Raw genomic sequence first — 65,531 nt, forward strand, 5'->3', positions numbered from 1 at the left:
AGGCATGAGCCGCCGCCCCCGGCCTCACTCTCCTTCCATTTGGTGAGAGCCGCCATCGCCTGGGGGCTCACTGCAGGTCTTCATCCCTTGACCCAAAGGGAGCGGCGGGCTCTCCCTAAGGGAGGGCCCTGCGCCCTCCAGCCTCGGTGCCCGGCGATGCGGGTCAGCTCAGGGATGCCCTCTCCGTGCTGGGCTGAAGCAAAGCCCAGCACCCAACGGCCGAACGGAAGAAAGAAGCACGATGGCGCGGTTTGCTTTTTCTCTCCCTGTTTTGTTTTGTAACCTAAGGAAGCAGAGGCTCTGAGACCACACACAGCAGCGTCGCCCGTCCCCGGAGGCACCCCAGCCAGGATGGGCAGGAGAGGAGACCCCCGTTCCTGTGTGCGCAGTCGCCCCGCCACAGTGCTCTCCGCAGGGGTGAGGCAGGAGGGTGGGTGGAGGCGCCAGCCTGTCCTCAGCTGGAAGGGCGGGGCATGGACAGGGACGGTGGGCAGGTCACCAGTGGGACGCGGGGAGCGTGGCCACTGTCACACAGCGGTGCGCGTGGGTGTGCCGGGCTGGTTCAGCCGCAGGGTTTTACACAACCAGCCGGCAAAATCCACTTCTTCCACCTCGGACCGCTTGATGAAGGTGTGGTTCTGCAAGGAAAGGGGAGCCGTGAGGTTCTGCAAGGAAAGGGGAGCCGTGGGCACCCGGGCCTGGAGTCACAGTAGGACGGGGACGGCCAGCGTCTGCCCAGCCCTGGCAGATGGTACAGGACAGAAAGCAAAAAACAGAGGAGACCCTCCCTTCCCCGCAGGAAGATGCACTCGGGGTAGGAGAGGGAAAGACACCCAGAAAGGGGCAGCAGCGTGTGCCAGGCCTGGGAGGGGTCTCAGGATTCTGCGCTCCACCCGGGGCGGGGACACCACCAGCCCGGCAGCCTGCGCTCCCAGGGGAGGGTCTATGCTCGCGCAAGCCCAGGGTCCTCCGGCCGCTGTGGACACTGGGGCCGGATCATTCTCTGGGGTGGGGCCATCCTGGGCACTGCAGGGTACTGAGCAGCGTCTCTGGCCTCCACCCACTCCATGCCAGGGGCTTCCCCAAGTCATGACACCACAACGTCCTCAGCCATTGCCAGGGTCCCCTGGAGCAGGACAGCCCAGGCAAGAACAGGCTGTTCCACAGAACTCCGTGAAAAGCATTGTACAGGCACCATCCCACTCGCCAGCACATGAGGCTCCAGAGCCCCTGGACTGTGGCTCCCGTGGCTTGAGAACAAAAGCCTCAATTTTATTTCAGTTTAACAAATTAATTAAATACTTTTTACTTTAATTTTTTTTTTTAGACGGAGTTTCGCTCTTGTTGCCCAGGCTGGAGTGCAGTGGTGTGATCTTAGCTCACTGCAACCTCCGACTCCTGGGTTCAAGCAATTATCCTGCCTCACCCTCCCTAGTAGCTGGGATTACAGGCATGTGCCACCACACCCAGCTAATTTTTGTATTTTTAGTAGAGACGGGGATTCACCATGTTGGCCAGGTTGGTCTCGAACTCCTGAACTCAAATGATCCTCTTGCCTCGGCTTCCCAAAGTGATGGGATTATAGGTGTGAGCCACTGCAACCGGCCTTAATTTTTATTTCTTGAGACAGTCTTGCTCTGTCGCACAGGCTGGAGTGCAGTGGCATGATCTCAGCTCACTGTAACTTCTGCCTCCCAGGTTCAAGCAATTCTCCTGCATCAGCCTCCCAAGTAGCTGGGATTAGAGGTGCGTGCTACCATGCCCAGCTAATTTTTGTATTTTTAGTAGAGACGGGGTTTTTCCATGTTGCCCAGGCTGGTCTCGAAATCCTGTCCTCAAATGATCCATTCGCCTCGGCCTCCCAAAGTACTGGGATTACAGGCATGAGCCACTGTGCCTGGCCCCACTTAACACATTTAAACAGCCATGCGTGACTAGCGGTTCCTGTACAGGACAGCAGAACATGGGAAGCCTCTTGGTTGGAAGGGCTGGGGAGGAGGGCGGGTGCCCTTGGGGAAGAGGCTGTGCTGGGCCACCCCACGGCGGGTGAGTAGAGGCCTTTGGGGTTCCCAGGAGGGTGGTGTCCAGGACCTTGGGCCCCTGAATGCTGCCTCTTTTGCAGTGGAGGCAGGCCAGGGTGCCTATCTTCCTCAAAGTCGGTGTAGGTATGGGTGAAAAACCAACCAACTTGATAGGACGCATCTCGGCTAGGTCCAGGATACCCCACAGGGGAGCATTTTTAAGAAGCTGGTTCAAAAATGGCTATTTCAGCCAGGCGCAGTGGCTCATGCTTATAATCTCAGCACTCTGGGAGACCTAGGTGAGTGGATCACAAGTTCGAGACCGGCCTGGTCAACATGGTGAAACCCCATCTCTACTAAAAACACAAAGATTAGCCAGGTGTGGTGGCACGAGCCTGTAATCCCAGCTACTCGAAAGGCTGAGGCAGGAGAACCGCTTGAACCTGGGAGACGGAGGTTGCAGTGAGCCGAGATTGCGCCACTGCGCTCCAGCCTGGGCAACAGAGCAGGACTCCGTCTGGGGGAAAAAAAAAGTTATTTCAACATTAGTACCCTTCTCTTTTTAGTTATTTATTTATTTTGGAGACGCACAGTCTCACCATGTTGCCCAGGCTGGCCTTGAACTCCTGGCCTCAGAGAGCCATCCCCCCACGGCACTAGGATTCCAAGTGCCCACCACAGTGCCCAGCCTGCCTCATTAAAAAAGAAAAAATGTCACACATGCCAGGGGCAGTGGCTCACACCTGTAATCCCAGCCCTCTGGGGGGCCAAAGTGGGAGAATCATTTGAGCCCAGAAGTTTGAGACCAGCCTGGACAATTAGCAAGACCCTGTCTCTACGAAGAAAACTAGCTGGGCAGGTCGGGCGCAGTGGCTCACGCCTGTAATCCCAGCACTTTGGGAGGCTGAGGCAGGCAGATCGCCTGAGGTCAGGAGTTCGAGACCAGCCTGGCCAACACGGGGAAACCCCATCTCTACTAAAAATACAAAAATTAGCTGGGCGTGGTGGCGGGCACCTGTAATACCAGCTACTTGGGAGGCTGAGGAGGCTAAGGCAGGAGAATTCCCTGAACCTGGGAGGTGGAGGTTGCAGTGAGCCGAGATCGTACCACTGCACTCCAACCTGGGTGACAAGAGTGAGACTTCATCTTGGGGGAAAAAAAAAAAACCCAAACCCACACACAAGAACTAGCTGGGCTTGGTGGCACACATCAGTAGCCCCAGCTGCTCAGGAGGCTGAGTGGGAGGATCACTGGAGCATCGGAGTTGGGGCTACAGTGAGCTACAATCACACCACTGCATTCCAGCCTGGGGGACAGAGCAAGGCTGTATCTCAAAAATTTTTTTGACCAGGTGCGGTGGCTCACATCTGTAATCTCTGCACTTTGGGAGGCTGAGGCAGGTGGATCACCTGAGGTCAGGAGTTTGAGGCCAGCCTGGACAACATGGTGAAACCCTGTTTCTACTAAAAATACAAATATTAGCCGGGTGTGGTGGCGGGTGCCTGTAATCCTAGCTACTTGGGAGGCTGACTGGAGAATTGCTTGAGCCTGGGAGGCTGAGACTGCAGTGAGCTCAGATTGCTTCATTGCACTCCAGTCTGGGCGACAGAGTGAGACTCTGTCCGACTCTCAAGAAAAAAACAAAACTGAAACCCACATTCCAGGATTATAAGGCACCCGGTTGGGCGCCTGTAGCTGGCATCTCTTCTTTTCTTACAGGCACAGAAAGTAACGGGCTGTCTAGGAGGGTGGCGTTTCCAATCCGCCAATCGGCTATGGAGGGGTTTGAAGGTCGCTGACGGTGGCTGTGGTATGGGAAAGCACCCGGGATGCAGGCTGGGCTGAGGGCAGAAGGATGATGCCCAGGGCCCTCCTCTGAGGGTGTAGTCCCCGCTGGGGAGGCGAGTTTTGGTGAACAGCTAGGCTTCCGAGGATATCAGAGGATGGGGGTTTAAGGGGACACTGAAGTACACACGGCCTCGGGGGACCTGCTTGCCAGTGTGCAGAACAGGGATGGTCACCCTCTAGTTTGCAGGGAAAGGAGCTTGGGGGGCTGAAAGCTGCCTCCAGCCTCTCATGAGGGCAAACAAGCCCGGGGTCCTGTCCTGTGGGTGTGGGACCAGCACCAGGCAGGAGCGGCGGAGCTCAGAGCTCACAGCTGTTCCCACGCACACACCCTCTGCTCCCCACAGACAGCCCAGGATGGCTTCTCTCACGGATGAGGGAGACCCACAGAGGGTCCTTGGCGTGGCCTGGCACACCCAGCCTGCCCACATCCTGGTCGCAGGTGCTAGCTCCCCGGGCAGGGCCAGGCCCAGGCCCAGCAGCCTTATTTCCTGGGGCCTAGGTGGCAGCCTGCACCCTCCCGGTCCCAGAACCCGCTGGCATTACTCACTGTGAGCATCTTCAGGTCCGCCCGCTCCGCTGGGTTCTTGATGAGGCTGGGGGTTCCAAGAGGCAGGACCGGGAGGCGGTGGGGGAGACAAGATAGCGCAGTTAGTTGGTGGCCCCGGGGCACCTGCGTTTGGGCCGTGGTCGGAGGGGGCCTGGATCTGTGGCACAGAGCTGGCTGCGCTGCTCTGCTCTGCCTCCTGGCAGAAGACGAGGGATCCACTTCCACACTTTGGTGGCAGGGGCAGGACACCCCCTGGGGGGAGGGTGAGAGGGAAAGAGGGTGGGAAACCCCGCCTGGTGGGTCAGAAGCCTGGATGCAACCCCAGCTAACTGTCTAATAAAACCCCAGGCCCGGGGCAACTTCGCCGAAGTGCACGCCAAGGGCCCGGGGCAACTTCGCCGGAGCGCATGCCAAGGGCCCAGGGCAACTTCGGCACCAGGAGTGCGGTGCCGTTCCACAGCGTCCCGAGCTCAGACACACGGACCCGCCCTATGGGCAAGTGGGGTGTCCCCAGCTCCTTCCCTGTGGTCTGTGGCACATGCCTGTAAGGCCCACGCCACAAGTGCTGCTGGGTGCTTGGGGGCAGGAGAATGGAGAGGGGTTGGCGACCCTCCTGGAACCTGCGGGCGGATCCCGGGGAGCCCACAGTCAGCACACCAGGGGTCCGGGGACTAGGCAGAGGCTTCTCCTGCTACAGACAGTGAGGCGGGGACACCGTCATGTCCACAGGGCCTGCAATCCTGCTTCACCCCTGGGCTCAGGGACAGGATGGCATGGCAGCCGGGAGCTGCAGCCCCACAGCCCTGGCAAAGGGAATGTGGCTTCCCGTTGGACTGAGTCCTGCCCGACGCTGCACTGGGATTCTGGATGGGCAGGCTGGGCCACGGGCCCCACCCAGGACCTGGAAGGAGTGGTACATCTGGGTCCTGGCCAGGGGTGTGGGTGGCCCGGCCGCACCTACCATTTATTGACAAACTCCTGGAAGTCGGGGGTGAACACCCCGTTGGGCAGCTTAGGAGGTGGCTGTGGAGGAGAACAGAGGGGGGGGTCAGCCCTGGGCGTCCTCAGGGACCCTCGGCTGCAGCCCTCCCTACCCCTCACTGTCCTGTCCGGTCGCCCACCCTGCAGGCCTGGCCGACACCACATGCCAACTGGGCTGCACCATCGGAGCTGGCCTCCTCCCGAAAGCTCTCGTTTGAGAGTCATGGCTGGTTAGAGGGAGAGAGAGCGGGGTGCGCCCCCCTTTCATAAACAGGACAACCTCTCGAGTCTCGTCACTTGCTTCCTTCCCCAGTGTCACTGGCTGAAGGATGAGCTTTGGGACTGGGCCCCACAGAGGGACAGTTGGGTCCCAAGTTATTCTGTTTTGAGACAGTCTCGCTCTGTTGCCCAGGCTGGAGTGCAATGGCGTGATCTTGGCTCACTGCAGCCTCCACCTCAGGGTTCAAGGGATTCTCCAGCCTCAGCCTCCTGAGTAGCTGGGACGACAGGTGCCCACCACTGCGCCTGGCTAATTTTTCTATTTTTAGTAGAGACGGTATTTCACCAGGTTGGCCAGGCTGGTCTCGAACTCCTGACCTCAGGTGATCCACCCACTGTGGCCTCCCAAAGTGCTAGAGTTACACACCTGAGCCACCGTGCCAGGCCAAACTGGGTCCACAGTTTTAAGCCCAAGCACTGGGGAGCCTGGCCCGACACACACGTCCCCGGAGTGGGAGCGGCCGTGTAAGTGGTGCCAGCAGGGCAGGGTCAGGCCTTTCCCGCACAGGGGCAGGGGCGGGAAGAGGCGGGGGAGCAGTGGGGGGATGTGCTCACCGGGCGTGGGTGTGGCTGCTAGGTGCAGGGAGAGCTGGGTCACCAGGGCCACCCCATCTGGCTCCGTCATCATCTTGCCACCCAACCCCAGGCCTAGCCCAGTCTGCAGGCAGCTCAAATGCCCGTTTCTCTGCCCCAGCTCCAAAGGGCCACCAAAGACACAGACACCCACAGAAGGCCCAGGGAGGTGGCCCGGCCTGGTCACGTGGCCAACAGGACCTTGGGGTGCAGTCCTGTGCCTGACAGCTGCAGGCCTGGAAGGAGGCCACGTCCCTCCTTGTGCCTTGGTTTACTCATCTGGGCGGTGGAAACCCTCATACTGCGACTTACTGGGTTGTTATGGGGACTGACGGAGCAGGAGCCACCACGGGACCTACAGGTCCTTCCAGGCTCTCTGGGCCTCCTTCCAAGAGGCAAGGGCCATGCCTGTACCTTTCTCCGTGGAAGCGGGGTGATTTATGAGTCCACGCCCACGGGCTCCAGGACGCTCTGATGCAGAGATACTGGGCCACCGCTCAAGGGGCAGGCTGGCTCCTCGGCCTGAGCCCAGGGCTGCTGGCACACGCCTCCCTCTGGACTCAGGGTGAGAGGCTGCAGTGGGAATTCTGGGTTTGTCTTCATAAAAAAAAAAAATGCCCTTGGGAAGGAGCTGGGCTTGTGCAGCACAGTGGAAGATGGGAGACGCAATGCACGTGGAATTGGTTCAAGAATCGCTTGAACCTGGGAGGCGGAGGTTGCAGTGAGCCAAGATTAAGCCACTGCACTACAAAGCTAGTCACTGTCTCAAAAAAAAAAAAAAAATTAGCTGGGTGTGGTGGTGCACACCTGTAATCCCAGCTACTCGGGAGGCTGAGGCACGAGAACCACATGAGCTTGGAAAGTGGAGGTTTCAGTGAGCCAAGATGGCACCACTGTACTCCAGCCTCGGTGACTCTTGCTCTGGTCAGAGAGAGACTCTGCCTCAAAAAAAAAAAAAAAGAAAGAAAAAGAAAAGAAAAGCCAAAAGGCATCAAAGCACAAACCTCGTTCACAATATAGTCCAGCAGTTCAAAGATGGCCATGGCGGGCCGGCTGTCCATCCCGTGACCTGCACAGGGAGAGAGATGGAGGTGAGATGGGCCGATGGCCACCTCACTTCTCCTGGGGGTTGGGCTCCCAGGGGGCTGATCACCACCGGGCGCCCTCCTCCCCATGCCAGCCTAAATTGGAGGCGGGTGTGCAGAGGCACTGGACGAAGCTCCCCTGACTCTGGGTTCCATTCCCTGGGACAGCTACTCCTTGCCTGAGCCTCTAGTGAATTAAAAAAAAGGCAAAAGGAACAAGAACATCTTTTGAGAAGTCACACATTTGGCTCAGTGAGGCTTGCTGGACGTGCCAAAGTCATCACCCTTCCTCTCTGGAGGGCAGGGGGAGGGACGGTGCTGACCGCAGGCAAGGACAGCAGTGTGACCTTGCAGGAGCTGCTGGCGGTGATGGTGGCAGGCCCCGAGTGCCACTCAGGACGGGAGACCGGCTAGGGGTGGCTGACCCCTGTCTGAGAACCAGCTGGCCAGGCCTGGGCTTGGCAGCTGGACTTTCGCCTTCTGCGCGTCCTGAAATGGGCAGGCGGGCTGGGGCCCTGGGCTGGGGCAGGGCTGGGGATGGTATACCACCTGGGAGTTAGGACCGGGAGAGGCTGAGGCTAGGCCTGAGGATAAGGACTTGGGGGACTCTCCCTGGGATGAGATCAAGACATCCCAGCAGTCTGGCTGGAGGGGAGGAGGTGGGCTTGCCAGCGCTGTGAAAATCCGCCTTCTCACAGCCCCAATCCATCCAGGGTAGAAGGACCACAAAACATGGCCTGTTCGTGTCATAAAATACTACTCAGCCTTTCAAAAGGAGCCAGGCTCTGACATGCACCATGGCGTGGATGACCCTTGAGGACACTGTGCTCTGGGAGAGAAGCCACACACAAAACACAGAAGGCCACACAAGTGTGTGACCCCATTTCTGTGAAATGCCCACGACAGGCCAGTCCACAGAGGCAGGAAGGGGATGGAGAGTGACAGCTGATGGGGACAGGGTTTCCTCTTGGGGAGCTGAGAAGGTTCTGGAATTAGAGGTGATGGGGCGCAGCACTGTGACTGAAAACCACTGAACTGCTCACCTGAAATGAGTGAGTTGTGGGGTGTGTGCTTTGTAGTTCGGAAACATGGTTTTAAAACCAACCATAGTCCGCTACAGGGTCCTTTGGGGTCTAACGCCACCAACTCTCCCTGATGTCTGACTTTAAAAAAATCACAGGATCCTCCCGTGATTCTGCACCAAGCACGGTCCGCCCCGGGCTCTTCCCTCAGGCGGTGGAAGTGTCCGCTCGGCCATCTCTGACTGGCGTCAGGGAGCTCCCGCTCCTGAGGTGCCCGCCCTAAGCGCCGGATTGTCCTCTGCGAGCCCAGCTGTCCCTGGGGCCCGAGCCCTCCCGCCCCCTCCCGGGCTGCATCCCCTCCTGTGTGTGCTGGGGCCGGAGCCAACAGGCCACTGAGGGCCATGCCAAGTCACATCTCCACTTCAGGGCTCCCTGGAAGGCTTGGCCCGCAGCACAGGAGCGTGTCACCCGCAGAATCCAGGCTCTGCGGTGGCCAGTTCCTTCCACTTTTCTGTACGTTTGAATGCTTTCAGGATAAAATTTTGGAAAATCCAACTGCCCAGGGGCTTGGCAGCAAAGCTGCGCTCCCAGATCCCTCCAGCTGGCAACAACAGGTGCAGCTGCCCTGGACAGAACAGGTTTGGGGTGCTCACTGCTTCCAGCTCTGTCCCCGGAAACCCCAGGACCATCTGAGGACTGCTGACCACAGTCGGCACCACCCAGGGGGAAAGGTAGTGCGGGCAGAGGGGAGGCGGCTGCTGGCCCTCGCACAGCAGGCCCCGCGCAGGGCACTGCGCGTCCAGACCGGAAGTTGCAGACTCAGGCCGTACCGCTGATGGGGCGCCCGGGGGGCCTCGGCCGAGGCGAGATGCTGTGAGGCTCTCCTTCTTCCCCGTCGACCACGGGCCGGCCAAAGATGGCCTCCAGCTCCTTGGCGTCGGGCGGGGGAATGGGGTACCTTCCGATGGCCAGCTCCACCAGGGACAGGCCCATGCTCCAGATGTCCGACTGCACCGAGTAATGTGTGCCCTGCAACCGCTCCGGCTGCAGCAGAGCCAGGGAGGAAAGAGCCCAGAGGGGTGAGGATGGCAACTGGAACCCGGGAGGCTTGCCCCGTTACAGCCCCCGTGACCCTCGCCATGGCTAATGACCGCAGCAATGGATAGAGAGCTGCTAAGCAATTCAACCTCCCGGCTCACCCACCCAGGGCCTCCCTGCGGCACTTGCTGAAGAGGCCTCCAGCCCGAGGCCTGGAGCTGGTGTTGACCGCAGCTCTTGAAGAGCCCACAACACTCAGCACTTTTGGGAACGGACAATGGGCCCCAGGAAGCAGGGGCCTCCTTCTCCACAGCTAACATCTCAGAGCTGCTCCAAGGCTCAATTTGGCAGGTTGCTGAATCCCCAGTCGTTTCCTACAGACCCCAGAGTCCAATTTCCTGGTTCAGAAATTAACTAAGGGCCGGGTGTGGTGGCCCATGCCTGTAATCCCAGCACTTTGGGAGGTTGAGGCGGGAGCCCAGGAGTTAAGACTAGGCTAGCCAATATGGCGAGGCCCTGTCTCTACTAAAAACATTTTTTTAAAAGTTAGCCAAGGCTGCCGGGCGCGGTGGCTCATGCCTGTAATCCCAGTACTTTGGGAGGCCGAGGCGGGTGGATCACAAGGTCAGATTGAGACCATCCTGGCTAACACGGTGAAACCCTGTCTCTACTAAAAACACAAAAAATTAGCCGGGCGTGGTGGCGGGCGCCTGTAGTCCCAGCTACTCGGGAGGCTGAGGCAGGAGAATGGCGTGAACCCAGGAGGTGGAGCTTGCAGTGAGCTGAGATGGCACCACTGCACTCCAGCCTGGGTGAGAGTGTGAGACTCTGTCTCAAAAAAAAAAAAAAAAAAAAAAAAAACCCAAATTACCCAGCTGTGGTGGCACATGCCTGTAGCCCCAGCTGCTTGGGAGGCTGAGGCAGGAGAACTGCTTGAACCGGGGAGGCGGATGTTGCAATGAGCTGAGATTGCGCCATTGCACTCCAGCCTGGGTGATAGAGCAAGACTCTGTCTCAAAAAAAAAAAAAAAAAAAAAAAAAGAAAGAAAGAAACCTGGTAGGCATTGCTAGAGACAAAAACCTACAAGAGAATTTCAACAGGAAGGGGAGATCTGGCCGGGTGCGGTGGCTCAGGCTCACTGCTAGTGGAATCCCAGCACTTTGCGAGGCTGAGGCAAGAGGGTGACTTGAGCCCAGGAGTTCATGAGCAGCCTGGGCAATACAGCGAGATCCCGTGTCTACAAAAGATTAATAAATAAACAAATAAAAAATAAAAAGCAAGGGCAATCCGAAAAGCAGGCTCCCAGGAGGCATGAGCTTTAGACGTGCCTTGTGGCAAATGGGGAGAGCTGACGGAGGGGAGGGTGCAGCTGGGGTGGGACTGTCCCGGGGGTGCTAACAGCCATGTAGGAGCGCGTGCCCACGAAATAGTTGGGAAAGCCTTGTGGGAGGCAAGGACAGCTGCGCAGGAGAACTGGGGGGGAGAGCTGAGGGGGAGAGCTGACGGGGAGAGCTGGGGCCGGGAGAGCTGAGGGGGAGAGCTGGCGGGGAGAGCTTGGGGGGAGAGCTGGGGGGAGAGCTGGGTGGGGAGAGCTGGGTGGGGAGAGCTGGGGGGGAGAGCTGGGGGGGAGAGCTGGGGGGGAGGGCTGAGGGGGAGAGCTGGCAGGGAGAGCTGGGGGGAGAGCTGGGGGGGAGAGCTGAGGGGGAGAGCTGGGGGGGAGAGCTGGGGGGGAGAGCTGGGGGGGAGAGCTGAGGGGGAGAGCTGGCGGGGAGAGCTGGGGGGGAGAGCTGGGGGGGAGAGCTGGGGGGGGAGAGCTGGGGGGGAGAGCTGGCGGGGAGAGCTGGGGGGAGAGCTGGGGGGGAGAGCTGGGGGGGGAGAGCTGGGGGGGAGAGCTGGGGGGGGAGAGCTGGGGGGGAGGGCTGGGGGGGAGGGCTGGGGGGGAGAGCTGAGGGGGAGAGCTGGGGGGGAGAGCTGAGGGGGAGAGCTGGGGGGGAGAGCTGGGGGGGAGAGCTGAGGGGGAGAGCTGAGGGGGAGAGCTGGGGGGGAGAGCTGGGGGGGAGAGCTGAGGGGGAGAGCTGGGGGGGAGAGCTGAGGGGGAGAGCTGGGGGGGAGAGCTGGGGGGGAGAGCTGGGGGGGAGAGCTGAGGGGGAGAGCTGGCGGGGAGAGCTGGGGGGGAGAGCTGGGGGGGAGAGCTGGGGGAGAGAGCTGCGGGGGGAGAGCTGAGGGGGAGAGCTGGCGGGGAGAGCTGGCGGGGAGAGCTGGGGGGGAGAGCTGGGGGGGGAGAGCTGGGGGGGAGAGCTGAGGGGGGAGAGCTGAGGGGGAGAGCTGGGGGGGAGAGCTGAGGGGGAGAGCTGGGGGGGAGAGCTGGGGGGGGAGAGCTGAGGGGGAGAGCTGGGGGGGAGAGCTGGGGGGGAGAGCTGGAGGGGGAGAGCTGGGGGGGAGAGCTGGCGGGGAGAGCTGGGTGGGGAGAGCTTGGGGGAGAGCAGCGGGGAGGAGCGCTGGTGGGGAGAGCTGGGGCGGAGAGCTGGAGGGGAGAGCTAGGGGGGACTCACAGCCATGTAGGAGCGCGTGCCCACGAAGGAGTTGGCCATGGAGTCGATGAGCTGGCCGCTCACCCCAAAGTCACACAGCTTGATCTCCCCTCTAGAGTTCACGAGGATGTTGGAGGGCTTCACATCTGGGGGCGGCAGGCTGCGGGTGAGGGGCGCCCAACAGTTGCCTGCTGGCCCACGGGGCTCTGGGGAGGGCGGGCCAGGCCTTACCTCGGTGCATGATCTGGTGCTTCTCTCGGAGGTACGCCAAGCCCCGGAGAACCTGCAGGGGAGCGCGGAGGGAGTCATGGGACAAGGCCGCCAGGGCTTAGCTCCTGACCGAGCCCAGGGGTCGGACCTGAGCAGCCAGAGCTGGAGCGAGGGACCTGCAGCAGGAACCCTGTTTCAGGCTGCGAGGAGCTCGCTGGGGTGTGCTGACAGCCCTGTGCTGGTGTGTGCAAGTAAACCCCGGTTCCCACATGGCCGCAGTGCAGCCGATGCCATTACTGCCTTTGATTCAGAGCACACAGCTGAGCCCCAGGGAAGCTGAGACGGTGGCCCACGGCCCGGGAGTAGGCTGGGCTGCTGAGTTTGCCCACATCAGCCTGAAGGGCAGCATCTGGGGTCCCAGGGACTGTGCTAAGGGCCTCCAGACAGGATGTTCTAAGGGTGCCCGAGAAGGACGCCGTTTCCCCTAGGCCCGCCCTGGAAGGAGCATCCCGAGAAGTGAAGCAAGCAGCATAGGCAGTGTGACGGCAGCTTTCGACTCTGAAACGCGTGTCTGGCAGCACGCGGCCTGTGTCTTAATCCCAACACCGGTAGCGGCAAGCGGGACTTGGCCTCTGCTATGGACAAGGTGCAAGCTCCTAGAAGCAACACGCACGGTCTGCTGAAACCACATGGCTCTACGGAGCAGCTGTGCCAGAGACCGGGCAGCAGAGACGCCCTCGGCCCTGGTCACATTTCTAACAGCAAGGGGGAGTGTGTTTGGAGGTCCTGGCATCCCACATCCCACCCCAGTCTCCCCTTCAACAAGCTCCTGTCCCCTGCAACGTGCCAGCTGCCAACATCCCCCTGCCACGAGGGGCAGAGGGGACCAGCGTGGCAAACAGGATACTAAGAGTGAAGAGGGACCTATAATGTCTTCACTCGGCAGATGGTGACCTCAGGCCCCAAAAGGGACGTCACTTGTTCAAGCTCCACAGGGGGTGGGCACAGCCTTGGCCACTCTCTTTCTGCAGGGGCCACCCTAACCCCCACCACACTGTGAGTGGCTCCTGGAACCCTGGCCATGTGGAAGAGGTCCGTGCAGAGCGTGGTGGGGGCGCAATGTGGGTCTGCAGTGGACTCACCGCGATGCTGACTTTCCCCAGGATCTCCTCGGGAATCCTCTTGGCCTCTTTCAGCACCTGGTCCAGGGAGCCGCCATCCTAGAGGGCACACAAGGAGTGAGTGCAGGCTCTGTGCAGGTGGCCGGGAAGCCATGGATGCGTCCCCCCACTCCCGGCGAGGGGGTGGTCTGCCTTCTGACGGGAAGCAGGGTCCAGAGCCCAGCTCCACCCACTGGCCAAAGGCAGGGGGTCTTCCGACAGTTCTGCCTTTTGGTCTGAACACCCACCCACAAGGTGGGGAAGGAACAGGGCCCAGGGTGCCCCCGCCTCCCGTCCCATCCTGGAATCAGTTGCGTGACTCGGCCCTCCTGAGGTCGCCACAGCAGAGGCTCTGCTCTGGGCCAGCCCAAGCCGTGGCCGGGGGCTCAGCCAGCTGTGGGGCCCGCACTCCCTGCAGCCTGCGTGTTGGGCTTGTCTGTGTGCCATGGGAGGTGGCCAGGCTGGAGACCAGCTTCTTGGGCCTGGGTCCTCTTCCCAGCACACGAAGGGAAGGGGAGGGTGAGGGCGTGGAGGAGACGGCGGGTTGCCGTGTGCCTGTCCAGACCCCCACGGGGGCTCCCTAGCCAAGCCCTGCGGCTCCACTTCTGGGCATCTGCCCTGCGCCTGTCCCTGCCGCCTCGGGCAGAAAGGCCAGGCCGAGTAGGACCGGGTGCCAGGGGGTGCGTGGACTGCAGGAGGGACCCCAGTGAGGCCGGCCCAGGTGACAGTAACCTCAGCCCCTCCCCACAGCCTGCGGTCTCCTCGCCGCTGTGCCGGGCATCCTGCGGAGGGCCTGGAAACGAGTCATCATGGGTAGGCTGGTCCCTGGGTGTGGCCCCACATCCATGTCACACATGATGAAACAGAAATTCCATGTCTTGCCCAAGGCTGCCTGGCAACAAACCTGGGGACCAAAACCCCCAAACGCCAAAACCCCAGGCACTGGGAGCCACCCAAGGTGCCTCTTCAGAGGCAGAGGCAGAGGCTCTGGACACACCTGCCAGGCCACCCCCAGGACAGTAGGGGTGACGGGCCGAGTTCCCACTGCCACCGTCTGGCGTGCGTCTCTTCTGCGCTCAGCAGAGAGCAAAGTGGAACTGAGGCTGGAGAGAGTGGGCTGGGGGAGCCTGGAGAGGGTGGCTGGGGGAGCCTGGAGAGGGTGGGCTGGGGGAGCCTGGAGAGGGTGGGCTGGAGGAGCCTGGCGAGGCTGGCTGGGGGAACCTGGAGAGGGTGGGCTGGGGAGCCTGGAGAGGGTGGCTGGGGACCGTGGAGAGGGTGGGCTGGGGGAGCCTGGAGAGGGTGGGCTGGGGGAGCCTGGAGAGGGTGGGCTGGGGGATCCTGGAGAGGCTGGCTGGGGAGCCTGGAAAGGGTGGGCTGGGGGAGCCTGGAGAGGCTGGCTGGGGGAGCCTGGAGAGGGTGGCTGGGGAGCCTGGAGAGGCTGGCTGGGGGAGCCTGGAGAGGGTGGGCTGGGGAGCCTGGAGAGGGTGGGCTGGGGGAGCCTGGAGAGGGTGGGCTGGGGGAGCCTGGAGAGGCTGGCTGGGGGAGCCTGGAGAGGGTGGCTGGGGAGCCTGGAGAGGCTGGCTGGGGGAGCCTGGAGAGGCTGGGCTGGGGGAGCCTGGAGAGGCTGGCTGGGGAGCCTGGATTTCCCCACCATGCTGCTCCAGGACTCCTGCAAAAGCCCAGCCTTCCCTGGGATGGCGTTCATTCACTGGGTGGGAGGAGCCGGGGGAGAAATCCTGAGACTCAGGGGTGCCCGGGTTGCCGCTCTCTGGCCACTTCTGCCCAGCTAGGCTTGGAGAGAAAGGCCGAAGGCAGTTCTAGAAAACCCAACACGATTTGAGGCCTCTAGAGCAAACACGTGACTCCATCCGCCAGCTCCAGGCTGAAGACACGGACACACAGGGTGAGAGGGCAGGTATGGCCAGGGCTCAGACAGCCCAGGAGGAGGTGCCGGGACAGGAGCTCCGGTGAGACAGGGCCAGGTGGAAGCTGCTTCTATTCTCAGTTTTTATCAATCTACCTTAAAAGAATTATTTAAAATGAGGCCGGACATGGGCTGGGAGCTGTGGCTCACGCCTGTAATGCCAGGACTTTGGGAGGCTAAGGCAGGCAGATCACTTGAGGTCAGGAGTTTGAGACCAGCCTGGCCAATATGGTAAAACCCCATCTCTAATAAAAATAAAAAAATTAGCTGGGTGTGGTGGTGGGCGCCTGTAATCTCAGCTACTCGGGAGGCTGAGGCAGGAGGATCACCTGAACGCGGGAGGCAGAGGTTGCTGTGAGTCGAGATTGTGCCACTTCTCTCCAGCCTGGGCGACAGAGCAAGACTCCTCAATTAAAAAAAAAAAAAAAAAGCCGCACGTGGTGGCGCACACCTATAATCCTACAAAGTGGTAAGGCAAAAGGAATGCTTGAGCTGAGGAGTTTGAGACCATCCCGAGCCACATAGTGAGACCCCATATCTACAAAAGATACCAAAATTAGCCGGGCGTGGTGGCGGACGACTATAGTCCCAGCTACTCAGAAGGCTGAGGTGGGAGGATCCCTTGAACCTGGGAGGTCAAGGTTGCAGTGAGCCGAGATCGCACCACTGCACTCCAGCCTGGGTGACAGAGCAAGACCCCGTCTCAGAAAAACAAAAACCAGAAAGAGACCAACAACTCGAAAGAGGCAGGGTGGTGAAAAACAAACAGACGCAACAAACGCAACCCTAAAACTCTGAAACCCTAAAACCCCTGCTCCCCAGCACAGCTCTTTCAGTCTTCGTTTCTTCTGGGGTTGCAATCAATGTTTGTTTAGTGAGAAAATTCAAAGAGCCTCTCCCCGGAGATGAAGGCGGGCGGAGTGCTGTGCCGCAGCCTCAGGAGCTGGCAGAAGACGCCTCACAGGCGCATCGCTCTCTCTGCAGCCGCCTTTCTCCACTGTGACATCGGGGCCAGGTCACTCTCTGGGGTGGGGCCGACCTGGGCACTGCAGGGTGCTGAGTAGTGTCCCTGGCCTCCCTCCACCCACTCCACGCCAGGAGCATCCCCCATCGTGACAACCACACACATCCCCAGACAGTGCCAGGTGTCTCCTGGGAGGGAGAACTGCCCCTGGTTGGGAAGGGCTGGTCTCCAGCTGTAGAGACCAAAGTCTGGCAGGGTGAGCAATTTGTCTCAGTCACTGAGACAGGATGTGGTGCAGGGGGTACTGCAGCTGTGTACTGCTGACCCCAAATCTCACTCTGCGTGACCATACACGTCTACCGTGTGTGTGTGTGTGTGTGTGTGTGTGTGTGTGTGTGTGTGTGGTGCAGGGGGTACTGCAGCTGTGTACTGCTGACCCCAAATCTCACTCTGCGTGACCATACACGTCTACCGTGTGTGTGTGTGTGTGTGTGTGTGTGTGTGTGTGTGTGTGTGTGTGTGTGTGTCGTTTAAAATGGTCTTGTAACTGTAATTTTGTTACGTAGGTAGTAGGTGAACACATTTTTCTTATAAAAATTTCAAATGAGGATAAATAACCCGGACGCCCCATCCCTTCCACCATTCTCCCCTCAAGTGTGACTTATATTGTTCCAGATCTTTCCTCTTCTCCCTCTTTCTTTCTTTCAGACAGGGATTGCCCAGACTAAAGCATAGTGCTGTGATCTTGGCTCACTGCAGCCTCGACCTCCTGGGTTCAGGCAGTCCTCCCACTTCAGCTTCCCAAGTAGCTGGGAGTACAGGCGCGCCACCATGTCCTGCTAATTTTTTGTAGAGACGGGGGTTCCTCATGTTGCCCAGGCTGCTCTCAAAGTTCTGGTGGAAGAGGTCCTCCCACTTCAGCCTCCCAAAGTGCTGGGATCACAGGAGTGAGCACCTGGCCCCCAGATCTTGCTGTATATTTGGAAACACAGACTCAGGACTCACTCTCTTGCCCAGGCTGTAGAGCAGTGGCTCAATCATAGCTCACTGCAGCCTCGACCTACTGGGCTCATGTGATTCTCCCAAAGCACTGGGATTAAAGGCATGCTTGCCCAGCCAGAGTTTAAAATAACATCAAAATGGGCTCATGTCTGTAATCCCAGCACTTTGGGAGGCCGAGGCAGGAGGGTCACTTGTGGCCAGGAGTTCAAGACCAGTCTGGGCAATATGGAGAGACCCTATCTCTACAAAAATAAGCAAATAAATTAGCTGTGCATGGTGGCTTACGCCTGTGGTCTCAACTACTCGGGTGGCTGACGTGGGAGGATAGCACCAGTGCACTCCAGGCTGGGCAACTCAGCAAGACTCTGACTTGAAAATACAATAAACAAATGAATGGGCCAATGCTGTTTATTTTCTTTTTCTTTTATTTTGAAATGGAGTCTTGCTGTCGCCAGGCTGGAGTGCAGTGGCATGATCTCGGCTCACTGCAACCTCTGCCTCCCGGGTTTGTGTGATTCTCCTGCCTCAGCCTCCTGAGTAGCTGGGACTACAGGCGTGCGCCACCATGCCCGGCTAATTTTGTATTTTTAGTATAGATGGGGGTTTCACCATGTTGGCCAGGATGGTCTTGAACTCTTGACCTCGTGATCCGCCTGCCTTGGCCTCCCAAAGTGCTGGGATTACAAACGTGAGCCACTGCGCCTAGCCCATGCTATGTTTATTTTCTACAACCACCCCTCCACTACATGAATAGTGTTGTATTTTGGGGATACTCCCATTCAGTACACCCTTGTGGATTTCACTTTGCCACTGCAAAGCGGCCAAATATCATTCTTTAATCGCTCCCTTACTGATGGACATGTCCAGTTTCCATTACAGCAGAACAAGACGGGCATTCTTCAGCAGATAGGACGAGACCCCTAGAAAGGCCAAGGGGCACCTCTATGAGGTCCGTAAGCCACTGGCTCTCCTTTCCCCATCCCATGAGGCCCCACTGTCCACTGGGTTCTTGCCCCGAGTTATCCAGTAATAGGTTTAGACCCCAGGGAAGCAGCCAGCCCCACTGTTCCTAAGCTCCAGTCACCAACAAGCGCTTGCCATTTTATATAAATACATGACTGGGCACGGTGGCTCACCCCTGTAATCCCAGCACTTTGGGAGGCCGAGGCGGGAGAATCGTTTGAGCCCAGGAGTTCAAGATCAGCCTGGGAAACATAGTGCCAACCCATATCTACAAAAAAACTTGCCGGGCGCGGTGGCTCATGCCTGTAATCCCAGCACCTTGGGAGGCAGAGGCAGGGCGGATCACGAGGTCAGGAGATCGAGACCATCCTGGCTAACACAGCAAAACCCCATCTCTACTAATAATACAAAAAATTAGCCAGGCGTGGTGGCAGGTGCCTGTAGTCCCAGCTACTTGGGAGGCTGAGGCAGGAGAATGGTGTGAACCCGGGAGGTGGAGCTTGCAGTGAGCCAAGACTGTGCCACTGCACTCCAGCCTGGGCGACAGAGCGAGACTCCGTCTCAAAACAAAACAAAACAAAACAAAACAAAACTTAAAAAGCTACTCGAGCATGCTGGTGCACCTGTAGTCCCAGCTACTTGGAAGGCTGAGGCAGGAGGATCATTTGAGCCCAAGAGGTGGAGGCTGCAGTGAGCTAGGATCATGCCACTGCACTCCAACCTGGGTGACAAAGAGAGACCTTGTACCCCCTAACCCCCCCAAAAAAGAAAGAAAAAAATGCAAAATAAAGATGACATAGAAACATGGGGAAACAGTGTAGAAATACAGGGAAATGGCTGCAGCAGCCAGGACACGGATGCAACACCCCGTGCGTGCCGGGTGCCACCCTGGGAGGAGCTCACACAGTCCTCACCCCAGCAGGGACTACGACCTCCCTCAGCTTCACAGCAGAAGCGGCAAGAGTCCTGTCCGGAACCCGTGGTAAGGGTGAGCGGTGGGGCCGAGACCTGACCCGGACGCCCATCCTCAGCCCCGGTGCTAAGCTGCCCCTTTGCCTCACTGGGGTGGCCTGGGAGGGAATGAATCAGGTGCTGGGCAGGCCCTGCCATGGAAACCTATGGGCACTCGGGTGAATTCCGAGAGCATCGTTCAGCATGGAGAGAATTCACAGGGCCGGTGAGGATGGCAGGGATGGCCCCCTTGGATGACTTTACTTCCAAGGATGCTGCCCTGTCAGGGCTCACCTGATGCTTTAAAATCAATGTGCTCCATGTTGTTTTTGTTTGTTTTGAGATGGAGTCTCGCTCTGTCGCCCAGGCTGGAGTGCAGTGGCACGATCTCAGCTCACTGCAAGCTCTGCCTCCAGGGTTCACGCCACTACCCTGCCTCAGCCTCCGAAGTAGCTGGGACTACAGGCGCCCGCCACCATGCCTGGCTAATTTTTTCGTATTTTTTTTAGTAGAGATGGGGTTTCACCGCGTTAGCCAAGCCAGAATGGTCTCGATCTCCTGAACTCGTGATCCGCCCGCCTCAGCCTCCCAAAGTGCTGGGATTACAAGTGTGAGCCACTGCCCCTGGCTAGACAACCTTGGAACTTTTAAAGGATGCACTCCATAAACACAGACAGCATGGCCTGTGTCTCCCTCCCGCAGCCTGGTGGTCTGTGTGGTGTCCCCTGGGGTGCCAGCACCCACTCTGGGAACCCCCATTTTAAATTCACCAAGAATAGAGGTTGGGGGCAGGTTGCCACACTCTCCCCTTTCTGCATGGAAGAAGGGGGCTCGAGAACTGAGTCAGCCACACAAAAGGAGGACGGACAGAACTCCTGAGTAGCGAGGATGCCTGCTGGGCGCGAGGAGGAGGGGGAAGACGAGGAAGACGAGGAGGAATAGGGAGCACCACATGACAGAGGGGCCGCCTCAGACCACAAAGCGCTTCCTCATCCTTTCCTTGCCCTTTGATGCCGCCGGCACCGTGACTCTGCGAGCAGCGGGGCACACGCCAGGTCTCCCTAGCAGGCGGGAGAGGGGCTCCAAGGCGGGTGCTGCCTTGCTTGGGTCACATGGCTATGTGGGGGCCTTGCTCAAATTCACTTCCTGTCTTCATTACAAAACTGTCAAAGGGGATCGCACGTTTGCAGGGTGTCACCCAAGCATTCTGGTTTTGCAAAGGACGCTGTGTGGCGGGCGGTCTGATACCTGATGAGCTCGGTGTGGCAGGGTCGGCAGCATTTCCTCCAGGGTTTTGAACTCTGGCCACTTCTCCTTTTGTTCCACTCAATCTCACCCACTTCTGGGCTTCAAGGCCAGAGTGTCTTAACAACGGGGCACGTCGGAGTCAATGGAGGGGGTGCCTGTGCCCCACCCTAGGGACTGTGATCCCACAGGTCTGAGCTGGGGGAGGCACAGGCCTGCCTTGACAAGCTGAGACTGCCACACCTTCCTGAGAAGGCCATTTAAAAACAGTCATCAGCTTTGTTTTGTTTTGAGACAGCATCTCGCTCTGCTGCCCAGGCTGGAGTGCAGTGGCGTGACCAAAGCTCACTGTAGCTTCAACCTCCCGGGCTCAAGTGATCTTCCCACCTCAGCCTCTCATGTAGTTGGCGCTACTTTTATCCCCATTTTTAAATGTTAACAATTTTAAAACAGGCACGTGCCACCACACTCACCTAATATTTTAAATTATAGAGATGGTTTCTCACTATGTTGCCCAGGCTGGTATCGAACCCCTGGGCTTAAATGATCCTCCCACCTCAGCTTCCCAAAGTGCTCTAGGATTACAGGCATGAGCCACCGTGCCCGGCCTAATAGTGATCAATTTTTAATTGCATCTACCCTGGAACCCAGCAATTCCCTCACACGGCTTACCTCACAGGTTTGCCTGCGAGTCAGTGCCATGTTATTTGAGATGGGGCAGAGACTGGAAACAACCTACGTACCCCCCAAAATGGGAGTGTTTTCCCTCTCTGCTGTCATAAGGACACCCGGGATACAGCAAGAGAAAAAGCAAAGCTGGGAGGAAGGCATGAGTGCTTAAAAAACAAAATCATTGGCTGGGCGCAGTGGCTCACGCCTGTAATCCCAGCACTTTGGGAGGTCGAGGCAGGTGGATCACCTGAGGTCAGGAGTTTGAGACCAGCCTGGCCAACATGGTGAAACCCCGTCTCTACTAAAAATACAAAAATTAGCCAGGCGTGGTGGCGGGCACCTGTAATCCCAGCTACTCAGGAGGCTGAGTCAGAAGTATCACCTGAATCTGGGAGGTGGAGGTTGCAGTGAGCCGAGATTGCGCCACTACTAGGTTCTAGCCTGAGTGACAGAGTGAGACTGCCTCTCAAAAAAACAAAAAGAAAACAAAACAAAACCAAAGGCATCTATATACACATACTTGTATGGCATTGACTGCCTTGAGAAGGATCCCCTGGAAGCCAGCGCACTGTTGCCTCCAAAGAAAGGGGTCATGAGGGGGTCTTCCTTCTCCCCAACATGCTCTGTTCCGTGGAGGCCCTAGCCCTACCCCTGCCCCTGCCCCTGCCCCTGCCCCTGCCCCTGCCCCTGCCTCGGCCCCGGACGCACTCACCATGTGCTCCATGCAGATGCTGATCTCCCCATCGCTGTAGAAGGCCCCGTAGAAGCCCACGATGTACGGCGAGTTGCACTCGTGCAGGACCTGCAGCTCGCGGATGATCTGGTTCCGGATGGCCGGCTTGATCTCAAGGTGGATCAGCTGCCAGAGGAGAGGGGCGAGACTGGCTTAGGGGGCGCCCGAAAATGGGATGAAGGCATCTGGGGCCTCTGATCTGCAGGCATTCACAACAGCGGTCAAGACCAACTCAGTACCCCCTCCGCAATTCCACCCCTAGGTGTCCACCTAGGAGAAGTGGACACCTACGTCCACACAGAAACGTGTCCACAAGTGCTCGCAGCAGCACGATTCACAGCAGGCAAGGGTGGAAAGAACCCAGGCATCCACCCAGGGCAGAACAGGCCAACCCAGCGCAGCCCACCCCTCACAGAAACAGGACTCAGCCGTAAAGAGGAACCAGGCCAAGACCCCAGCCACAGCGTGGGTGAACCCTGAGGATGTCACGCTTAGTGCGAGATGCCAGACACAAAAGGCCACATAGTATGTGATCCCATTTCTGTGAAATGTCCAGGACAGGCTGATCCAGAGACAGGAAGGGGATGCATGGGTGCCGGGCGTTGGAGGAGGGGATGGGGGTGACTGCTGACGTGGACAGGGTTCTTTTTGGGGTGATGGAATACTGTAAAATTGACCGTGGTGATGAGGACAATGTCGTGAATATCCTACAATCCACTGAGTCACATACTTTCAAAGGGGACACCGTAAGGTATGTGAATTACACCTCAATAAACCTGTTTTCAAAAAAGACCAATTAAGCAAACACTTAATTCCCACTCAGTTGTAGTGGGAGCTGTGTGAAAGCGTTTTTCCCCATCAAATCAGACTTTGACAAAGTACTCGCCTTTCCCAGGAGGGAGGCAGGGCAATGGCTCCCCTCCAGGCCTCTCTCTACTTGTGGTAGGTCTATCCCGAGCCCCTTCCCACCCTCAAGCTGGACACACCCCGTGAAGACGTTAGCCACGCAGAGCTGCGGGCACCCCTGAGAATTCTCCCTCGCCTTCAACCGAAGTTCAAGACGGCAGGGGAAATCTTCATCAAGTTGACCCCGGTGCCACTTTAAAAAGGCAAGAAGCCAAAGATCTGCTCAAGAGATGCAGAAAGGAGGCCTGGTGTGGTGGCTCACGCCTGTAATCCCGCACTCTGGGAGGCTGAGGTGGGTGGACTGCTTGAGGTCAGGAGTTCGAGACCAGCCTGACTAACATGGTGAAAGCCCGTCTCTACTAAAAATACAAAAAAATTGGCCAGGCGCCGTGGCTCACGCCTGTAATCCCAGCACTTTGGGAGGCCAAGGCAGGCGAATCACGAGGTTAGGAGTTCGAGATCAGCCTGGCCAACATGGTGAATCCCCATCTCTACTAAAAATACAAAAAATTAGCCAGGTGTGGTGGCAGGCACCAGTAATCCCAGCTACTCAGGAGGCTGAGGCAGGAGAATCACTTGAACCCAGGAGGCAGAGGTTGCAGTGAGCCAAGGTTGCGCCACTGCACTCCAGCCTGGGCGACAGAGTGAGACTCCATCTCAGAAAAAAAAAAAAAAAAAAAAAAAAAGAAAAAAAGATGCAGAAAGGACATCAGATAAAACACCACGGGCAACCCCTAACCCCATGGACAAGCCCCAGGAGAGCCAGGACCCCCAGCACGGCAAGGAGCAGCCTGAGGCTTTGGGCCGGCACCCTGGAGAATCACAGTGTCCCGCTCCAGCCACTGCAATAAGACAAGAAAAAGACATGGTTTCCACTCATCCGCCATGGAGGCAAAGCCAGTCCCAGGTGCAGTCGGGGCGGCCAAGCACAGAGACGGCTCCTTCCCGGAGGAGACCTGGGGTCAGGACGGGAACAGGAATGGGTAAGACCACCTCGACGCGGCAAAAATGCCGCCAAGGAGAATCAACCCGGGTGCCCGGGGAGCAGCAACAAGGAGGTGACACTGGGGCCGGGCCTTGAGGAAGGACAGAGTCACCATGAGGAGGAGATGGGGGAGGGTGTTCCAGGCAGAGGGACAAAGAGCTGCATGTCAGCAGGCACGGAGGCATGAAGGAGCCCTCGCTGCATTTGGGGCAGCAGGAGGCTGACCATGGCCACAGCACAGGGCGTGTGTGGGGAGCGCCCCCTGCTCTAGGCCTGTGACCTTGAGAAGCATGGCAGGGCCCAGGGCACGGTGCCCAGCTCCCCCCGCCCGGCCGCTCCTCAGGCTAAGCGTCTCCCACCTTGACTGCAGCCCTGGTGCTGCCTGCCCCTGCCTGCCCCTGTAGCTCTGGCTTCTCCCCTCAGGCCAGCCTGCAGAATCCAGCTCCAGACAGTGGCCCCTGGGCTACTCCACTCCCTCATGCTGACCCCACAGGCCCCAGGGCCACCCCAGCACCCCAGGATGCTCTCCCCTCCAGCCAGGCTATAACTGAGAGGTGCTGGTGCTCACTCCCGTCGCACAAGGGCCTGGTACTGAAGCTCGGATGTTCACGTGGAGGTTGGGAGATTTACTCGAAAAGGCCACATTTGTTTTCACACCAAGCCCTTGAAGTTTGGTGCATGTTTTCCACGTTCAGCACATCCAGACTGACCGCATTTTAAGAGCCCGGTAGCCACATCTGAACGGGGGCTGCTGTCTTGGACGGCTCAGCTCCCGACAAAAAATTCAAAGGAGCCACAGATGGGTGACCAGAAGCAGGAAAAGAGCGCGCGTTCGGCTGGCTGTCGTGAGTCGTGATTTAGGAGAGGAAGTGGCGGACGGGCTACTGGGAGGAATCCCAGAGGCCTTGGAACCCAGGAGCCCGTAACGTGAAATGAGGCCGTCGGAAGCGAGAGGCCTTCTGGAAGGCTATAGTAAATAGCAGATGCGCGGGAGACCGGTCTGCACAGGGCGGCTGCGGCGTGATCTCAATTTTAATGGTTCTGTAATACCTGGGGCCTGTCGAGCAAGCATTCCAGATGAACGGGCAGCCACCACTGAGGGTGTGCGGGGGGAAAGGAAGGCAGGCAGACAGACAGACAGACAGGAGGGGAGGGGGCGTTCCTGAGCACCTGCACCCTCTAAAGTTCACCCTGACAACCCTGGGAGATGGGTGTACTGCCCCGCTGGTGCTGACTGAGCAAGCTCAGGTTCGGAGCCTCGGAGCCATGTTCCCAGTGGCATTAGCTGCTAAGTCGGGATTGGAGCTGCCTCGGGGAACACTGGAGCCCGTATTCTTTCCAGGACACCACAGCCCAGACCGTGCCAGCTCTAATAGCTGATTAAATGTGGATGGTGTCAGGGTGTTAAAACTGAATGCCAGATCTGACTCGGAGGTGCAGACGGTTGCTACAGAAGAATGAGGAATTTGAGCCAGGGGTGGGGTTGGGGGATTTGGAATAGGAAAAGAGAGGAAAGAGTTTCATTGAGTGTCGGCAAGAGCAGGAGGGGAAGAAGAGGACCAGGCCGCCCCCCGGCCGCCACCCCGCAGGCCTGGAATGATCTCAGCAACGTCGTAAATCACTGATCAGAAACTGACAGCTCCCGAGCTGGATGTGGCCAACAGTCACGTGCGGCCCACACTGCGCTTCCAAACATCCTGAATTAGCTGCTGTCAAAAATTGGAAGAGAGCCGGGGGCAGTGGCTCACATCTGTAATTCCAGTGCTTTGGGAGGCTGAGGCGCGAGGATTGCTTCAGGCCAGGAGTTCAACACTGGGCAACATAGCAAGCCTTCATCTCTACAAGAGATTTTAAAAATTAACACACAGGATGGGAGCGGTGGCCAGCTAGGGGACTGTAGCACAATGGATTGTGGAGGCTCAGCCCTGGCAGCTGCTCCCGAGTCCGAGCAGATCCAAGAGGGTTCAAATCCAATTCAGGCACTGACCCTACTCAGCCTCGGTTTTTTCAACTGTAAAACGGGGCTGCTGCTCAATTTTAATGAGAACACGCGTCAAAGGTGTTGGCAGCGGCTTCGACTCAGGTCGTCACTTGTGAGACAGCAGCTGGTACTGTGAGGCGGCCTTGGGCAGGCCGTGTGACCGCCACCCTGGAAGTAAGCTATGGCGGAGTGGAGGAACTCAGAGGCAAGAACAAACAACCTCATCTCTGCTATGAGCATGGGCAATTCAAAGAAGCCCCACATGCGTAACAAGCAGCAAGTTCTTCACCTGTCCCCCCGGCCCAGGTAACGCAGGGATGCTGCTCCAATGGCAGAGGGGTCAGAGGCCACAGTCAAGCCAAAAAGACATTTACAAACCAGCATGACCTTAAATACCGAGACTGGGCCGGGCGCGGTGGCTCACACCTGTAATCCCAGCAATCTGGGAGGCCAAGATGGGTGGATTCCTTGAGGTCAGGAGTTTGAGACCAGCCTGGCCAACATGCTGAAACCCTGTCTCTACTAAAAATACAAAAATTAGCCAGGCATGGTGGTGCGTGCCTGTAATCCCAGCCAGTCAGGAGGCGAAGGGAGGAGAATCGCTTGAACCTGTGAGGTGGAGGTTGCAGTGAGCCAAGATTGTGCCACTGCACTCCAGTCTGGGTGACAGAGCAAGACTCTGTCTCAAAAAATAAATAAATAAAAATAAGTAAATAAATAAGATGAAATGAAAAGAGCCCTTGCAGCCCCACCTGCATAGCAGCCAGAGCCACTGAGCCACGAGCTCAATGCATCCTCTCCCACCCGAGTTTTCGGGCACTTTAAAGAAAACCTAATTTTGAAAGAATTATAGAAGCACAGGAAGTTGCAAAAATAGTACCGAGAGTCCCGTGAGCCCTTTCCCCGCCTCCCCCAAGGTGACTGACATCTTACGTGACGGAAGGACAGTACCGAAACCTGGAGCCGACGCTGGGACATCCCCACCCACCAGACCACAGAACCTGCCCAGCCACACCTGCCCTCAGGTTTAAAGGCCTCGATCTCCCTTTCCCTGCTACAGTAAAGCTGCAGGTGGGCCCGGCTTCACCTGCGCCTGTCAGCAGGAGCAGGAGCTGCTGATACAGCAAGCACTGGGTTCATGTCCACTGCCTAGCCCATCAAGGACCACTGGAGGCTCCCTGGCACACACGGGGACTGGCACTGTCTCAAGGCCCTGCTGTGGCTGTGAACCACACGCTTGCCTTTTTCCTCCCGGTGCTTCGGGCGGAGGCAGACCTGAGCTTTCCAAGGCTGCTCTGGTTTGGAAGAGGCTGCCTGCAGTACGGGGACAGAAATAGCAAGTCCGCGGCTGCACACTTCAGGAGGGAGGGAGGGCAGCACTCTAGAGGCCAGAAGACAGAGCTGCAGAGCTAAATCCCCGCAGGAGCTGAGCCGCTGCTCCTGAGGAAGGCAGGGCCCTCAAGCAATGCTGCCACCCACGCAGACCCACGGGACTAGGTGCAGTCAGGTTACCCCAGCTTGGGGAACTACAGGATGGTGGGCTTCCAGGAAGAGGCAGCGTTCTAGGTCTGAAAGAACACGGTTAAGGAGCTGAACACCCTGTCAACACTAAGTCCTCTGCTTATGTGTTTAAGAGCCACTGTCCCCAAGTGGTCACATCCTCCCTGTATCCCCTGGGCACTGTTCTCAAACACAGAGAAGAGAGGCTGCATCATGGCCCAGGAGCCCGGGATGACTAAGCTGGGAGGCCGTCAGCACCAGGGCTTGCAGATTCTCAAAGGGTGGGGTGACAGTCAGCTTTATGTGTCTCCTCGGTGAGACCACAGTGCCCAGTTGTCAAACGCCAGTCTAGAGGTTGCTGGGAAGGTATGTTTTTAAGATGTGATTAACCTTTAAATCAGTAGACTCTGAGCAAAGCAGATTACTCCACCCCAGGGTGGGTGAGTCTCAGCCAATCAGCTGAAGGCCTTCAGGGAAAAGCCTGCCCAGGTGCGGTGGCTCATGCCTGTAATCCTAGCACTTTGGGAGGCCGAGGCAAGAGGATCACTTGAGGTCAGGAGTTCGAGACCAGCCTGGCCAACATGGTGAACCCCATTTCTACTAAGAAAACAAAAATTAACTGGGTGTGGTGGCAGGTGCCTGTAATCCCAGCTACTCAGGAGCCTGAGGCAGGAGAATCCCTTGAACCCAGGAGGTAGAGGTTGCAGTGAGCCGAGATCACACCACTGCACTCCAGCCTGGACGACAGAGGGAGACTCCATCTCAAAAAATAATAATAATAATAAAGAATATAGGCCAGGTGCGGTGGCTCATGCCTGTAATCCCAGCACTTTGGGAGGTCGAGGCGGGTGGATCACCTGAGCTCAGGAGTTCAAGACCAGCCTGGGCAACAAACCAAGACCCCATCTCTACAAAAAATAAAAAAATTAGCCAGGCCTGGTGTTCCCTTTAGTCCTGGCTACTGGGGAGGCTGAGGCAGGAGGATCACTTGAGCCCAGGGGTCTGAGACCAGCTTGGGCAACATAGTGAGACCCTGTTTCCACAAAACATACAAAAAATTAGCCGGGCATGCACCTGTAGTCCCAGCTACTCTCAGGATGCTGAGGTGGGAAGATCGCTTGAGCCTTGGAGGCGGAGGTTGCAGTGAGCTATGATCACACCACTGTACTCCAGCCTGGGTTGACGGAGGGAGACCCTGCCTTGGGGAGGGGGGAAAAAGCCCGAGGCCCCCGAGGAGGGAACTGTACCTCCAGAGGGCCTGGATCTCAGCTGAGGCGTCAGCTGTTCCATGGGGCTCTGGCCCGTCCTGCAGATTTCAGACTCCCTGCCAGCCTAGGGACCGTGTGAGCCAGTTCCTTAGAATAAATCTCTCTCTACACATACACTCAAGTATCGTTAAGGATGGGGATACACTGAGAAATCCCTCTCTGGGCGATGTCGTCACTGTGCGAACACCGGAAAGCCCATTTCACACCCAGGCTCCCGTGCTCTGTACAGCGCGGTGCTGAGCTGGTAAGTATCTGTTTATCTAAATATAGAGAACCGAGGCAGGCGGATCACCTGGGGTCAAGAGTTCCAGACCAGCCTGGCCAACATGGCGAAACCCTGCCTCTACTAAAAATACAAAAAAATTAGCTGGGCCTGGTGGTGTGTGCCTGTAATCCCAACACTCGGGAGGCTGAGGCAAGAGAATCCTTGAACCCAGGAGGCAGAGGTTGCAGTGAGCCAAGATCGCGCCACTGCACTCCAGCCTGGACGACAGAGTGAGACTCCGTCTCAAAAAGTAAAAATAAAAATAAAAATAAAAATAAACATACAGAAGGCACAGCAAAAACACGGCCCGATCATCTTACGTCACCACCACTGCGCAGGCGGTCCGTCACTGGCTGAGCCATTGCCACGAGGTGCGTGGCTGTACACATAGGCGCAAACGTGCACACACGCTTCATCTTCATCGCTTGTTTCTCTGGAGAACCATAACGCACTCATATTTCTGAAACCCCCACGTGCTAGCTTTCTGGGAATGTGGATTTCAAGTGCCCTCCAGGGCAGAAAGTAGTCACCGGAGGGCACAGCTGCGTGTGGCTGGTGTGGCTGGCACTGCTCCCATCTGCCCAGAAGCTGGGCCCTTTCTCAGGACCTAGAGTCCCTGGGGGATGAGGGACGGAGCCTGCAGCTAATCAGAATGCAGAGACTCGGCTGCCTTCCCAACCTCCCTCCTGTTTCCAGGGGGACCCTCCCCACAACTCCCCGACCTCCCTGACCCCACAGTGCTCACCTTCCTGGCCATGATGAGGCCTGAGGGTCTGTGCTGGACTTTGGTGACCACCCCGCCGTTGCCCGCGCCCAGCTCTGAGATCCTTTCGAAGTCATCGTCTTTGAGTTCGCCGACCTTGGCTTTCTGGGTGAGAAAGGCTTCCAGTCGCTTCTTCTGCTGCTCGTCAAGTTCTAGCTCCTCCAGCTTCTTCTGCAGGTCCACCAGGTTTGCCCTGCAGAGACCCCCCAGGGCAGGGGTTAGCTACCTAGGGAGATTCCATCTGGCCGTTTGCCGTGTGGCCATGGTGCACCGGCCCCTAGGAGGACACAGACTGGATTCCTGCACTTGAGGGGTTCATGGTGTAGAAGGAAAGAAGGATCCGTGCTGTGTACCCCAGTAGACACACCAATGACCAGAATCCAGGGCGGCTCCCCAGGAACTGAGGACGCTGCCTTGATCCTGTCTCAACAAGTCTAGCAGACCTCAGGACCTCGAGGATAAGACCCAGGAGGTCTCCGTCTTTTTTTTCTTTTTCTTTTTTTTTTTGAGACGGGGTCCCCCTCTGTTGCTCAGGCTGGAGTGCAGTGGCACGATCTCGGCTCCCTGCAACCTCGGCCTCCCGGGTTCAAGAGATTCTCCTGCCTCAGCCTCCCAAGTAGCTGAGATTACAGGCTCCCACCACCATGCCCGGCTAATTTTTGTATTTTCAGTAGAGACGGGGTTTCACCATGTTGGTCAGGCTGGTCTCCAATTCCTGACATTAAGTGATCCGCCTGCGTCAGCCTCTCAAAGTGCTGGGATTATAGGCGTGAGCCATTGCACCCGGTCAGGAGGCCTCCTTCCTAATGCATGAGCTCCGGACCATGTCGGGAGGAGACGAGGAAGCTGGGATCGGGTGAATGGAGCCCGGGCCAAGATGTCTGTCTTTGCAGGAGATAGAGGAACAAGTGTTCTGAGCAGCCTCAGGGCACAGAATGAGAACCAAGAGTAGAGGGCAGAAGGCTCAGCACAAAAGCTGTATCAGGTAGGCACGGTGGTGCACATTTGCAGTCCCAGCTACTTGGGAGGCTGAGGCACGAGAACTGCTTGAACCCGGGAGGTGGAGGTTGCAGTGAACTGAGATCTTGCCACTGCACTCCAGCCTGGGCAGCAGACGGAGGCTCTGTCTCAAAACAAAACAAACCAAAAAACCAAAAAAACAAAAAATAAGCATGACCAGCCTGGGCAACAAAGTGAGACCTATAGCCGAGCATGGTGGCTCATGCCTGTAGTTCTAGTTACTCAGGAGGCTGAGGTGGGAGGATCATGTGAGCCCAGGTGGTCGAGGCCGCAGTGAGTCATGATCATGACAATGCACTCCAGCCTGGGCAACAGAGCAAGACCTTGTTTCTACACAATAAAAAATTCCTAACAATTTAAACAAGCATGTACATTGCACTTTATTGGGTGATTCAAGGAATCTTCAGAGGAAATTCGACAGTAAGCTATTTTCACAAATGCCTTGACTCAGAACCAGATCCTGGAGTAACAGACAACTTCTCTGTAACAGACAACTAAGCGCAATGCACACAAGAACCCAGTGCTATGCAAAAGAAATGGAATGTAAACCATGCGTACAAATTAAAATCTTCTAGTACCCATGTTTAAAAAGAACAGGTGAACTAATTTCATTTATTTAGAAACAGGGTCTTGCTCTGTCTCCCAGGCTGGGGTGCAGTGGCACGATTATAGCTCACTGCAGCCTCCAACTCCTGTCCTCAAGTGATCCTCCCACCTCAGCCTTCCTACAGGTGTGAGCCATCATGTCTGGCTATTTTTAATTAATTAATTATTATTATTATTATTTTTTGAGACAAAGTCTCACTCTGTCACCCAGGCTGGAGTACAGTGGAGAGATCTTGGCTCACTGTTACCTCCACCTCACGGGTTCAAGCAATTCTCCTGCCTCAGCCTCCCAAGTAGCTGGAATTACAAGCGCCCACCACCACGCCCGGCTAATTTTTGTATTTTTAGTAGAGACAAGGTTTCGCCATGTCGGTCAGGCTGCTCTTGAATTCTTGGGCTCAAGCCACCTGCCCACCTCGGCCTCCCAAAGTGCTGGGATTACAGACATGAGCTACTGCACCTGGCTGAAATTAATTTTAATAACACATTTGATTTAACCCATCAAAAATGTTACCATTTTCAACGTACAACCAGTATGAAAAATGAATGAATGTTTCACACTGTTTCTGTCTTAAGCCTTTGAAATCTACAATGGCATTATTGCGCCTATGCTCTTGTGGGTTCCAGCAATTCTCGTTTTATGTGTTGCCTGTAGCCAGGGGCTACTCAACCAGGCAGTGCAGCTTTAAACGGCTCTCTGGAAGAACACGCCACCTCCAGAGGTCCCAATTCTGGAAGGAGCTAAAGCCAAGGTGGACACCCACAGAGGGGACTGAAGCAGGGAATGAAGGCGTGGACTGCTCCTTCCATCTGGAACCTTCCAATCCCAAAGTTCGACCACTGTTCACCTACAGCTGGAAGTGGCGTAAGCCACGGGGCACACAGGCCAGAACCGAGGTGATGGCGCTGGAGCTGGTGCTGCAAAGAGCTCGCCGAAGGCAGGGGCCTGGGCACCACTTCCTGGGCTGGACAAACACCATCTCATTCCATTCTCACCATTGTCCCCGGAGGCCCAGGCAGGAGGGAGCAGACTCACAGGGGTGGGGGAACCTGCCCGAGGTAACAACACCTGTCCGAGGTCAGGACAACCCCTGCTCATCTTAGTGTCCCCTATGAGGGGAAACAGGGCCCTAGTGGGTGCTCACTGAGTAGCTGCTGAACAAGGACCCAGAAGAAGCAGGAATGGTGAGACCCTGGGTGTGGGACAGAAGGTAACCGGGGGGAACAAGAATGAATGAATAACATGAATGAATAAATGAATATTTATTTTTTTGAAACAGTCTTGCTCTGTCGCCCAGGCTGGAGTGCAGTGGCACGATCTCAGCTCACTGCAACCTCTGCCTCCTGGGTCCAAGCGATTCTCCTGCCTCAGCCTCCTGAGTAGCTGAGATTACAGGTGTGCACCACCACGCTCAGCTAAATTTTTTGGCATTTTTAATAGAGACGGGGTTTCGCCATGTTGGCCAGGTTGGTCTTGAACTCTGGGCCTCAAGTAATCCACCCACCTTGGCCTCCCAAAGGGCTAGGATTACAGGCGTGAGCCACTGCGCCCGGCCATGAATGAACACTTCTGATGGCAGACTTGGAAGGTCTCAAGTACTGCTCAAAACATTGAAAATGCATTCTGGAGTCAGCTGACTAATCCATCTTAAATGTACTGGCAACCCAACTGTGGTTATTAAACAAAACAAAACAAAACCTTGGCGTCCCTACAGCCAGCTTCCTCTCCTGGGGGAATCCTTCAAGGGATGGGAATCAAACCCCACACGGAAGAGAATGTGAAGGGCGAGTTCCGTGCAGAGAATGAGGAACAGGGCCCCGTGTCTGGCTGTGCCCGTGTTGACTTGCACACGTTGGCATCAAGAGTCTTCATCCGGGTCACAGAAGGCCAGCCCCTGAGCGGGAGAGGCCACCAGACATGCCACAGTCCCTGACACCTGGTTCTCGAGGGGTCACACCACAGGCACGGCTCCCGGACCCCAGCCAAGGGCCCCGGGGACCGTCCTGCCCTGCCTCGGCCTGCAGAACGGGAGTGCAGAGATCACCCTGGCATGACCCCACCAGTGTGTGCCCCCAACACCCAGTCCCCTCCCTCGTTCTGGAGCAGTGCGATTCTGCCAGCAGGCCACCCTGACCCCAGGATGCCCCTTTCTCAGACCCCTTCACCCAGGCCTCTGATCACCCTCCACCTCCTCAAAGCTTCTGCACTGGGTCAGCCCCTCACGAAGGTTTTCCGGTCCACTCGCTTCAGAATCCGCACCTCTGCTTTCAGGGGCCAGGAGGGTCCCCTGATCCCCACGCCTCCTCATTCCTCACACTCCGGCTTCCCTGTCTCCTTACCACACTTCCAGCTTCAGGGACTCCACACACTGGGCACCGCCATAAGCAGGAGATGCCCTCTCAGAGATGCCCATCTTGACCCCCCGGGACCCCATCCTGACCCCCTCAGAACCCCAACATGAGACCCCCTAGGACCCCCCGCTCTGACCTCCCAGAACCTCCACAACATGACTCCCCCCAGGACACCCTAACCTGACCCCACAGAACCCCCACATGACCCCCCAGGATCCCCTAACCTGACCCCCCAAGAATCCCCCAACATGACCCCCCAGGACCCCCTAACCTGACCCCACAGAACCCCCACAACGTGAGCCCCCCAGGACCCCCTAACCTGACCCCGTAGAACCCCCACAACGTGAGCCCCCCAGGACCCCCTAACCTGACCCCGTAGAACCCCCAACATGAACTCTCAGGACCCCCTAACCTGACCCCCACAGAATCTCCCAACATGACCCCCCAGGACCCAACCTGACCCCCCCACAACATGAACCCCCTGGAACCCCCGTCCTGATCCCACTAGACCCCTCCTGCAGAAACCCCTCCATCCGGAACCCCCTAGAACTCCCATCCTGACCCCGCTAAAGCCCCCCACGTCCTGACACCCCTAAGACACCCCCTTGTCCTCAGATACCCCAGAACTCCCACCCTGACCCCCCCTAGAGTCCCCCCATCCTGACCTTTCTAGGGTCTCCCACCCCATCTAGGACATCCCCCTCCCACAACCTGACCCCTCTGGGAGCCCCCTGTCCTCCCCTCTCTTCCCTTTTCCCTGGTGGTCTATGGACCTCCTCACCCCATCCTCTCCCCTAAGGGACCCCCCTGCCCCACCTTGGCCCCCTAGGTACCCTCTTCATCCCATGCCAACCTCATTACTCAGGGACTCATTCCCCAAAAGGACTGCTCCCCGCCCCCCAAGACCTCTCAGCCTGTCCTCCCCACCCCGGTGCTGCACTCTCAACTCGCGGCTCAGGGACCCTCCCACCCCATCTTTCTCCCACAGGGACCCCCTCACCCCATCTCTCCCCCAAGGGACTCACTTCACTATCATTTCAATACGCAGGACACCCCTCGCCTATCCTTCCCCCTACAGGCACCCACCGACACATCCTCTCCTCCCAGGGACCCCCTCAACCCCATCTCACAATTCAGGGGCCCTGCACCCCATCTTCTCTCTGCAAGGACATCTCCTTGGCCTGATCTCATGACTTAGGGACTCCAAACCCCATCTATTCCCCAAAGGGATCTCCCCTCACTCCAATCTCATTACTCAGGGACCCCGCCATCTCCCCGATTTCACTATTCAGGGACTGTTCACCCCATTTCACTACTCAGAGACCCACCACCGTTCTGCTACTCAGAGACTCCATGCCCTGTCTTTTCCCACAGGGACCTCCCTTGGCCCTATCTCATTATTGAGGGACCCTCACCCCGTCTTTTCCTACCAGGGACCCTACCCCATCTCAGTCTCATCACTCAGGGACCCCTCACCCCATCCTCTCCCCTCTGGAGCCCCCCTGCCCAAATTCCCTCCTCAGGGGCTGCCTGACCCCCCCTCGCCCCATCCTCTCCTCTCAGGAAAGCCCTGCACCCCGATGTCCCTACTCAGGAGCTCCCCTCACTCTCATCTCATGATTACGGCAACCTTTACTCTGTCCTTTCCTCTTAGGAACCCTTCACCCTCTTTTCCCTACTCAAGGATCCCACACTCTGTTCTCTCCTCTTAGAGATGTCCCTCACCTCGATCTCACTGCTCGGGGAGCCTCATCCTGTTCTCTCCTTAGGGACACCCCTCACTCCGATTTTCCTACTGAGGGACTCCCCTCAGCCCAGCTTCACTTTTCAGAAGCCCCACACCCCATCTTCTGCACTGCAGGGACCTCCCCTCACTCAATCTCACTGCTCAGGGACCCCTGCCCCCATCCTCTCCTCTTAGAGACATTCTTCACCCCAACTTCACTACTCAGAGACTCCCCTTATCCCAATTTCACTCTTCAGGAACCCCATACCCCATCTTTTCCACCACAAGGACCTCCCCTCGCCCAATCTCACTGCTCAAAGACCATCGTCCCATCACCGGCCCAGATCCCCCCTGCCCCGTGCACCCTTCGCCCCGTCCTCCGAGGACCCCCTGCACCGTCCTCCCCCGAGGGTCCCCGGAAGAACCTCTCGCCCCATCCTCCTTCGAAGGCCCCCTGCACCCCTCGCCCTGCCCTCCCCTCGAGAACCCCCTGCCCCGTGCACCCCTCACCCCATCCTCCCCCATGACCCCCCTGGCCCGTGCACTCCTCGCGAACCTCCTGCCCGCTCGCCCCGTCCTTCCCCGAGGGCTCCCTGCCCCGTGCACCCTGAGCCTCCGGCTGACCCCTGCCCACTCACTCGGAGGCGCCCTCGCTGGTAGGGGACGGGCCCTCGGCGATGGTAGGGTTGATGGTGAGCGCCGGCAGCACCGGCTTCCTCCGGGCCAGCATCGGGGCTCCGCGGGCCGGCGGCGGCGGCGCCTCTAGCCGGGGCCCATAGGGGGCGGGCCGGGAGCGGTCGGCGCCTACGCGAGCCCGGGGCTGCGGCCGCGGCCCAGGCCGGCGTCGGGGCGGCCAAGGGCGGGCGGCGCTGCGGGCCTGGGCCGAGGGTAGCCGAGAGGCGCTGGGGCTGAGGCGAGCGAGCCGCCACCGCTGCCGAGGCCCGAGGGAGGCTGACGCCGCAGCCGGAGTCCAAGAGGCAAGGGGAGGGGCGGGGCGGCCACAAGATCGCGGACCGGCCTCTCGCGATAACGGGATCAGGAGCCGCGATGGACCCCACCCCCAGCCGCCGCGCCTGCGCAGCAGCCCGAGCCCGCCTTTCGGAGGGGAAAGGGGCGGAGACCGACGCGAGGCGGTGCCGGGACCGTGCGCCCTCGCTTGCCTTAACGCGGCGCGTGTGCGCAAGCGCTTGGGGCATGAGGGGCGGGAGCAGGGGAGAAGACGGAGGGATGAAGGCTGGGGTGATGGTCGTGCATAGGTGGGTAGGGGAGCCAGACTCCTGAGAGCCTGTGGTGCCCCAGGCTGGGGCCGAGAGAACCCGTAAGACCCCAGAACAGTGGACAAGACCCACCCAGAGTCCATTTAATCTTTTTGGCAAGCATGGACACACGCCCCAGCCCCCACCGCCTTAGAGTGTCAGTTACTCCCCTTCTTTCATCAGAGCAAGGCCACTCTAAAACATTTTTTAAATTTATTTTAATTGACAAATAAAATTGCATATATTACTATGTGCATGTTAAAACATTTTTATTATAAAATACACATAACATAAAACTTGCCATTTTAACCATTTTTAAATGCACAGCTCAGCGGCATTAAGCAACCACCACCACCACCATCTCCAGAAATTTCTCATCTTCCGAAACTGAAACACTGTACCCTATGAAACCTCACTCCCTATCCCTCTCCCCAGCCCCTGGAACCCAGCATCCTACTTTCTGTGAATCTGATGATTCTAGGGACCTCATATGAGTAGGATCATACAGGTTTTGTCCCTTTGTGTCTGGCATATTTCACTGAGGGCCACGTCCTCAAGGTGCATCCACGTTGTAGCCTGTGTTAGAATTTACCCATTGACTATTCTGGGCATACTTCCAATCGGGTAGCCCTGCTCCAAAAAGGAGCAGAAAAAAAAGAAAAAAGAAAAATTTCCTTTTTTTTTTTTTTGAGACGGAGTCTCGCTCTGTCACCCAGGCTGGAGTGCAGTGGTGCGATCTCGAGTCACTGCAAACTCCGCCTCCCGGGTTCACGCCATTCTCCTGCCTCAGCCTCCCGAGTAGCTGGGACTACAGGCGCCTGTCACTACGCCCGGCTAATTTTTTGTATTTTTAGTAGAGACGGGGTTTCACCGTGTTAGCCAGGATGGTCTCGATCTCCTGACCTCGTGATCCACCCGCCTAGGCCTCCCAAAGTGCTGGGATGACAGGCGTGAGCCACCGCTCCCGGCCAGAATTTTCCTCCTTTTTAAGGCTGAATAATATTCTTTTGTGTGCATGGACTATATTTTGCTTATCCATTTATCTGCCACTAGATGCTTCGGTGAATCGTGCCGCTATGAACACAGATGTACAAATATCTGTTTGAGTCCTTGCCTTGAGTTCTTTTGGGTATATGTTCTGAAGAGGAATTGCTGGATTATATGGTAATTCTATGTTGAACTTTTTGAAGCACCACCTTACTATTTAATACAATAGCCGTACCACTTTATAAGAAAGGTTGTAGGCTGGGCGCGGTGGCTCACGCCTGTAATCCCAGCACTTTGGGAGGCCGAGGTGGGTGGATCACCTGAGGTCAGGAGTTCAAGACGAGCCTGGCCAACATGGTGAAACCCCGTCTCTACTAAAAGAAAAAAATACAAAAATTAGCCGGGCATGGTGGCGTGTGCCTGTAATCCCAGCTACTCGGGAGGTTGAGGCAGGAGAATTGCTTGAACCCGGGAGGCAGAGGTTGCAGCGAGCCAAGATCACACCATTGCACTCCAGCCTGGGGTACAAGCGCGAGACTTCATCTCAAAAAAATAAATAAAACAAATAAATAAATAAATAAATAAAATACAAATATTGGCCAGGCCTGGCGGCATGTGCCTGTAGTCTCAGCTACTCAGGAGGCTGAGGCAGGAGAATCGCTTGAACCCGGGGAGCAGAGGTTGCAGTGAGCCAAGATTGCACCACTGCCCTCCAGCCTGGGCAACAAAGTAAGACTCCGTTTCCAATAAAACAAAACAGACAAAAAAAACAAAAAAAAATTTAATTTTTTGCTGGGTGCTGTGACTCACACCTGTAATCCCAGGACCCTGGGAAGCTGAGGTGGGCTGATCACTTGAGGTCAGGAGTTCGAGACCAACCTGGCCAACATGGTGAAACCTCGTCTCTACTAAAAATACAAAAATTACCCAGGTGTGGTGGCGGGCGCCTGTAATTCCAGCTACTAGGGAGGCTGAGGTGGGATAACTGAAACCCGGAGGCGGAGGTTGCAGTGAGCCGAGATTGTGCCATTGCTTTCCAGCCTGGGCGACAGAGCCAGACTCATGCTCAAAAAACAAAACCAACCAACTGGCTGGGTGCGGTGGCTCACGCCTGTAATCCCAGCACTTTGGGAAGCCAAGGCAGGCAGATCACGAGGTCAAGAGATTGAGACTATCCTGGCCAACATGGTGAAACCCCGTCTCTACTAAAAATACAAAAATTAGCTGGGCGTGGTGATGGGCGCCTGTAGTCCCAGCTACTCGGGAGGCTGAGGCAGGAGAATCGCTTAAACCTGGGAGGTGGAGGTTGCAGTGAGCCGAGATCACGCCATTGCACTCCAGCCTGGGCGACCGACCGAGACTCCATCTCGAAAAAAACAAAACAAAACAACAGACAAAACACTGCTCCTAGGGAAGACTGCTCCTGGGTTTTTACAATCTGGGCCTTTCAGTTTTACTTCTCATCGCTCCTACTCGCTTGTCCAAAATTCAGCTGGATGCTCATCTGGCCTCAAATAAGGACAGGCCCTTTCAGAGACAGGTATTTCCATGTTCCTTCTGTTCTGCCTAGCAATCTTTCTCCCATTTTATCCTATTTTAGGCTTTTTTTTTTTTTTTTTTTTTTTAATACAAGTTCTCACTCTGTCACCCAGGCCTCAGGTTGGAGTACAGTGGCATGATCATAGCTCACTGCAGCCTCCACCTCCCTGGCTCAAGCGATTCTCCCACCTCAGCCTCACTAGTAGCCCTGGCTACAAACATGCGCCACTACACTAGGCTAATTTTTGTATTTTTTTGTCCAGACAGGGTTTCTCCATGTTGCTCAGGCTGGTCTCACACTCCTAGGTGCAAGCGATCCTCCTGCCTCGGCCTCAGCAGTGCTGGGACTAGAGCCGTGAGCCACTGCGCTCAGCTATTAATGCACAATTCTCTGAAGTTCAATTTCTTGAACTATTACAACTCTATACATCCATGTAACACTTCCCCTTACTCCAGAAAGTCTGTTCACTGCCTTTTCAGTTCATTCTCTTCCTCTGCACCCAGCAGTAGTGAGCTGGTAAATGTTTAACAATGAGCCAGTAAATGTTTAACAATGATCCATTAAAATAAGGAGAGGCCGGGCGTGGTGGCTCACACCTGCAATCCCAGCACTTTGGGAGGCTGAAGCGGGTGATCGCTTGAGGTCAGGAGTTCGAGTCCAGCCTGGCCAACATGGTGAAACCCCATCTCTACTAAAAATACAAAAATTAGGCTGGTCATGGGTGTAATCCCAGCACTTTGGGAAGCCGAGGTGGGCAGATCACCTAAGGTCAAGAGTTCGAGACCAGTCTGACCAACATGGTGAAACCCCGTCTCTACTAAAAACACACAAAAATTAGCCGGGCGTGGTGGCGGGCGCCTGTAATCCCAGCTACTCGGGAGGCTGAGGCAGGAGAACTGCTTGAACCCCAGAGATGGAGGTTGCAGTGAGCCAAGATTGTGCCACTGCACTCCAGCCTGGGCAACAGAGTAAGGCTCCGTCTCAAAAAAAAAAAAAAAAAAAATTAGCTGGGCATGGTGGCAGGTGCCTGTAGTCTCAGCTACTTAGGAGGCTGAGGCACGAGAATCACTTGAACCTGAGAGGTGGAGGTTGCAGTGAGCCAAGATCATGCCACTGCACTCCAGCCTCGGTGACAGAGGGAGACTCTGTCTCAAAAAAAAGAAAAAGAAGACTGGGTGTGGTGGCTCATGCCTGTAATCCCTGCACTTTGGGAGGCCAAGGTGGGTGGATCACCTGAGGTCGGGAGTTCGATACCAGCCTGACCAACATGGACAAACCCTGTCTCTACTAAAAATACAAGGCCGGGCGCGGTGGCTCACACCTGTAATCCCAGCACTTTAGGAGGCTGAGGCAGACGGATCACGAGGTCAGGAGATCGAGACCATCCTGGCTAACACAGTGAAACCCTGTCTTTACGAAAAATATAAAAAAATTAGCCGGGCATGGTGGCGGGAGCCTGTAGTCCCAGCTACTCAGGAGGCTGAGGCAGGAGAATCACGTGAACCTGGGAGGTGGAACTTGCAGTGAGCCGAGGTTTCGCCACTGCACTCCAGCCTGGGCAAGAGAGCGAGACTCTGTCTAAAAAAAATAAATAAATAAAAATAAAAATACAAAACTAGCCAGGTGTGGTGGCACATGCCTATAATCCCAGCTACTAGGGAGGCTGAGGCAGGAGAATCACTTGAACCTGGGAGGTGGAGGTTGTGGTGAGCCGAGATGGCGCCACTGCACTCCAGCCTGGGCAACAAGAGTGAAACTCAGTCTCAAAAAAAAAAAAAAAAAAAAAAGTTGACAATGGTATCAAAGATGCTTATGAGTGGCTGTAAGCCAGCTGCAGTCCACTACTACCCCCAAAAACCCCCAGATTCTGCGTTCTATCCCCATAGATTAGTTTTTGCCTGTTCAAGAGTTTCATGTAGCTAGAATTGCACTCATGGTGTCAGCTCTTTTTTTTTTTTTTTTTTTTTTGAGACAGAGTCTCACTCTGTCGCCCGGGCTGGAGTGCAGTGGCACGATCTCGGCTCACTGCAACTTCCACGTCCGAGGTTCAAGCGATTCTCGTGCCTCAGCCTCCCGAGTAGCTGGGATTATAGGCGTGTGCTACCACGCCCAGCTAATTTTTGTATTTTTAGTAGAGACGGGGTTTCACCATATTGGCCAGGCTGGTCTTGAACTCTTGATCTCGTGATCCACCCGCCTCGGCCTCCCAAAGTGCTGGGATTACAGGCGTGAGCCACCACGCCCGGCCTGGTGTCAGCTCTTTGTGCTTTAGGACAATGTTTTGTTTTTGGTTTTGGTTTTGTTTTAGACAGGATTTTGCTTTATTGCACAGGCTGGAGTGCAGTGGTGTGATCTCAGCTCACTATAGCCTCGGCTTTCTGGGCTCAAGCCATCCTCCCACCTCAGCCTCCGGAGTAGCTGGGACTACAGGCTCACACCACCATGCCCAACTAACTTTTGTATTTTTTGTAGAGATGGGAGGGTCTCATCATGTTGTCCATGCTGGTCTCAAACTCCTAGGCTCAAATGACCCTAGTGCCTTGGCCTCCCAATGTGCTGGCATTACAGGTGTCAGTCACTGTACCAGGTCCTGAGACAATATTTTTGAGATTCATTTATATTATTTCACTTAACAATAATTTGTTTGGTTTCCTTGCTAGATGATATCCCATTGTATGTACTGTGGGCATTGCCCTTGACATAGAACAGTAAATGAATCATCCTTCTGGCTAGGCGTGGTGGCTCACACCTCTAATCTCAGCACTTTGGGAGGCTGAGGCGGGTGGATCACGAGGTCAGGCGATCAAGACCATCCTGGCTAACATGGTGAAACCCCGTCTCTACTAAACGTACAAAAAAACTTAGCCGGGCGTGGGGGCGTGCGCCTGTAGTCCCAGCTACTCAGGAGGCTGAGGCAGGAGAATGGCGTGAACCCAGGAGGTGGAGCTTGCAGTGAGCCGAGATCGTGCCACTGCACTCCAGCCTGGGTGATTGGGCAAGACGGTCCGTCTCAATAAGTAAATAAATAAATAAATAAATAAATAAATTCTCCTTCTTTTTTTGGAGACGGTCTCACTCTGTTACCCAGGCTGGAGTGCAGTGGTGTAATCACTGCTCACTGCAGCCTCTACCTCCCGGGATCAGGTGATCCTCCTGCCTCAGCCTCCTAAGTAGCCGGGATGACAGGTGCACACCACCATGCCCAGCTAATTTTTTATTTTTTGTAGAAATGGGCGAGAGGAGTCTCACCATCTTACCCAGGCTGGTCTCAAACCCATGGGCTCAAGCGATCCTCCTGCCTCAGTCTCCCAAAGTGCTGGGATTACAAGTGTGAGCCACCAAGCCCAGCCTGTTATGAACTTTTTTTTTTTTTTTTGAGATGGAGTCTTGCTCCGTCACCTGGGCTGGAGTGCAGTGGTGCGATCTCGGCTCACTGCAACCTCTGCTTCCCTGGGTTCAAGCGATTCTCCTGCCTCAGTCTCTTGAGTAGCTGGGATTACAGATGCCCGCCACCACCCCCGGCTAATTTTTGTATTTTTTGTAGAGACGGGGTTTCACTATTTGGTCAGGCTGATCTCGAACCCCTGACCTCGTGATCTGCCTGCCTCAGCCTCCCAAAGTGCTAGGATTACAGGCGTGAGCCACTGTGCCGGGTCTGTTATGAAATTTTTGAGGCGAAAGAAGATGTTGGATGTATCTCCTTCTCTCTCACTTTACCTCCGCGGACATAATGGATGCTGGATACATATGTGCTACTTGAGGGAATGACCTAGGTGTTCTTGTTCTCAAGGAGACAGGTTGCCTTATTATAAGGCAACCATTCACAGCACTTATGATAAAACAGGAGCTTTAATTGCTGAGGTTACAGTGCAGCCACACCCCCTCCACCCATTCTGTATCTTTACTACCAAGCATAGTTTGCCCTGTGACCTCTCTCTGTGATATATTTTCTACTTATCATTGCTTCCAATAACACTTTTTCTGAGTACATCTGTCTCTTGGTCCCAGAGACGTGGGTGTCTCCTAAATTGCTCCTCCCAGGAAATAAATTTCTAATAGCTTTCTTGATAGATTCAATCCAAGGTGACATTTATCTTGTAGAGGCACTTGCTGGTGTTCATATCACATGTGTACATTGTTTCCAACTAGCAATGTCCTGTGAACTTTATCTCTCTCACCTGTGCAATGAATTAACTGACAGAACAGCGAACCGACCCCTTTGGAAAGCAATTTAACCCTATCGTGAGCACGCTGTGACTCAGCAGTTCGGATCGTGGGCATATGACTTAGAGAAACTCTTGCCTGTGTGCAAACAGGAGACTCACACAATAATGTTCTCAATGGCAAAAATTTGGAAAGTACACAGAGTCCATTGATGGGAGAATGGAAAAATACGTCCTAGTGCAGTCCCACAGAGAAATATGATACAGCAGAAAATTCCTAAGTGACAACAGCATAAAAGAATCTTAGTTAGTCTCAGCTACTTGGAAGGCTGAGGCTTGAGGATTATTTGAGTCCAGGGGTTCCAGGAAGACCTGGGCAACATAGTGAGACCCCCTTTCTCTAAAGAAAACAAAAGAAAAAGGCGGGCTGGGTGCGGTGGCTCACGCCTGTAATCCCAAGACTTTGGGAGGCTGAGATGGGCGGATCACGAGGTCAGGAGATTGAGACCATTCTGGCTAACATAGTGAAACCCCGTCTCTACTAAAAAAAAAAAAAAAAAAAAAAAAAAAAAAAATTAGTCGCGTGGGGTGGCGGGCGCCTATAGTCCCAGCTACTCAGGAGGCTGAGGCAGGAGAATGGCGTGAACCCGGGAGGCGGAGCTTGCAGTGAGCTGAGATCACGCCACTGCACTCCAGCCTGGGCGACAGAGCGAGACTCCATCTCAAAAAAAAAAAAGAAAAAAGAAAAGAAAGAAAAAGGCTGGATGTAGTGGCTCACGCCTCTAATTCTAGCACTTTGGGAGAGCGAGGCAGGCAGATCGCCTAAGGTCAAGAATTCGTGACCAGCCTGGGCAACATGGTAAAACCCTGTCTCTACTAAAAATACAAAAATTAGCCAGGTGTGGTGGTGCACGTTTGTAGTTCCAGCTACTCAGAAGGCTGAGGCAGGATAATTGCTTAAACTGGGGAGGCGGAGGTTGCAGTGAGCCAAGATAGCACCACTCCAGCCTGGGAGACAGAGTGAGACTCAATTAAAAAAAAAAGAAAAAGAAAGGTTATAAAAGACTATAGCGCCATTTTTATTTTTTAATTAATTTTTTAAAGAGACAGAGTCTTGCTGTGTTGGCCAGTATAAGCTTGAACTCCTGGCCTCAAGCCATCCTCCCACCTGGACCTTCCAGAGTGCTGGGATTACAGGCATGAGCCACCTCACCTGGCCTTATGACAACTTTTTTGTTTTTTTTTTGAGATGGAGTCTTGCTCTTTTGTCCAGGCTGGAGTGCAGTGGTGCAATCTCGGCTCACTGCAACCTCCGCCTCCTGGGTTCAAGTGATTCTCCTGCCTCAGCCTCCTGAGTAGCTGGGATTACAGGCATGTGCCACCACACCCAGCTAATGTTTTTGTATTTTTAGTAGAGATGGGGTTTCACCATGTTGGCCAGACTGGTCTTGAACTCCTGGCCTCAAGTGATCTGCCCGCCTTGGCCTCCAAAAGGGCTGGGATTACAGGTGTGAGCCACCGCGCCTGGCCTTATGACACCGTTTTTATAAAATGAAAATGGCTCAGTGTTATTAGCCATTAGAGAAATGCAAATTAAAACCACAATGAGATACTTCCATACACCTATTAGAATGGCTAAAATAAAAATACTGACCAGGCATAGTAGCTCTTGCCTATAATCCCAACACTATGGGAGGCTGAGGGGGGAGGATGGCTTGAGGCCAGGAGTTCCAGAGCAGCCTTGGCAACATAGTGAGATCCTTGTCTCTACCAAAAAAAAAAAAAAAAAACCTTAGCTGGGTGCACACCTGTAGTCCCAGCTACTTGGAAGGCTGAGGTGGGAGGATCACTCAGGCCCAGGAATTCAAGGCTGCAATGAGCTATGATAGTGCCACTGCACTCCAGCCTGGGTGACAGAGCAAGACTCTGTCTCAAAAGGCAAAAGAGGCTGGGCGTGGTGGCTCACGCCTGTAATCCCAGCACTTTGGGAGGCCGAGGTGGCGGATCATCTGAGGTCAGGAGTTCGAGACCAGCCTGGCCAACATGGTGAAACCCCTCTCTACCAAAAAATACAAAAATCAGCCGGGTGTGGTGGCAAACGCCTGTAATCAGAGCTACTTGGGAGGGAGGCTGAGACAGGAAAATCTCTCGAACCCAGTAGGCAGAAGTTGCAGTGAGCTGAGATTGTGCCACTGCACCCCAGCCTGGGCAACAAGAACAAAACTCCATCTCAAAAACAAAAACAAAATTTGGCTGGGCACAGTGGCTCACACCTGTAATCCCAACATTTTGGGAGCACAAGTGGGCAGATCACTTGAGCTCAGGAGTTGGAGATCAGCCTGGGCAATATGGCAAAACCCCGTCTCAGCTGGGTGTGGTAGTTCACGCCTGTAGTCCTAGCACTTCGGGAGGCCAAAGCGGGCGGATCACGAGGTCAGGAAATCAAGACCATTCTGGCTAACACAGTGAAACCCCGTCCTACTAAAAATACAAAAAATTAGCCAGGCTTGGTGGCGGGCGCCTGTAGTCCCAGCTACTTGGGAGGCTGAGGCAGGAGAATGGCATGAACCTAGGAGGTGGAGGTTGCAGTGAGCCGAGATCACGCCACTGCACTCCAGCCTGGGAGACAGAGTGAGACTCCGTCTCAAAAAACAGCAACGATAACAACAAAAACCCGTCTCTAGAAAAAACAATTATCTGGGTGTGGTGGTGCACGCCTGTTGTCTCAGCTACTCGGGAGGCTGAGGCAGGAGGATCACTTAAGCCTGTGAGGTCAAGGCTGCAGAGAGCTATAATGACACCACTGTACTCTAGCCTGAGCAGGAGAGCAAAACCCTATCTCAAAAAGAAAAAAAAAAAAAGGAACGAAAAGATTAAGATGGTAAATTTTTTGATATACATGTATTTACCACAATTTTAAAAAGATTAGGGCTGGGCGCCATGGCTCACGCCTGTAATCCCAGCACTTTGGGAGGCCGAGATGGGGGAATCACGAGGTCAGGAGTTCAAGACCAGCCTGGCCAATATGGTGAAACCCCATCCCTACTAAAAATACAAAAACCAGCCAGGCATGGTGGCTCATGCCTGTAGTTCCAGACACTTGAGAGGCTGAGGCAGGAGAATCGCTTGAACTCAGGAGGCGGAGGTTGCAGTCAGCCAAGATTGCGCCACTGGTACTCCAGCCTGGGCAATAGAGAGAGATTCCGTCTTAAAAAAAAAAAAAAAAAAAAAAAAAAAGAAAGAAAAAAGAAAAGAAAGATTATACATAAATTAAAGAAAAGGAAAAGTGCACCTTATAATGTTTAGGGATATGAACACATGATTAACTGAATTTCGTGAAGTCTGTGAGTTCCTGGAATGCCGGGAACTCATCCATCTTGGCGTCCCTAGCTGCCAGCACCAAGCCTGACACACGGGAGGTGTTTGGTGAGCACAGATGTGAGCAAGTGAACGTGGCTGCTTTGGGGACCTTGTGGCATGGTGGCAGTGTGCAACCTGCAGGGGTTTGGGGCAAACATACCTGGCTCAAAGCCTGGTGCCTTGGATCACTGGATGTTCTTATCCTATTCCAGTGAGTTCCTGATGGAACCTCTCTTGCTCTCAGCCTATGGCCGAGCTCCCAGGGTAGTTCTAATCTGAAACTTTGGAAGAAACCAATCTGAGCTTTCTTCCAGAGCTGCAGCTGATTAACTTAACATCCTGGGGTGCAGTGTTCAAGGAGGAAAACAGGATGCTCTGAGAGAAGCTTAGCAGTGCTGTGCCAAAGCCAGCTCCTTCTGGTGGGCAAGAGCCAATTTGTTCAAGTTTTGGGAAATTTGGGAACTGGTGGTTAATAGCTATGATTTAAAATTAGGCCAGGCACAGTGGCTCACGCCTGTAATCCCGGCGCTTTGGGAGGCTGAGGTAGGCAGATCACAAGGTCAGGAGCTCGAGACCAGCCTGGGCAACATGGTGAAATCCCGTCTCTACTAAAAATACAAAACTTAGCTAGGCGTGGTGGCAGGTGCCTGTAATCCCAGCTACTGGGAAGGCTGAGGCAGGAGAGTTCCTTGAACCCGAGAGGCGGAGGTTGCAGTGAGCTGAGATTGCACCATTGTACTCCAGCCTGGGACAGACCGAGACTCTGTCTCAAACAAACAAACAAGCAAAAATTAGGCCAGGAGCGGTGACTCGCCCCTGTAATCCCAGCAATTTGGGAGGCCGACGCGGGAGGATCATTTGAGGTTAGGAGTTTGAGACCAGCCTGGTCAACATGGTGAAACCTTGTCCCTACTAAAAATAGAAAAATTAGCTGGGAGTGGTGTTGGGCACCTGCAATCCCAGCTACTCGGGAGGCTGAGACGGGAGAATGGTTTGAACCCGGGAGGCGGAGGTTACAGTAAGCGGAGATCACGCCATTGCACTCCAGCCTGGGCAACAAGAGTGAAACTCTGTCTTAAAAAAAAAAAAAGAATAAGGAAATATTTTCCAGTATTCTGAAATGATTATGTGATTCATCACAGAAGTCATCCACATTTTTGATGACCAAGTGAAGTTCTTTTTTTTTTTTTTTTAATTTATTTGAGATGGAGTCTCGCTCTGTCGCTCAGGCTGGAGCGCAGTGGTGCCATCTCGGCTCACTGCAACTTCTGCCTCCCAGGTTCGAGTGATTCTCCCTGCCTCAGCCTCCCAAGTAGCTGGGATTACAGGCACCTGCCACCACAACCGGTTAATTTTTGTAGTTTTTTTAGTAGAGACGGGGTTTCACCATGTTGGCCAGGCTGGTCTCGAACTCCTGACCTCAGGTGATCTGCCCAACTTGGCCTCCCAAAGTGCTGGGATGACAGGCATGAACCACCACACCCAGCTGGTTTCTAGAGTTTCTTTCTTTTTTTTTTTTTGAGATGGAGTCTCACTCTGTCGCCAGGCTGGAGTGCAATGGTGCAATCTCGGCTCACTGCAACCTCCGCCTCCCGGGTTCAAGTGATTCTCCTGCCTCAGCCTCCCAAGTAGCTGGGATTACAGGCACGTGCCACCACGCCTGGCTAATTTTTTGTATTTTTAGTAGAGACAGGGTTTCACCGTGTTGGCCAAGATGGTCTTGATCTCTTGACCTTGTGATCCATCTGACTTGGCCTCCCAAAGTGCTGGGATTACAGGAGTGAGCCACCGTGCCCGGCCTAGAGTTGTTTTATGACTCTGTGCCACGTCCTGGCCGATGGATGCTCATGATGACATTTATTTTATCGCTCTGCCATCAAGGATTTGTGTAGATGAATGGGAGAGAACATGGGAAAATGAAAGGGGTTTAATTGCGGGAGGGAATAAGAACACATAAAGTGTATTTTTTCGCTTTCCCATGATTTATTTATTTATTTTTATTATTATTATATTTTGAGATAGAGTCTCACTCTGTTGCCCAGGCTGGAGTGCAATGGCATGATCTCGGCTCATTGCAACCTCTGCCTCCTGGGTTCAAGCGATTCTCCTGCCTCAGCCTCCCGAGTAGCTGAGATTACAGGCATGTGTCACCGAACCCGGCTAATCTTTGTATTTTTAGTAGAGATGGGGTTTCGCCATGTTGGCCAGGCTGGTCTCGAACTCCTGACCTCAGGTGATCCACCCACCTCCACCTCCCAAATTGCTAGGATTACAGGCACGAGCCACCGCGCCCGGCCTTACCAAGTTCTGATTGAAGTGAAATGCCTGGAAGAAAGATAAAGTTAAAATGAGGTTTTCACAACATGTTGAAATCGCTCTGATCAAAGTTCCAAACCCAAGGTTCTAGAAAGTGCAATGACTTTTTTTTTTTTAAACAGGGACAATTAAAAATTTCCCAGGCTTAGCAAGATCAAATGGGTGTGTGCGGCGCTCTCTCTGACATGCAATGTATGGAATTATTGATTTGTCAATGTGATCTCTGCACTTCCTGTGAGGAATTTGAGGTCCTGTTTGGAGAATTTGGTAAACAGGGAGTCTCAGAAACATGGGGTCTTGAGAAACTCATTTCAACCCTCTGGGCCTCAGTTTCCACTTTTCTTTTCTTCTTTTCTTTTTTTTTTTTTTTGAGACGGAGTCTCACTCTGTCTGTCACCCAGGCTGGAGTGCAGTGGTGCCATCTCGGCTCACTGCAAGCCCCACCTCCCGGGTTCACACCATTCTCCTGCCTCAGCCTCCTGAGTAGCTGGGGCTACAGGCGCCCGCCACCATGCCCGGCTAATTTTTTGTATTTTTAGTAGAGACGAGGTTTCACCGTGTTAACCAGGATGGTCTCGATCTCCTGACCTCATGATCCGCCCACCTCGGCCTCCCAAAGTGCTGGGATTATAGGCATGAGCCACCATGCCCGGCCTCCACTTTTCTTTTTTTAGAAAGACAGGGTGTCTGTCTGTCACCCAAATTGGAGTGCAGTGGCACGATCATAGCTCACCACAGCCTCTAATTCCTGGGCTTAAGCGATCCTCTCACCTTAGCCTCTCAAGTAACTGAGACACAGGCACGTGCCACCGTGCCCTGCTAATTTTTAAATTTTTTGTAGAGACAGGTTTCACTTTGTTTCCCAGGCTGATCTCAAACTCCTGGGCTCAAGCTATCTTCCCACCTTGGCCTCCTAAAGTGCTGAGGTTATAGGCGTGACCTATTATGCTGGCAATAAAATAATTTAAAACAAATATTTTAGAGACGGGATCTCACCTGGCACCCAGGCTGGAGTGCAGTGGCGCAGTCATAGCTCACCGCAGCTTCAAACTCCTTGGCTCTGGTGATCCTCCGACCTCAAGCCCCTGAGTAGCCTGGACTATGGGCACTTTCCACCATGCCTGGCTAATTTTTAAATTTTTTGTAGAGACAGGGACTCGCTATGTTGCCTAGGCTAATCTTGAACTCCTGTGCTCAAGCAATCCTCTCACCTCAGCTCCTCAAAGTGCTGGGATTACAGGCGGAAGCCACCATGCCCCGGCCATAAAATCAGTTTTTAACTCAGGCTGTACAACAATAGGCAGTGAGCTATGGTCTCTAATTTGCCCACCGCAATACAGGGTGTGATTACATTGGGAGGCATTTGAGACACGAAACATGGCCATGTTTGTTTGTTTTGTTTTGTTTTGTTTTGCTTTTGGCCATGTTCTTGTTTTGTTTTGTTTTTTGAGACAGAGTCTCGCTCTGTCACCCAGGCTGGAGTGCAGTGATGCCATCTCGGCTCACTGCAAGCTCCGCCTCCCGGGTTCACGCCATTCTCCTGCCTCAGCCTCCCAGGTAGCTGGGACTACAGGCACCTGCCACCACGCCTGGCTAATTTTTTTTTGTATTTTTAGTAGAGACGGGGTTTCACCGTGTTAGCCAGGATGGTCTCGATCTCCTGACCTCGTGATCCACCCCCCACTTCGGCCTCCCAAAGTGCTGGAATTACAGGCGAGAACCACCGCACCCGGCCAGCCATGTTCTTTATTATCAAACTACTGTGAGTCACTTTTCTTAAGGTTCATTGATTTGACACATTTTTATTGAAACCCTACTGAGTGCCATGCATTGGATGAGACAAAACCCCTGCCCTCACAGAGTTTACAGTCTGGGGGAGAAATAGGCCACAGATAAGATGCCAGGAAGAGCCAAATAGATGAATAAAGTGGGGAAGGAACTTGGGTGCAGTGGTTCATGCCTGTAATCCCAGCACTTTGGGAGGCTGAGGTGGCAGGATCACTTGAGTCCAGGAGTTCCAGACTAGCCAAGGCAACATAGGGAAACCTTGTCTAAAAATTAAAAATAAAGGCCGAGTGTGATGGCTCATGCCTGTAATCCCAGCACTTTGGGAGGCCAAGGCAGGCGGATCACCTGAGTCAGGAGTTGGAGACCAGCCTGCCCAACATGGCAAAACCTAGTCTCTACTAAAAGTTACAAAAATTAGCCAGGCGTGGTGGTGGGTGCGTGTAATCTCAGCTACTCGGGAGGCTGAGGCAGGAAAATTGCTTGAACCCAGGAGGTGGAGGTTGCAGTGAGCCGAGATCACGCCACTGGACTCCTTCCTACCTGGGCGACAAGAGTGAAACTCTGTCTCAAGAAAAAAAAAAAAGAAAAGGGAAGGAAGGGGATAGAACTGTGGAAGCAGAGAGTTGAGGAAAGGTTGGAGTTTTTGTTTTCGTTTCGTTTTTTTGAGACAATCTTACTCGGTCACCTAGGCTGGAGTGCAGTGGCTCAATCTCGGCTCACTGCAACCTCCACCTCCTGGGCTCAAGTGATTCTCCTGCCTCAGCCTCCCAAGTAGCTGGGACTACAGGTGTGCACCACCATGCCCAGCTAATTTTTGTATTTTTAGTAGAGACAGGGTTTCACCATGTTGCCAAGGCTGGTCTCGAACTCATGAGCTCAAGCGGTCTGCCCACCTCAGCTTCCTAAAGTGCTGGGATGGGAGGCGTGAGCCACTGTGCCTGGCCAAGGTTGCAGTTTTAAGAAGGCTGTTGGGGTGAGTCTCATTGAAAAGGTGACATTTGGGCAGAGGTGGGAGTGTACCCCACAGATACCAGGGAAGGGTTTTGAGGCAGAGGGCACAGCCCATGCAAAGGCCCTGAGGCAGGACCACGCTTGGTGTTGGAGGAGCAGGAAGGAGGCCTGTGTAGCTATAGCAGAGTGAGCAAGGGGGAGAGAAGGAGGAGGGGAAGATGGGGAGGGGGTAGGGGTAGAGGACAGGGCATGGCATGCAGCACGTTGTGGACCATAGGGAGGACTTGGGCATTGACCTCTGAGGAGGTGGGAGCCATAGATTTCGGGCAGAAGAGGGACAGGCTCTGACTCCGGTGCTCACGGATGCACTCTGGTGTCTGCTGCGGGGAAGACCAAGTTTGCAGGGCGAGAGTGGGAGCTGAGAAACCAGGGTGGAGGAGAGTGGGCTGGTCCAGGCCGGCTAAGGTGAGGCTGAGCCAGGTAGAGGAAGGATGCATTTTGAACATGGAGCAGACAAGACTTTCCTGGTGTAGAGTTTTGCAGGTATGAGACAAAAACTCAGGGATAATAAGAAATTTGCACCTGACCCCTCTGGAAGGATGGTGCTTCTGTTTGGTAAAATGGGAACGACAGACTAGGCGCGATGGCTCACACCTGTAATCCCAGCACTTCGGGAGGCCGAGGTGGGCAGATCACCTGAGGTCAAGAGTTCGAGACCAGCCTAGCCAACATGGTGAAACCCCTTCTCTACTAAAAATAGAAAAAAAAATAGGTGGGCGTGGTGGCGGACGCCCGTAATCCCAGCTACTCGGGAGGCTGAGGTGGGAGAATTGCTTGAACCTGGGAGGCGGAGGTGGCAGTGAGCTGAGATGGCACCACTGAACTCCAGCCTGGGCAACAGATCGAGACTCCATCTCAAAAAAAAAAAAAAAAAAAGAAACTTTCCCCGTGGCAGAAGAAAGACTGGGGGAGGTTAGGTAGTTCCAGCTGCAGTAGAGAATGTGAGTTTCTCATAAGATCCTCTAGAGGGAGCCGGGAGCTAAGACGCAGGTCCAGCCTCGTATCCGGAGTCCTCCTCGTATCCCCCATCCCCCAGCAGGATGGGCCTGGGTGGGAAAGGTGGTGGGGTCAGCAGGGGTGGTCTTTGTCTTTGCAACTTGAAGGTCCTGTCTACCCTTCCAGAGTTGGGGGCTTGGAGGAGAGGGGATGCCAAATTAGCACAGGGGCTGGCAAACTTTTTCCTAAAGAGCCATATAATAAATACACACACACACTAAATAAATATATACACAGTTTAGGCGGGGTTCGGTGGCTCATGCCTGTAATCCCAGCACTTTGGGAGGCCGAGGCGAGCGGATCACTTGAGATCAGGAGTTCGAGACTAGCCTGGACAACGTGGTGAAACCCAGTCTGTGCTAAAAATACAAAAATTAGCCAGGCATGGTGGCGCGTGCACCTGTAGTCTCAGCTACTTACGAGGCTGAGGCAGGAGAATCGCTTGAACCCAGGAGGTGGAGGTTGCAGCGAGCTGAGATCGTGCCACTGCACTCCAGCCTGTGCGACAGAGCGAGACTCTGTCTCAAAACAAAACAAAACAAAACAAAACAAAAACACACACACACACGCACACACACAAAAAACCACCCAGCTTCAACTGTCTCTGTTGTAACTCCTGAAATCTGCTCTGGCAGTTTGCAAGAGGCCTTAGATAACCTGTAAGCAACTGGGCATGGCTGTGTCGTAATACAATTTTATTTTTAGAGGCTGAAATGAGAATGTCACATAATTTTCTGTGAATGCTACCGCTACCATGAAATAATTCTTTTTTTTTCTTTTTCTTTTTTTTTTTGTTTTGAGACGGAGTCTCCCTCTGTTGCCCAGGCTGGAGGGCAATGGTGCAATCTTGGCTCACTGCAACCTCGGCCTCCCGATTTCAAGCGATTCTTCTGCCTCAGCAAGACTCCATCTCAAAATTAAAAAATAAATAAACATGTAAATAAAAGTTGCCTAATCTAGAACCTCCTACAGGCAACAGTAGCTGCCTGGAATTTAACAATGTTGTTTATTTATTTATTTATTTATTTATTTTGCTTCTGTTTGAGGCACCAGATACTACATTTCTTTTTAACTTACTCTAGCATTATAATGTTCCCTTTTACAAAAGTTGTTGAGAAGGAGTCTTGCTCTGTTGCCCAGGCAGGAGTGCAGTGGCGGGATCTTGGCTCACTGCGAGCTCCACCTCCCGGGTTCGCTCTGTTCTCATACCTCAGTCTCCCGAGTAGCTGGGACTACAGGCGCCTGCCACCATGCCCGGCTGATTTTTTGTTTTTTTTTTTTTTTTTTTTTTTTTTTTTTTTTTTTTTAGTAAAGACAGGGTTTCACCGTGTTAGCCGGGATGGTCTTGATCTCCTTACTTCGTGATCCACCCGCCTCTGCCACCGCGCCCGGCCAAACTTCATTTTTTTCAATAAATTTATTTTAAAAAGAAAACTTTGTAACAGGATAATAAATTGAAACCAATAATGGATACCCAAAATAGAAGGGAACTGTAAAAATACATGCAATGGCCAGGCTGGCGCAGTGGCTCCCACCTGTAATCCCAGCACTTTGGGAGGCTGAGGCAGGTGGATCACCACAGGTCAGGAGTTCAAGAGCAGCCTGGCCAACATGGTGAAACCCCATCTCTACTAAAAATAAGAAAAATTAGCTGGGCACGGTGGCAGGTGCCTGTAGTCCCAGCTACTCGGGAGGCTGAGGCAGGAGAATCACTTGAACCTGGGAGGTGGAGGTTGCAGTGAGCCGAGATCCTGCCACTGCCCTCCAGCCTGGGCTACAGAGTGAGATTCCATCTCAAAAAAACAAAACAAAACAATAACAATAACAAACAAACAAATAAATAAATGCAATGTTTATTGTTCTTAAGATTATTATTTTTATTTATTTATTTTATTTTTTTGAGACAGTCTGGCTCTGTCGCCCAGGCTGGAGTGCAGTGGTGTGGTGTCATCTCACTGCAACCTCCACCTCCCAGGTTGGAGCAATTCTCCTGTCTCAGTCTCCTGAGTAGATGGGATTACAGGCATGCACCACCATGCCTGGCTAATTTTTGTATTTTTAGTAGAGACGGGGTTTTGCAATTTAGGCCAGGCTGGTCTTGAACTCCTAACTTCAGGAGATCCACCTGCCTCGGCCTCCCAAAGTGCTGGGATTACAGGTGTGAGCCACCGCACCCAGTCTACCAGGGATTAAACATTGATGTCAATGTTTGAGCTGGCAGGGACTTTATATTACCTTCACATCTATCCCCACATTTCATAGACCAACAGTCTGGGAGAGGAGAAGCAACTCTCTGACATCACAAGTTTGCTGCTGAGCTAGGGGTAGGACTCTCTTTCTCTCTCTTTTGAGACAGGGTCTTGCTCTGTCACCCAGGCTGGACTGCAATGGTGCCATTATATACCACTGCAGCCTCAACCTCCTAGGCTCAAGCGATCCTCCTGCCTTGGCCTCCTGAGTAGCTGGGACCACAGGCATGCACCACCACACCTGGCTAATTTTTGTATTTTTTGTAAAGACGGGGTCTTGCTGTGTTGCCCAGGCTGGTATTGAATTCCTTGGCTCAAGTGATCCGCCCGCCTCAGCCCCCCAAAGTGCTGGCATTATAGGCATCAGCCACCATGCCTGCACCCCACCCCAGATTTTTTAATTAGCTGAGCTAGGTGGCATATGCCTGTGGTCCCAGTTACTCGGGAGGCTGAGATGGGAGGATCACTTGAGCCCGGGAGTTTGAGGCTACAGGGAGGCCTGGGTGACAGAGGGAGACCCTGGCTGAATAAATAAATAAATAAATAGCCTTGCGCGGTGGCTCACGTCTGTATTCCCAGCACTTTGGGAGGCCGAGGTGGGCGGGTCACCTGAGGTCAGGAGTTCAAGACCAGCCTGGCCAACGTGGTGAAACCCTGTCTCTTCTAAATATACAAAAATTATCCAGGCATGGTGGCTTATGCCTGTAGTCCCAGCTACTCAGGAGGCCGAAGCAGGAAAATCGCTTGAACCCAGGAGGCAGAGGTTGCAGTGAGCCAAAATCGTGCCACTGCACTCCAGCCCAGGCAACAAAGTGAGACCCTGTCTCAAAAAAAAAAAAAAAAAAATAGTGGGGTTACATGTTGGGAAATTTAGGTACAGAATCAGATACGCTCAGGAAGGTAGATAATGTGAAGTGAGACTCAGGGAGAAGGAAGCATGTATAGGCCAAGCAGAAAGACCTCAGAAGGAATGAACCCTTGGCTGGGTGTGGTGGTGAACGCCTGTAATCCCAGCTACTTGGGAGGCTGAGGCAGGAGAATTGCTTGAACCCGGGAGGCGGAAGTTGCAGTGAGTTTAGATGGCACCACTGCACTCCAGCCTGGGCAACAAGAGCGAAACTCCATCTCATAAAAAAAGAGAAGGAATGAATCCTGCCCACACCTTGATCTTACAGACTAGATAGGGAAGCCCAGGGATAATTCAGTTCCTGGGGCCTGGAAATGCTGTCCTCCTCAACCCCAGGCCAACCCCAGTAGGATGGAGCAGAGGAGACACCCCCTGCCCCTGCCCTGTTTCCTCCTCCACCAACAGGAAGGATGCCAGTGGGGGCCTCCTGTGCCTCCTTTTCCAGGTGAGAGGGTCCGCTGTGACCCTTGGACCCACCAGCCATAAAGCAATCACCGGAAGGAGGTGGTGGCGAGACTGGGAGGTGCGGACTGGACTGAGAAGTGTGGATCAGGAGATGAGACGGGGTAGGTGCTGGCTCTCAGTACCGCCCTGCAGACAACCTGTTCCCCTGAAACTGGGGGACTGACTTTCTTTTTTTTTTTCTTTTTCTTTTTGAGACAGTCTCTCTCTGTTGCCCAGGCTGGAGTGCAATGGCGTGATCTCAGCTCACTGCAACCCCTGCCTCCCAGTTCAAGCGATTCTCCTGCCTCAGCCTCCCAAGTAGTAGGTGTGCACCACCACGCCCAGCTAATTTTTTGTATTTTTAGTAGAGATGGGGTTTCACTATGTTGGCCAGGCTGGTCTCGAACTCCTGACCTCAGGTGATCTGCCTGCTTCGGCCTCCCAAAATGCTGGGATTACAGGTGTGAGCTACCGCACCCAGCCTATTTACTTCTTATACAGGAATGGTTTCATTCGGCATCTTCCTCTCGTGGGTGGGGAGTGGGGAATGTCTCCTCAGTCTTGTTCCCTGTTGGATCCCAGCACCCGGCACACAGCAGGTGTTCAATAAATAACAGTCACAGGAATGAATGAATGAATGAATGAATTCTCAAGCACAGTGTCCTCCATTCTTTAGGAAGGGCAGAGCGAGTCCCCCAAACTCACAGGATTTGGAGGTCCTGGCTCCAGTGTCCTGTCTTCACCCACCTCTCTGAGAGCAGAGGTTGGAACTCCCGGGATCCACCCAGGACATCAGAGGAGAGTTGGATGCCTGGAGGGTCAGGTCCTAATCAGTGTCATCACCCATGAGGCCAGCCAGAGTCACCCTGTGGCCTCCCAGCCTCTGGCTGGCCCCTGGCACACCCACATCACAAGGGTTTTACTCACTGCCTGGCTGTATTACAAGGGAGGGAAGGGGAGGAGGGAGAGGAGAAGGAGGAGGGGGAGGAGGGAGGGAAGGGGAGAAGGGGGAGAAGAGAGAGGAAGGGGAGGAGGGCAACAGGGAGGAGGAGGAAGGAAGGAGGGAGGGGGGGAGGGGAGGAGTAGGAGGAGGAGGGAGAAGACAGGAGGAGGGGGAGGAGGGAAAGGAGGAGGGAGAGGAATGGGGAAAGAAGGGGAGGAGGGGAGGAAAAGGGGCGAGTGGAAGAAGAAGGAAGGAAGCACAGAGGAGGGGGAGGAAGAGGAGAAGGAGAAGGAAGGGAGGAGGGAGAGGAGAAGGGGGAGAAGGGAGAGGTGGGGAGGAGGGGGAAGAGGGGGAGGAGGGGGAGGTGGGGAAGGAGGAGGAGGGTGAGAGACAGGAGGAGGGAGAAGAGAGGAGGCTGAGGAGGAGGGAGAGGAGGGAGAGAAAAAGAAGGAGGGAGAGGAGTGGGGAAGGAGGGGAGGATGAGAGAGAGGACGGGGAGGGGAAGGAGAAGAGGGAAGGGAGCAGGGAGGAAAGAGAGGGGGAAGAGGAGAGGGAGGAGGAGGGAAAAGGCCAAGGAGGAGGGAGCAGGGAGGAGGAGGAAGGCAAGAGGAACAGAGTGGAGAGGGAGGAGGGAGAGGAGGAGTGGGAGCTGCTGCCCCCTTGGACCCACTCACTTTTTCCACCGGGAACTGGCCCACAAGGGAGGTGCTCAAGGACCCCAGGGCAAGTCCCCCCAACCCCACATCTGTAGCAGGGGACCTGGGTGTTGCCAGTTCTTCTGCCTGACTCATGCGATGGCCAAGTCAGTCACATCCCCTTATCAGCTCCTCTGTCCTCCTGTGCAGAATGGGGACTGTCCTTACGATCAGAGCTGTGCAGGGGCCAAAGGGCTAAGGCAACCGGGAAGGGACAGCTGGGCATCCGCTGGGCGTCACGAGACTGCAGTCAGATAGATTTTTTTTTTTTTTTTTTTTGAGATGGAGTCTTGCTCTGTCACCAGGCTGGAGTGCAATGGCAAAATCTCAGCTCACTGCAACCTCCACCTCCCGGGCTCAAGCCTCCTGAGTAGCTGGGATTACAGGCGCGTACCACCACGCCCTGCTAATTTTGTATTTTTACTAGAGGCAGGGTTTCACCATGTTGGCCAGGCTGGTCTGAAACTCCTGACCTCAGGTGATCTGCCCGCCTTGGCCTCCCAAAGTGCTGGGATTACAGGCATGAGCCACCTCACCCAGCTGGAAGTCCCTTTTTAGCACTTTCCGTGGGAATGCTCTCATGTGTGGTTGGTCCTTTGTCCCTGGCTTTACACATGAGGAAACTGAGGCAGGGGGAAGCAGTCGTTTGCCCACAGTCACAGGGGGGCAAGTGGCAGAGCCAGGATTCTGTCCAATAGACCACGTAGACTTTTTTTTCTTTTTTGAGATGGAGTCTCACTCTGTCACCCAGGCTGGAGTGCGGTGGTGCAATCTTGGCTCACTGCAACCTCCACCTCCAGGGTTCAAGCGATTCTCCTGCTTTAGCCTCCTGAGTTACTGGGATTACAGGCACCTGCCACCACGCCTGGCTAATTTTTGTATTTTTAGTAGAGACGGGGTTTCACCATGTTGGCCAGGCTGGTCTCGAACTCCTGACCTCAGGTCATCCGTCTGCCTCTGCCTCCCAAAGTGCTGGGATTACAGGCATGAGCCCCTGTGCCCAGCTAATTTTTGTATTTTTAGTAGAGATGGGTTTTCACCATGTTGGTCAAGCTGGTCTCGATCTCCTCACCTCAGGTGGATCGTCTCAGCCTCCCAAAGTGCTGAGATTACAAGCGTGAGCCACCATGCCCGGCCCACATAGACTTTTATTTATTCACTTATTTATTGTTTATCTCCACGTTCCTGAGGTATCCTCTTAAATTTTCCAGCAGCTATATTTTAAAAGTTCAAGGCAAAATTAAATTTCACTTAAAAAATATATTTGTGGCCGGGCGCGGTGGCTCACGCCTGTAATGCCAGCATTTTGGGCGGCCGAGGCAGGAGGATCATGAGGTCAGGAGATCGAGACCTTCCTGGCTAACATGGTGAAACCCCGTCTCTACTAAAAATACAAAAAAATTAGCCGGGCATGGTAGCACGTGCCTGTAATCCCAGCTATTCGGGAGGCTGAGACAGGAGAATTGCTTGAACCCGGGAGGCAGAGGTTGTAGTGAGCCGAGTTCGTGCCATTGCACTCCAGCCTGGGCGACAGAGCAAGACTCCGTCTCAAAAAAAAAAATTAAAAAAAAAATTAAATAATGATAAACTCTTGCTCATTTGATGACATTGTATTTTTTGCACAATGGGAAACTCCTGTGGTTCCCGGGCCAGCACGCTGTTGTATGTTCTGCTGGGTGGGTTTATGAGAATTGACAACAGTGTGCAAACACATTGGGCAATGCAGGGCTTTATACAGGGACGTGTTCCATTGTCAAGCTTTTATTGACTTTACCACTTGGCTCAAAACATGGGAGGGACCAGGTGTGGTGGCTCATGCCTGTAATCCCATCACTTTGGGAGGCCGAGGCAGGCAGATCACCTCAGGTTGGGAGTTCAAGACCAACCTGATCAACATGGTGAAACCCCGTCTCTACTAAAAACACAAAACTAGCCGGGTGTGGTGGTGGGCGCCTGTAATCCCAGCTACTCAGGAGGCTGAGGCAGGAGAATTGCTTGAACCTGGGAGGCAGAGGTTGCAGTCAGCCGAGATAGTGGCCATTGTACTCCAGCCTGGGCAACAAGAGCGAAACTCAGTCTCAAAAAAAAAAAAAAGAGGGTTTGGCGTGGTGGCTCATGCCTGTAATCCCAGCACTTTGGGAGGCTGAGGTGGGAGGATCACTTGAGCCTAGGAGTTTGAGACCAACCTGGGCAACATGAAGAAACCTCATCACAAAAAAATACAAAAATTAGCCAAGCGTGGTGGCACGCACCTGTAGCCTCAACTACTTGGGAGGTTGAGGTGGGAGGATCACTTCAGCCTGGGAGGCAAAAGTTGTAGTGAGCCAAGATGGTGCCACTGCACTCCAGCCTGAGTGACAGAGTGAAACCTTGTATCAAAACAAACAAACAGGTTAGGCGAGAGCTGCGAAAGGCGAGGGTGTTGGACGCCGTTTCTCGTTTTCATCATATAGACAAAACAGCCCTGCTGCAAAGATGGTCAATGTACCTAAAACCCGAAGAACCTTCTGTAAGAAGTGTGGCAAGCATCAGCCTCACAAAGTGACACAGTATAAGAAGGGCAAGGATTCTTTGTATGCCCAGGGAAGGAGGCGCTATGATCGGAAGCAGAGTGGCTATGGTGGGCAGACAAAGCCAAGTTTCCGGAAGAAGGCTAAGACCACAAAGAAGATTGTGCTAAGGCTGGAATGTGTTGAGCCTAACTGCAGATCCAAGAGGATGCTGGCCATTAAGAGATGCAAGCATTTTGAACTGGGAGGAGATAAGAAGAGAAAGGGCCAAGTGATCCAGTTCTAAACTTTGGGATATTTTTCTTCTAATTTTGAAGAGAAAATGGTGAAGACATAGAAAAGTTACCTGAGGGAAAATAAATACAGTGATATTCTTACGCCAAAAAAAAAACAAAAAACAAAAAACAAAAAACAAACAAACAAACAAACAATGATGTGTTAGCAATAAAGTGACAGATAGTCTACAGAGAGAACACGTACTTAAACACATTGCTGAAAATGACTGCAGGAATTTTACTTTAGATTCCGAGTTATTGTCACTTTGAGATATGTAGTCGTGTTCAGTGGATAAAATGCTATGAGGTCAATGGCAGTGAAAAGTCCTTCTGTCCCCACAAGAGCTTCTTCTTCTTCTTCTTTTTTTTTTTTTTTTTTTTGACAGAATCTTTATCTGTGGCCCAGGCTGGAATTTAGTGGCGTGATCTTGGCTCACTGGAACCTCTGCCTCCCAGGTTTAAGTGATTCTCCAGCCTCAGCCTCCTGCGTAGCTGGCATTACAGGCGAGCGCCACCACGCCCAGCTAATTTTTGTATTTTTTAGTAGTGACGGGGTTGCGCCATGTTGGGCAGGCTGGTCTCAAACTCCTGACCTCAGGCGATCCACCCACCTCAGCCTCCCAGAATGCTGGGATGACAGGCGTGAGCTACCATGCCAGCCAAGTGCTTATTCTTATCCTCCCTGTTCACAGATACCTGAAATCCCTTCATTGAGGTGTACAAAAGGCTTCTAAAGTTCATAATAATAGGTATTGTTATTTTTGAGAAAAAGTCTCACCCTGTGGCCCAGGCTGGAGTGCAGTGGTGCAATCACAGCTCATGGTAGCCTCAAACTCCCAGGCTCAAGCGATCCCCCTGCCTCAGCCTCCGGAGTAGCTGGGACTACAGGTGTGCACCACCATGCTTGGCTAATTTTTTTTTTTTTGAGACGGAGTCTTGCTTTGTTGCCTAGGCTAGAGTGCAGTGGCGCGATCTCAGCTCACTGCAAGCTCTGCCTCCTGGGTTCATGCCATTCTCCTGCCTCAGCCTCCCGAGTAGCTGGGACTACAGGTGCCCACCGCCATGCCCAGCTAATTTTTTGTATTTTTAGTAGAGACAGGGTTTCACTGTGTTAGCCAGGATGGTCTCGATCTCCTGACCTCGCAATCCGCCCGCATTGGCCTCTCAAAGTGCTGGGATTACAGGTGTGAGCCACCGTGCCCGGCCCTTTTTTTTTTTTTGATACAGGGTCTTGCTCTGTCACCCAGGCTGGGGTGCAGTGGCATGATCTCGGCTCACTGCAGTCTCCACCTCCTGGGTTCAAGTGATCCTCCTGCCTCAGCCTCCTGAGTAGCTGGGATTACACGTGCCCACCACCACATCTGGCTAATTTTTGTATTTTTAGTAGAGATGCGGTTTCACTATGTTGGCCAGGCTGCCTGGCTAAATTTTTAAACTTTTTTGTAGATATGGGGTCTTGCTCTGTTGCCCAGGCTGATCGGGAACTCCAGGGCTTGAGCAATCTTCCCGCCTCAGCCTCCCAAAGGGCTTGGGTTACAGGCATGCGCCACCGTGCCCAGCTCCAGCAGGTTTTGATAAGAGAAGGGGGAGTGCTCTCTCTCGAGGGCAGTAGGGCTCCCAAGAGTCATAAACGGGGTGAGGAGAAGCAGAGAGGAGTCCAGAAGTCAAACTTCACCTACTTGATCCACCCACTGTGATGGCCCTGGAAAAAAGGCTCCACGGCAAATGCTGAATAAATATTATGACTGGGATCACTAAAGGCAAGCCAAGGCAAATAACCCCTCTAAAATCCAACACAGAGCGGTTAAAAGATCAGAAAAATGCAGAGGTCAAGGGCGAGAGAATTCTAGCAGCACCCAGACAGGGACAGGTACCGTTATCGGGGTCTCTCCTTGGGCCCCGTGGAGCCTGGGGACCCGGATCCTTCTATGGGGTGGGGCCATCTTGGGCACTGCAGGTTGCTGAGCAGTGTCCCTGGCCTCCACCCACCCCACGCCAGGGCCACCCCCCTTTGTTGTAACAACCACAGATATCCTCAGACATCACCCAGTGTCCTCGGGGGCTGTAAAATCACCCTGGGTGAGCTCCCCTGGGTTAGGGGATTCCATGGACCCCCAAGAGACTGTATCCCGTGATGCTCTGCCCTGCTGAGGTCCCAGGAGGCTGCACACATTGAAATCCATGCCCTGAGTGGGGAGGGAGGGAGGAGGTGAATCCCAGGAACTGGGGTCCCCCTGGTTTATACTGTCTGCCCCATCGGGAGTTTATTCTGGTGTCTGGTGTGAGCAGGGAGCCCACTCAGTTTTTTCCCAAATAATTAATGCAGTCTTTCTCCCCCGGACCCCGTGGCTGTGGGGCGGGATTGCCCTCTGGGGTGGGGCCGTCCTGGGCACTGTAGGGTGCTGAAGGGCATCTCTGGCCTTCACCCACTCTATGCCAGGAGCACCTCGCACTTGTGACAACCACAAATGTCCTAGACATCGCAAAGTGAGTGTCCTGAGCTTCAGGCCGGGAGGTTGAGGCGGCAGTGAGTTTTTTTTTTTTTTTTTTTTTTTGAGACGGAGTCTCGCTCTGTCACCCAGGTTGGAGTGCAGTGGCACAATCTCTGCTCACTGCAAGCTCCGCCTCCCAGGTTCACGCCATTCTCCTGCCTCAGCCTCCCGAGTAGCTGGGACTACAGGCGCCCGCCGCCACGCCCAGCTAATTTTTTTTTGGTATCTTTAATTGAGACAGGGTTTCACCGTGTTAGCCAGGGTGGTCTCGATCTCCTGACCTCGTGATCCACCCACCTCGGCCTCCCAAAGTGCTGGGATTACAGGCGTGAGCCACCGTGCCCGGCCTGGTGCAATGAGTTTTGATCACACCACTGCACTCCAGCCTGCCCTAGTGGAAGGCAAGTGCAGTAATGTGAGTTAGTGTTGGATAAAAGAACCATATCGGGTGTGGGATATGGTAGCCCCTTATTGAATTTTGATTTCATGAATACATATGAGTAATCCATTGAAAAATATAAACCAGGCCGGGCATGGTGGCTCACGCCTGTAATCCCAGCACTTTGGGAGACCAAGGAGGGTGGATCACTTGAAGTCAGGAGTTTGAGACCAGCCTGGCCAACATGGCGAAACCCTATCTCCACCAAAAATACAAAAATTAGCTGGGTGTGGTGGTGGGAGCCTGTAATCCCAGCTACTCGGGAGGTTGAGGCAGGAGAATCGCCTGAACCTGGGAAGTGGAGGTTGCAGTGAGATAAGATTGTGCTACTGCACTCCAGCCTGGGCGACAGAGCGAGACTCTGTCTCGAGAAAGATAGAAAGAGAGAAAGAGAGAGAAAAGAGAAAGAGAGAGAGAGGAAAGAAGGAAGGAAGGAGGGAGGGAGACAGGGAAGGAAGGAAGGAAGGAAGGAAGGGAAAGGGAACCAGGATGTGAATTTTTTTAGAGCAAGCAGGGCACATAAATTACCCCTCTCAACCTAGCACATGGCACAGTGTCCAACAAACAGAAAGCTTGATTTAGTCTCCTATTTGCTAAACTTCCAGCAGTGCCCTGCTGTTTAGCACAAACCAGATTCCTTGCCATAACCCACAGGGCTTTGCACGACCTGCCCCGTCCCTCCCTGCCTCCCCCTCCTCCCTGTCTTCCTCTCCTCACTCTGCTCCAGCCACAGGGGTCTCATTGCTGTTCCTCCAATGCGCTAGGCATGGACCTGCTTCAGGGCCTTTGCACAAACTGTGCCTCTGCCTGGGGCACCTTTCCCCAGACCTTCCCAGGGCCAGTTCCATCTCATCCTTCAGGACTGCACTGAACATGTCATTTTTTTTTTTTTTTTTTTGAGACAGAGTCTCACTGTCGCCCAGGTTGGAGTGCAGTGGTGTGATCTCAGCTCACTGCAACCTCCATCTCCTGGGTTCAAGTGATTCTCCTGCTTCGGCCTCCCGAGTACGGTATTGCAGGCATGTGCTACCACGCCTATCTAATTTTTGTATTTTTAGTAGAGATGGGGTTTCACCATGTTGGCCAGGTTGGTCTCGAACTCTTGACCTCAGGTGATCCACCCACCTCGGCCTCCCAAAGTGCTGGCATTACAGATGTGAGCCACCACGCTTGGTCTAACATGTCATCTGCTAAAGGGGGACTTTGCCTGGGCACGGTGGCTCGTGCCTGTAAACCCAGCACTTTGGGAGGCTGAGGCAGGTGGATCATTTGAGCCCAGGAGTTTGAGATCATACTGGCCAACACATTAAGACCCCATCTCTATAAAGAAACACAAAATTAGCCAGGTGTGGTGGTGCATGCCTGCAGTCCTAGCTACTTGGGAGGCTGAGGTGGGAGGATCACTTGAACCCAGGAGTTGGAGGCTGCAGTGAGCTATGATCCTGCCACTGCACTCCAGCCTGGGCAATAGAGTGAGACCCTGTCCCCCACTATCACCACCAAAGGAAAAAAAAACAGGGTTCCTCTCTCTTGGTAGGGGGTGGAGGGGAGGTCAGAGACAGCCTCTCAGCCACCTGGGCTGATTCACAAATATCGAACATTCACTAAAATGTCAATACAGTGACCTAGAGCCAGAGGGGAAGAGCGACGGTACAAGAGGAGAGTTCCAGGCAGAGGGGCCAGCAGGTGAGCAGGTGCAAAGGCTCTAAGCAGGAACCAGTTTGGCTCCATAAATATTTGTTGACTCAATGAACGATAGAAGATTCTAGAGAGAATTGATTGCACAGAATCAGCCATGGGGACTCGGAGGCGGAGTCCAAGCTGGTTTCGGAGGGGGCTGGGGGCCGGAGGTTGGCAGGTGGGGTGAAGGATGGGAGCCACTATCTGCTGGCAGGAAAACTGGCTTCAGTGAAGATCTGGTCTGGTCCTCTTGGTTTGTTTCTGTCCAGGGAGTGGACAGGACCCATGTAAGGGCCCTGGGCTATCCCAGAACCCATCTGGGAATTCTGAAGAGAAAAGGTCCCGTAACTGGCCGGG

General features: G+C 54.4%; 2 protein-coding genes and 1 long non-coding RNA gene across 4 annotated transcripts; 1 reads left to right on the forward strand and 2 right to left on the reverse strand.

Moving 5' to 3' along the window:
- Positions 1–250: 250 nt before the first annotated feature.
- On the reverse strand, positions 251–36,101 carry MAP2K2 (mitogen-activated protein kinase kinase 2). Of its 2 annotated transcripts, XM_024237317.2 has the most exons (11): positions 35,762–36,101; positions 29,402–29,612; positions 21,731–21,877; positions 13,280–13,357; positions 12,159–12,210; positions 11,949–12,073; positions 9,188–9,401; positions 7,255–7,319; positions 5,379–5,440; positions 4,418–4,463; positions 251–638 (listed from the first exon to the last, which is right to left on the reverse strand). In XM_024237317.2, the coding sequence occupies exons 1-11, from the start codon at positions 35,851–35,853 to the stop codon at positions 528–530; spliced, it is 1,203 nt and encodes a 400-aa protein (XP_024093085.1). In that variant the 5' UTR covers positions 35,854–36,101; the 3' UTR covers positions 251–527. The 2 variants fall into 2 exon arrangements, with proteins under 2 accessions (XP_024093085.1, XP_063575347.1); XM_063719277.1 differs by lacking the exons at positions 251–638; positions 4,418–4,463; positions 5,379–5,440; ... (5 more) ...; positions 29,402–29,612; positions 35,762–36,101 and adding exons at positions 14,030–15,680; positions 15,773–18,498 and having other exon boundaries at positions 13,278–13,357.
- Positions 9,410–10,905, reverse strand: LOC134760623 (uncharacterized). The gene is made up of 3 exons (XR_010138407.1): positions 10,796–10,905; positions 10,481–10,633; positions 9,410–10,384 (listed from the first exon to the last, which is right to left on the reverse strand). It is a non-coding gene; the product is annotated as an uncharacterized LOC134760623 (long non-coding RNA).
- A 24,074-nt stretch (positions 36,102–60,175) lies between the features above and the next one.
- Positions 60,176–60,665, forward strand: LOC100441020 (ribosomal protein eL42-like). Its single transcript, XM_009252606.3, has one exon. The coding sequence runs from the start codon at positions 60,254–60,256 to the stop codon at positions 60,572–60,574; it is 321 nt and encodes a 106-aa protein (XP_009250881.1). The 5' UTR covers positions 60,176–60,253; the 3' UTR covers positions 60,575–60,665.
- The last annotated feature ends 4,866 nt before the right edge of the window (positions 60,666–65,531 follow it).

The sequence above is a fragment of the Pongo abelii genome, chromosome 20, assembly GCF_028885655.2.
Source record: "Pongo abelii isolate AG06213 chromosome 20, NHGRI_mPonAbe1-v2.0_pri, whole genome shotgun sequence".
Taxonomy (NCBI): domain Eukaryota; kingdom Metazoa; phylum Chordata; class Mammalia; order Primates; family Hominidae; genus Pongo; species Pongo abelii.

Bases quoted from the DNA above. Each gene is read 5' to 3' on its own strand.
- MAP2K2 (XM_024237317.2), bottom strand. From the start codon at position 35,853: ATGCTGGCCCGGAGGAAGCCGGTGCTGCCGGCGCTCACCATCAACCCT. The intron at 9,402-11,948 runs GTGAGTCCCCCC...GCTCTGCTGCAG, and splicing joins GCACGCGCTCCTACATGGCT to CCGGAGCGGTTGCAGGGCAC. The intron at 5,441-7,254 runs GTTTGTGCTTTG...TCTCCTCCACAG, and splicing joins TGGACTATATTGTGAACGAG to CCACCTCCTAAGCTGCCCAA.
- LOC100441020 (XM_009252606.3), top strand. From the start codon at position 60,254: ATGGTCAATGTACCTAAAACCCGAAGAACCTTCTGTAAGAAGTGTGGC.